A 63,436-nucleotide genomic window follows, 5' to 3' on the forward strand; every position below is an offset into this window, starting at 1 on the left:
CACACTAGTATAGTATCCAATCAAATTTGACAGACAAGAATTTCCCTTAACAAACCCATGCCGTGTCTGAATTATTGCTGCAGTCTTGTCTAGATGATCCTGCAATGCACCTTTAGCCAGTGACTCCATTATTTTACCCGCAACAGAAGTGAAATTAACCGGTCTGTAATTACTCGTGTCACCCTTATATTCCCCTTTGTGAATTGGGGAAACATTTGCACATCTCCAGTCCGTGGGATTTCCCCTCAGTCCAAGGATGCTCTCATAATTATGGCTAACGGTTTGCTTAGTTTCTTTGCCGCCTCCTTTAATATAACTACATCTCATGGTAATATGATTTATCCCGCTGTGACTATTGTGACCATTGCATTTCCTAGGCAGTGTAAACTCTGCTGACTACAAACAACACAAAAGGAAACCATCAAGTCCAACTTTTCATTATTTTATAATACTGTACTGAATTGGCTATTTTGTAATTTTTGAGTTTTATTTCCAAATTCTTTTCTATTTTTCTGTCATTAGAGGGCAGTAGTATACATTAACTATCTTGGTAGGAACCATTGCACGTGTGTTTGTGTAGCACTTTTGCGCCTTTTTGTTCTTGCCTCGGTGAAGCGGTAAATCGCGGAGGGGGTTTTCTTCTATTATTTATAATTAAACCTTCATACGTTGCGGTATGGTAAGTGAATTTAAAAAATATTTTATTTACTAACTTGTCTGACCAAATCATATTTGTTGACTTTCTAGATGAATCGCTTCGTTGTTATAACACTTAGCCGCGTGGTAGAAATGTATTTAATTATTATATAATTGGGATAATTGATTACGTTTTTTACTATATGTTACTTCTGGCTGAAGGACTTCTTCATTTAGATAAAGTTAAACACAGTTAAAATATATGAATTGCTTGAGACTCCCTAACTATTCATAGTTAAAATGGGTTAAATTAATAGAGCCTTGAGGTGTTTAACTATTCATAGACAACTATGAATAGTTAAACTATTCATAGACAACTATGAATAGTTAAAATATTTTTGCCCGTATACTGTACTTTTGATTGGTTTCCGAATTTGCACTAATGTAAAAGGACTACGCGACTTCAGCAGAATACGGCAATAAACTACATGTATTTTTTGTCCGGTTTTGTTGTGTGAAAACAATTATGAGGGACCAAAAAAAAAAAAACTTGTAACCCCCCCCCCCCCCAGCCGCCCGAGATTAACTTGGCTACGTTGTGGGGAAAGCCATAAGTCCTTTTAGAAAGTGCACGTATCCTGGCCCTTCCCACAATCATTATTAGCCATATGGTGCAAGGAAGCCTGAGGCTTATGCTGCACCAGCCAAAAAAAAAAAATTTCTAAATTACCCTGAGAGAGAGAGAGAGAGAGAGAGTCAGAAGTAGAAAGGAATCACCAAGAAAGAGAAGAATGGAATGATGATATCCAGCTCAGGACCCTGGGTATGCCAAGTCCATACTCACCAGATGTGAGCCCCTGTAATGAGCATCCACATTTAATCTACTTATATGCCTGTATATAATTGACTTACAATCCTTGTAGGCCAGGAGCTCATTCACATCTGGTGAATAGGCTTGGTGCACCCAGAATCCTGAGTTGGAAATCATCATTCTACTCTTTCTTGCTGATTCCCTTCTACTTTCGACTCTCTCTCTCAGGGTAACTCAGAATTTTTTTTTTTTTTTTGGCTGGTGCAGCAAAAGCCTCAGGCTTCTTTGCACCATGTGGCTAATAATATCTATCTGCTCAAATCCCATCGAGATGAGAGAAATTATTTTTTACATGCTGTAGTCATGTTAGTCAATATACCCCTCCTCTCCAAAAATTATGGTTTTTTGTGTAGCAAAACATTCCAGCTGATCATAGAATACACGCAATTTGCAGGCAAGTTGGCAGGAAAACAGAACTATCACACCAAACTTCCACTGTAGTGTCTGTTTTTGTATATCATTAGTAAACTGATTTCTGGTTTAGATATGATTTTATCTTCATGCTCATATTCATTTCTCTTTTTATTAGATATACAGTAAACCCCCGCTATTCGTGGTATCTGTATTCATGGTTTCGTGTATTTGCCGTTGCTGATTTAATATAAAATGAAACCCAAAAAATTGAATTTTAAAGTGCCGTGAACATTTTCTGCCATAAAAAATATGCCACCCAACACCACATCACTTTTACAACCACTAGACCAAGGTGTGATTGCTGCATTTAAATCCTACTATGTTAGGAGAACTTTTACTGGCTTAATTGGAAAAATAGAAAGGGAGTCAGACTTAACGGTAAGTTAAAGTTGGAAAAATTATAACATTGCAGATTGCCTGATCAACATCAAGACATCAGTTGATGAGATAAGAGCATCTACAATTAATGCATGTTGGCAAAAATTGTGGCCAGAAGTGGTTGTTGCTAAAACAATCCCCAATGTCAATGAACTGGTTTCCAATATTGTAGCAATTGTACAGCGAATAGAAGGCGGGTGGAGGCTTTGAAAACATCAATGCAACAGACATTCAGGAACTTATTTGTGGCTCATGCAGATGAACTTACAATAGAGGAGTTGGATGAATTAGTGACAAGGTCAAATGAGAACCAAAATGATCGAGGAGGAAGATCTTAATGTTCATTAAAGGAAATCTTTAGCCTCTCCATACAACTTTCAGAAAAGTTGATGGAAATGGATCCTAATTTGGAAAGAAGCATGAAGTTTAAACGAGACCTAGAACAGTTACCCTTACCTTACATGGGAATCCAAAAGGAGCCCCAAAAAAAAAAAAAATGAAGAAACAAACTTCGATTAAGAGTTAATTTTCACCCAGCAACCCATATTCTTGATATGCTTTTGAAAGATTTGTTTGAGATTTCTAATAAATGTTACATTTAATATTAAATTGTTTCTTATTTTCATTTCGATACTTTATGCTTGTATTTCACTATGTACATAGTCATGTTATGTAGGTACATATACATAGACAAAATTTTAGACTAGTTTTTCTTATATATTTCATACTTTGGAATGGAACCCTTTTATTACTATAGGCACTAACTCAGTATTTGCGTTTTCGATATTCATGCCATTTCCCAGGAATGTAACCTCCACAAATAGCGGGGATTTTATTGTATTATAATTTAAACACTTTTCCCTCCTTTATTATTATTAGTTAGCTGTCAGTGCTAACTTGTTACCAAACCTGATATGAGATTTTTGTTCAAGTGCAAAATTCAGTTTTCAGGGCAAAAGACCATCTTTTCTTTCAGGTGGGTCCCTTACATGCGCAACAGGATGTTAATTGGGGATTGGGTGTGAATGTGCAGATGTTGGCTCTGCTAAAAGGGTATCAAAAATTAACTAATAATAAACAAAGATAGAATAAAGTAAAATAAAATTAAATATAAAGTAAAGAAATGCCAATGAAAGAAACCACATATCCCACAATTCCTTATAATTAGTTTACTGTCTTACAGTATATCATGTTAATAAATGTTTTCTATACTTTTTTTTTTTTTTTTTTCAGTCTCAAAGACAACCAGTATTGGTACATAATAATAATTTTATATTATTACTCAATATTGTTTATAAAAATGTACTGGAAATATTTTATAATAAAAATTCAGAAGTATTATACGATTTCAGAGAATATAGGCTTAGTGGTTTGCAATAAAAATATTGTTGAAAGGGGTTCACTGGTCAAAAAAGGTTAAGAACTGCTGTGTGAAATATTTCTGTTGATGAGAATTAATTTCATTCCAATACCAATTTTAATGCAGAAGAATTAAAGATTGAATCTTATACAATTATTCACATCCATATTATTAGCTTATAAAAATTCTAGTTTTCAAAATAAAATCCTAAACTGAAACTATGACTAAGATTTTATTTCTTTTAATGAATACATGCAGAAAATTTTAAAAATTTAATTCTACATCATAGATTCAAGATATCCACTTTTGCTTCCCTAGATTTCTTTCCTGATTGTACTTTGCCTTCGCTGGTAGCGATTCATCAATCTGGACTGTTTGACACGAACCCCGTCTTAACTTAATCAGAGAAGCTTTTCCATGAACAAATGTCTGTAAAAAATTGATAATAGTCAACACCCATCTGCCGTGTTAAGGATAAGTGCTCTAATGTTGCTATGAGTGAAATTCCAGTAATACATTAAATACAGAATTTTGATAACGAAATTTTTGCACCTACAAATTAACTATTTTTCAGAACTGATTGCTTCGGCTGACACTTTAGTCAATGCCAACTGAAACCACACAACTTGGTTTTTGCTGGTAAATTATATGGCTGATTACAAGGCAAAAATCTCACAAAATTAATCGTGCTTTTGAAAATAACTGAGTACACTTTGGTTATCTTTACAAATTTTACTTACCATAAAAAGATCCATAGGAAATACTAAAAATCAAGTGAATAATAAATTACTACAAAAATGTGAGAAAGCATGTTTTAACACATGCACAAGAAAAAAATAAATAAATAAAAGAACACAGAGGAAAAAAAGCATGTGACACAACAATCATGATACTGCCAATTAGCAGCCAGTTAAAAATATGTAGAAGGATGTGATGTCGTCCAGTGGCAGGAGGCTCTACCCTGTACCTGATACTAGAATTTTCTGAATTGATATAATTATTGCAGAAATAGATGGCGCATCCGTAGCCAGGTGGAAAGGAGCAGCAGTGCGTAGCACACGCTTCTTGATCAGACTGGGGTTCGAGCCCGTCACCACCAGATGCGGAAAGGTCAAGGGAATGACCACCGCATATTCCCAGAGCAATATGGCCTTAGTTGCTAATGCTCCTAAAAACCAAATAACAAACAAACAGCAGAAATAGATTGAGACTTTGCTCCCCCCCCCCACACTGTATAAAAAAAAACCCACATGTGTATGTATACCTCATTATTTGATGTCCACCTTTAAGCTGAACTAAAAAATTTATTCAGAATTTGATAAAAATCAAATTCTGGTTTTTATAAAGCTACAAATCTAATATTAAAAATAGCAACAGCTTCTTTTTAAATAACTTGCCTCTTAATAAAAAATAAAATTAACAAAAGACGTGAGAAAGAATCATTTAAAGAATTACATAAATAGGTGAGTTACTTGTGCTCCTACAATTTTAATATTAGATTAGTAAGATACAGTAACTAGCAACTAATGGGCTTTAATTAATGTCAGTATTATAAATAAGTAGATGTAGAGAATGATATTGAATCATAAGTTTTTTTTTTTTTTTTTTTTTTTTGCAAATGTCATGAATTTTTTTTTAAACAAATTGTTTTTAAATTCTGATTTGATTTTTGATGATAATTTTACTCTATCATTGGGCAATAGAATAATAAGAACATGTTAATATTTTAAAGCATTCATATACAAAGTTTAGTTATTGATTGGTCATATACGGTATTGCCATTAGTGCAAAAAAATTATGGAGGTACTGCCATTAGCACGAACTCAAGGTCATCACCAGATGCAGTCTGCTTTAGGAGTGAAGGAATGATAATGATATGTTGATTTTTAGATTAATTTTAAATAAAGATATTAATTTTTTTTAATCAAAACTCTGAACACGAGAGGTATTAGAACCTATAGTACTTAGTACCATGCTTGGGTTAGAGGTTGAGAAGACAAGAGAAGATATTTGTTGACATTAGACTTGAACTTCTGTAGACTGTAATTTTCAGGATGCATATATGAAGGAAGGCTGTTCCAGAAAACGGCAGTTGAATGAATAAACAAGGAAGATGAAAAGTTGGTTCTGTGAGTTTGAAGTTGGACAGTAAATGGATGTTGGCTGGTGGTGGCACGTGTTCGGACTGTTTTGAAAGAAAGAGCGGGAATTATAGAAGCCAATTCAGAAGAACAGTGCCCATTGAAGTATCTGTAGAAAAGGCATGCAGCAGAAACAGCACATCTGAGACAGCGAGTGGAGAGACTATTAGAGATGACTCATTAATTAACCTAACTGCTCTCTTCTGAACGGAATCAAGAAGCCAGAGAGAGGTTTTGGGGGCACCACCCCAGATGTGGGAACAATATTCCATGGTAGGGCGGATTTGCGATTTGTACAGAGTGAACAGCTGTTTGAAGAAAAGTAACGCTGAGAGCGAAAGAGAAAACCAAGTTTTTTAGATGCAGAGAAAGCAATATTTGTAATGTGCTTCTGCCAAGAGAGATTAGAAGTCAGGGTAATCTCCAAAAGAGATATATCAACTTGCCTAGAAATTGGAGTGTCACCAAAGATAAGCATAGCAGAAGAATCCTTTTTGCGAGATATAAGACAAGACTGTGTTTTAGAAGGGTTGAAATCAACTAAGTTGTCTTTACCCCACTGGAGATCAGCATTTAAGGAATTGGTAGCAAATATTTGAGAAGTCGAAGCTGATTGAGCAGGGCAAGGTTTCTCAAAATTGAAAGTGGAATGCAATGTGCTATCGTCGGCAACACTGTGGATAGGATTTCCAGTCAATGGAAGAAGGTCATTAATATACAAGAGGAAAAGAGTGGGGGAAAGAATTGAACCTTGGAGGAAACCAGCATTAGTGGAGAAGTTAAGAAGACAGAGCAATCTATTATCGCCCTCAGTTAGCGATCAGAGAGAAAACTGGATAACCAATTACAAAAAGCAGTTCGCAAACCATAAGATACAAGCTTGTTTAGAAGACCTTTATGCCAAATACGATTGAAAGCCTTTGAGATATCAAGACCAACTGCTTGTGTTTCACCGAACTTTTCATTGAATTTGCCCATAAAAGGGTAACATAAGCCAGAATATCACCAGTGGATCGACACTGACGGAATCCATACTGGTGATCGTTGATCAGACGGAAGGTTTCTAGGTAGTTTAAGAGTTGGCGGTTAATTGCTTTCTCCGTTACTTTAGAAAGAGTAGAAGTAATTGCAATGGGACGATAATTGGATGGGAGGGATTTGTCACCCTTTTTAGGAACTGGCTGGATATGAGCAAATTTCCAAGCAGAAGGAAAAACACCTTTGGAATAAGAAAGTGAAAAAAGGCGGCAAAGAATAGGAGTAAGTTCAGGAGCACAGGTTTTCAGAACAAGTGGAGAAATACCATCAGGACCTAGAACTTTCTTAGCATCAAGATTCATCAAAATCCTTCTGACATCCTTTTGACGGAAGACCGCAGGAGGCATTGAATGGAGCGTGTTGGAAATGGTGGGAAGCGTTTTAACAAGATCATTAATACATGAGTTGGGGAAAAAAATGGGATGCTAGCAAGTCAGCTTTATCCTTGGCCGAAGTGACAACAGAACCATCTGGTTTTGACAGAGGCGGGAGCAGAAGTTGGAAAAGGTTGCGACCAATAGCTTTGGCAAGAGACCATAATGCTCAGCTACCATTAGGACAAGAAGCAAGTTTTCTACTCTTAGCCTGTTCAAAATCTAGTTTTGACTGATTAATAATTGCTTTACAATTGTTGCGAGCTTTGGTGTAGACAGAAAATGAAACTGAAGAATTTGAAACAAGCCAATTACGATATGCAGTATTCTTCTCCTGAAAAGGCCTTAGCACATTTATTGGAATACCAAGGTTTAGATAAAGGACAAGATTTTAAAGTGGAGTGCGGGATAAAGGATTCCATTCCTACAAGAATAATTTCACTGACACGATCTGCGCAAATGTTGACATCAGAAGTTTTGAAACAGTAGTCCGACCAAGGAAAAGAAGAAAAGAAATCTCGTAGGTCATGCAATTTTGCATTCTTGTAATGCCAAATAACACGAGGTTGGGAATAACTATTAGATAAAGGCTCCATTGGAGAAGAGACGATCACCAAGTTGTGATCCAAGGTGCCTAAAGTACCACTCACTTCGACCGTGTACTTAGAAGGGTTGTTTGTGAGAAAAAGATCAAGCGTGTTGGCTGTATGGTTAGGATTGTCCAGTATTCTTGTAGGAAAATGAATAATCTTCAAGGTCTTTAGTAATTGCAAAAGCCTCAGCATCTTAACCAGCCGGGTCGGTGTGACTAGAAAATGGAAGCAAGCTGGAGTTATGAACATTAAAATCACCAGGGAAAATTACCTCACTGTTAGGAAAGTTGGACTGGAGAAAGTCAAGTTGCAAAGAGAGGAAGTCAAAGTGATCCAAGTGATTAGTGGAGTTGGGAGAACGGTAGAGACAACAGATGAATTTGACAATGCGGTAGAGAGATTTTAAGCCAGAGAAGATTCCAAATTACCATGTCTCTGGCAGGGAATATCAGAATGGACATATGCACAAGTACCACCTTTGAGGCAAAAGGAATCTTTCAGTGAATAATTTGGGCAACTGAGATGAGCAGTAGTTGAATCAACCGATAACTGAGATTTTGTCAGAAAAAGTACATGGGGTTTAGCATGCTGCAAGTGGAAATGGCCATCTTTGAGATTAGAACTAAGACCATCTATATTTGTGAAATGAACTAGAAAGTGTTTGGGAGGTCTAGATCTTTTTTTCAGATAAGCTTACTCTATTAGTTTGACAATTCATGGTGTATTCAATAGTAAGAAAAGGTGGGGGGAACATGCTGTATGAAGTAATGAAATTTTTGGACATGGCAAATACATGGTAAGAATATACCCAGATCCTTGACATAATGTGGCCTCAACAATGCCCCCCCCCCACCTGCACACACACACACTACTCGGACTCCCTCCAATCACTATCTGGCAGAGTAGAGGTAGCAAGATTATACACCAACTGATCTGGAAGCCTCCTAGAGTTACCAATAGGTTTGGTCTGGTGTACTAACTAGCAGCCAGCCTGGGAACAGTTTTAGAGCTGAACCCTCAAAATGTAAGGAAGATTGGATCTTGCCATGATAATCATAACCTCAAAAGTCATCAGTCATACTGTGTGATGGAAGAGATAGGGATGGGTTGACCAGAACTTAGCTCTGGAGACTGAACATGGGTTCCACCACTTCAAGCCTCCAATAAGCAAAGTGGTGGTATTGCACCGGTTCATGAGTTATCTACCACTTAGTATTGCCTGGTAACACAGAGGGGCAGCATTCCTCCATGTGGGCCCACACCTCGACCCCGGCTTACGTTGGTTCACACCTGGGTGGCCACCCACAGTGTGCTTGTGCATGGGGGCTATACCCAGGATTACTAACAGTCCCACCTTTGTGAAGGTGCAAGCAGAGGATTTGGCTGTCACTGACCTTCCAGATTTCGCCGAAATTGGGTCCACTTGACTTGTGTGTGTGTCCTGAATATCAGTTCCATCAGCATTTTAGACTCCCAGGTAGCAAATACAGCTAGTCTGGCATACCTGAGAGAATGTCTGTGACAACCTCAAGGACCAAATATTATATATTATTTGTTATATATATATTATTTGTTATATATATCAATTCTATATATATTATTTGTTATATAAATATATAACAAATAATATATAGAATCAGTACTATTTTAATTTTGGTCCATAATAGAAATTTCATATTTGTATTCAACCTTTTTTTCCTACTTCACTAATCCCTCTACTTCTTAAATAGACTATAATGATGGCCTTCTGTTTATCTTGCAAGCATATGAGCTTGCTTTCTTGCATCACATGCCACGATTACTATTATGCTCATGGCAGTAGGATGTGGGTGCTAAAGCCAGTTTGCTTGCTGAATGCTTTTTATTTTTTTATTCTGCTTTTCTTTTTTGTCTGTTTTACAAAATTTTTAATGTGTATAGTTTAATATGTATATAAATTTTTTTTTAAAAAACTTTGGTCAGTATTTATTCTTTGTTTTTTTTATATACCATTGAACCCTTTATATGCAGACTGAAGAAGTGAATCCCAAAGCCTATCCTTTGGCAGATGCTGCTCTCACTACAAAAATACTCAATCTTGTTCAGCAAGCATCGAATTACAAACAGCTCAAGAAAGGAGCTAATGAAGGTATTATTCTGAAATTTCATAACTAAAGTTTCCTTAATTGTTGTGATTTTATCTAATGTACTTTGCTTTATTTCACCAGTCCATCACTTACACACGTTACTGTGTGTAAGTGATGGTGTGCCTACAAAATCTGTGATTACACTTCAGTATTTATACTGGTCATATTTTGAACTCTGCACTGCATCAAAACCGAGCATGTTTGAATACTTCATTACCTATACATGCTGTTGTAGTAAAGGAAATCCTCACACAGTGTTTTGCTAAAATTTTTGATTGTAATAATTGTATCAGTTAAATTTTGTAAAAAAAAAAATTATCTAAGAAAAATTTTTGCAAACCAAAAAAAAAAAAATGTTTTTCTGATACAGACCTAATGAATATTTAAATCATTGATATAACTTTGTATTTATTAATAATACCCAATTGTAAAATAAAAAGAAAAAATCCATCAATCAGCTACACATTATTAACATATTTTTTGATATTTTTATCAACATAAAGGGTTTTGAGGGAAACTAAACCAACTGCCCAGTTGGTTTTAATTTCAGTGAATTGTGCTATGCCTGTGTGGTTACCTGTCTAGTTAGCCTTCATTTTGGTTAAATTATTTTAAAAACATTTGAATGCAAGTTTGCATTCAATGTCGTGAAAAATTAGAGTTCAGAACTTTTCGCTGTTGATAAAAGATATTGGAAGAGATTGATATGTTGTGTTAACTTGTGGATTTAGATTTTTAATTTGGTAAAAATTAAAGTACATAATAATGAACCAGATATCTCTTAAACTGAATTTCATTAAGACACGTAGAATTATTGCATTGTGTGACAAATTATACTTATTTTTATTGATATTTTTTTTTATTATAATGTATTCCCTATCCACAAAGGGGTTTCAAAAGGTGACATGAGTAATTGCAGACCTGTTTAACTTCTGTTCAGGAGAAAATTATGGAGTCACTGGTTCAGACAGCATGGGTTTGTTAAGGGGTAGTGTTGTCTGACCAGTTTGATTGGGTATTATGATGTGGTCACAAAGGAACTGCATGCAAAAAATAATTTTGATATCATATACTTTGATTTTAGGAGAGCTTTTGATACTCTTGCACATGGAAGACTACTGTACAAATTGAAGCAGTATGGCATTGGAGGCAAATTGCTGCTATGGATAAAGGGATGGTTGAGTTGGAGAAGACAGAGTGGTAATCAATAGACTAATGCTATTAGTGGAGCCCCCAGGGATTGGTGTTGGGCTCATTGTTGTTTTGTATATTTATCAATGATATTGATGAAGGTATATCAGGCTTAATGTCCAAGTTTACAGATGATACAAAAGTTGGCAGGGTTGTTAATGACAGCACACTACTGCAACAGGATCTAGAAAGAAAGGTGGGCTGAGAGGTGGCAATGGATGTTTAACATTGACAACTGCAAAGTACTGCATATGAGTAGCAGTAACTTCAGAGTAACCTACCAACTGTGTGGTTTTACACTCGGGGTATTGGAGAATGTAAAGGACCTGGGGGTAATGTGCAGTCAGATATGAAGTTTTCTGAGCTGTGCAGACAGGCTGCCAGAGCAGCTCATAGGGTCTTGTCACTGATATACAGCAATTTTACTAGCAGGGATAAGGAGGTGATTATCCCTGTGTATAAGATATTGGTCAGGCCACACCTGTACAAAGTATTCAAGGTGTACCAAAGTATACCAAAAACGACTTTGAAGTTCTGCAAATTGCAGAATCTGGGGACTTACGCACCTGCGAGGTGATCTGGTAGAGATGTATAATGCCTTGAAAGGTTTGCGCAAGCTCGATGCTGATGAGATTCTTCCTCTTGCTCAGATTGCACATCTGAGGGGGTATAAATTCAAGTTGATTGCTGGAACAAACTTCCATCTATTGTTGTGGAAGTTGATATCTTAAATAAATTCAAGGAAGAACTGGACAAACTTTTGGAACAAACAGATGAGTAAAATTAGAAGAGTTGGGTTTTTTTTTTTTTTTTTTGCTGGTGGTGCGTAAGCTTGCTTTCTTGCATCATATACCTCTGCTAATGCTAAATATCCCATAAGAAAAAAATATCTGTATTTAAGTCCTGTAGATTCATTTTTCAGTTAACAGGTATGAGAACATCTTTCTACAATGCAGATTGTTTTCTGTGATGTTGCGTATCACATAAATTAGCTTGAACATTGTAAAATTGCATATAACCCCTGGTCTTTTCACCATGACAGGACGTTGCAACACTATCAGGCCTAACTGGTTACAATTGTATATAGTGCAATAAAGATATTCTCTGTCTCTCTCTGTGCTGTGAAAGCAATCTTCACAGACTCTAATTCGAGGATGGGCCACCTCCGCCTGCACTAGTTTTCAAAATATATATATAATAAATGGCCTTCTGAAGAAAATAATTTTTGGAATGATCTCAACACAAATTTTATAAAAACTTTAATCAAGAAGGATTTCCACAGGTGATAGATAATGCAGAGAAAATTCTGTCATTATTTGGAAGCACATACAAATGTGAACAATTATTTTCAAAAATTACATTTATAAAATCCCGAATTCCTGACGTAAATTTAGAAAATACTCTGCACTGCTACAACAAATATTGATCCAGATAAAAATAAACAGTATCAAATCTCTCCTTAAATATAAAAATAAAATATTTCACTTTTTTTTTTACTGGAATTGCATTTGTATTTTGTTACTATAATTGTAATTTTGTCTTGAATTTGTATTTTGTTTTTCTAATTAATAAATAAATTATATGTACTAGTATGTATAAATATTATAATAAATAACATAAAACTGTTTGACAATTTTTTATTACACACCATTTTAATAATCATGGACGGCCAAAACAAATTTGGCCTATGTGCACCTCACAGACATTTTATTTGGCCTGCCATTTAAAAAGTTGCCCATCCCTGTTGTCAGCAAACAAGAGCCTTTCTCAAAATCTTCTAGCCTAAAAGGTCAGAGATTACTGTGCTTAATAATTTGGTCTACCCAGCATAAGAAATGACATCAAATATGATTGTGTATGTGTTAATGATATTATTTAATTTGAAATAACATTTATTGGTTAACATTGACAACAAATTGGTATAGCTGATGATGCAGTGGAATTTGCCTAGCAGTCATTAACCTCATTTGAAAAATGACATTGGGCTTCTTGAAAGGATCTAAAGACAGGTAACATGCATGGTGAAATCAGAAAAAGATTTCACTTGGCAGCTGGGCACTTTGGAGGTGACCTGATTGAGGTTTATAAGGCTCTGAGAGGGGTTAGTAAAATGAACGAAGGCAGAATTTTCAGTTTTCCAGAACTTGGGCATAAATTAAAATTATAGGAGAAGAGGTTTAGACTAGATTGTAGGAAGTTTTCTTTTAGCCAGCAAGTCGTTGATTGCTAGAACAGGTTGCCTTGGCAGGTAGTTGAGCTGACAATTTGAATAAATTCAGAGGTCAACTTAATATGAATGTGGCAATCACATAGTTAGTACCTATATAAGGAGATAAGCAAATAAAGTATTTTCTTATCTACTCGTGTGTTCCCCCCCCCAGCCAGCACACCAAAAGCTGTGGCTTCCTTGCACTACATGGCTACTACTATTATGAATATGATGGTGAATTATATATAAAATCCTCAATGTTATCAGTAATGTTCCCCCTTCCCCATTATATCACAAGATATATCGAAAATGTTTTGACTTACTCTGATAGTACCAGAGTGCACTAATTTCATTCTTGCTGTTATTTATTTATTTTTTTTTAATAGCCACTAAAACCTTGAACAGAGGTATATCTGAAGTCATCATCATGGCTGCTGATAGTGAACCACTGGAAATTCTTTTGCATTTGCCACTTCTTTGTGAAGACAAGGTAAATAAAATTTGTTAATATTAGTATTTTGACAGAACAAATTATCCAACTTTGGTAATCCTGTACTAAATTATCATATATATATATATATATATATATATATATATATATTATTGATACATGATCAGGTATTATACCTGATCATGTATCAATAATTATTTCTAGGATTTTAACATTCTTTCACTTTTCATAAATCTGCTACACTTCTTTTTCTACTTTCCTCACCCTGCTAGTTGCTGGCACTTTATATAACTATCACATCCATTTATGCATATTTAATTCAATATATTAATATAACTTTTTTATATATATATTTACTCTTGCATCCTTTAATGCTGCTTAGCACTTTTAGATGCATCTGTCATACCTATTTATTAATTTTGCATTCACTTTCACTGAAACTATTTCATCAACTGTATACCTTTTTCATATGTAACTCTTTGAACATTACCTTTATAGAGTTACATTGAATTCCCATATATATATGTATATATACTTAATTTAATATTAATACAAATTATATATATATATATATATCCAATATTTTAAATTAAATTAAATAAAACATAAGCCAGTAGTATGGCAAAAACTGTAGAGCAAAAATTAACATAAAAATAACCCAAATAAACAATCGAACGAAAAAAAGAATAGATATAAATAGTAGCCCAGAAACCCTTGTATAATTTCGATCTTTAAATCCAATTAACAAAAACTATACAAAATTTAGAATAATGCCAATTATTTATTAATTTAGCGGTACCCCCCAGAGAGGTACCAGTTCCGAAGGACGTGAAATATCACCAAAAAAGGGGGTTAAAGGAACTACCAAACGATAACAAAATCAAAATAAATTAAATTAAAATAAAATAGACTGACCATCATGCCCCATCTCGACAGAGGACCATGAGGCCAATAATGGTCATGGAATCGCTGTCGAGATGGGGCATGATGGTCAGTCTATTTTATTTTAATTTATTTTGATTTTTTTATCGTTTGGTAGTTCCTTTAACCCCCTTTTTTGGTGATATTTCATGTCTTTCGGAACTGGTACCTCTCTGGGGGGTACCGCTAAATTAATAAATAATTGGCATTATTCTAAATTTTGTATAGTTTTTGTTAATTGGATTTAAAGATCGAAATTATACAAGGGTTTCTGGGCTACTATTTATATCTATTCTTTTTTTCGTTCGATTGTTTATTTGGGTTATTTTTATGTTAATTTTCGCTCTACAGTTTTTGCCATACTACTGGCTTATATTTTATTTTATTTAATTTAATTTAAAATATTGGATGTATTTCAGCTTCATATGGAGGAATTGCATGTCACTACCTCTAATGAATGCTTAAGGATTTATTTATTTATACATTTCATTATATTTAACTTTATTTAATATAATTCAATGATAGTATATATATATATATATATATATATATATGATAATTTGACATGTATAGTTTTATTAATATATTTGATAAAATCCTCCATTTTCATGTGTGGCAAAACCTAAATATATGTGAACTCATTTAAACATAAACTGTGTCACTTGGTTTTTTTGTAACAAAAATTAAGAAAAACAAAGGTTTTTAGTGTTATCAAGATCAGATAACCCACAATTATTATAAATATAGAATGCCGAAATAACATCAGTCATCAGAAACTTCATTACATATTTGGTATATGTGTGTAAACACACACAGTGCACAAAGTATGTGAACATCTCCATGAATACTATGTACAGTACCATTTAAGAAGTTCTCTGCACAAGTATCACTATGTAGATATGCTAGTATTAATCTCAGTAAATTTACTAACCACAACTGTACCATCCAAAATCCACCAAGGCTGGTGTTATTCAAAGGAACCTTCACAGGTGATACCTTTAAAAAAAATAAGAAAAAATCATTGAACTCATGCATATCATCTGTGGAAATTATCACGGAACAGAGCCAAAAGGCCACAGGAACATCTGTCAGTATATTAGGATTTTGAATTAAAGGTGCTTTTTGCAATTTCCAGTGTGCGTCCAAATACTTTTGGTCATAATATCAAATCTTGGTAATATGCAAAGAAGTCATGAGGCGTTTATATAATTTCTGCATAAAAATGGTTATCAGCAAGGTCCATTTCTAAACCAATACAGAGATATTCTCCTATTTAAGTTTTAAAAATAGCTATGGAGTTTATAATGGTAAAAAAAAACCCCATGTACCTACAATGAATAAACATTTTATTGGTTATGTATCTGTTTATTTTTTTACCATTATAAATTCCATAGCCGTTTTCGAAATTCAAATAGTCATATCTCTATAACTGCTTCAAATTGGACACTTGTGGATATATTTTTTACTCAGAATGACCATAGAAATCACTTTATTTATTTTTTATTATGAAAACCCTAAACATGAACGTTATCAAAACCTATAGTACTTAGTACCATGCATGGGATTGGGGGAGGGGTGCCAGAAACTTTGCTCTGGAGAGTAAACATGGGTTTCACCACTTCAAGCCTCCAATAAGCAAAGTGGTGGTATTGCACTAGCTGATGAGAGTCATCTACCACCTAGCAGATCCTGACATGGTGCACATTTGTACACTCATGCTGTATATACATACACATACGAGTCACTGCAGAAGTAAATACACCTTTTTTTTTTTTTTAACAAAGCTATATTCATTCTAAACATAAAACAATCTGTTTGGAATTATCTAAACAAATTATAAATAATCTATATCATGTGCATCCTTCCTGCCTCTTATCATGGTAATGATGTCTTCCCACAGATGTATAGCAGTCGTTAAATATGGTTGCCTCGATCAATGTCTGTCAGAAGCAAAGGGGGAAAATCAGATTATTTTAACAGCGCCAGAGCATGTTGCTATGTCCATGTTTGCTAGCTAGTTTACATTTGTACAGACATTCCTGGCGTTGGAAAGCAAGTGTGTAGAATAGTGAAACGGTTGGCCTGTGCAAAGGTCTACTGTGACAGTTCCTTGACAATTGATGAAGACACACACAAGCAGCAAAAAATTCTTTCCCATTGGATTTTTTTTTTTTTGTTAAGATAATGGCATTTATGGTACAAAATTTATGACCAGTGACAACTTCCTTGTGAAGCAGTGGCTGGAGGAGTACAATTTTACTGTGAAGGCATGCAGACTTTATCCAGATGGAAGGTGGGTGACCATGATGGTGATTTTCTAGATAATGTGCCTTACTGTGTACAAATAGCAATACTAAATAAATGCTCTTTATTTGGGCAAGTGGAGAAAAGATAAACTTGTTTGATTACAATCCTTCTAAAACTCACTCCTGTCTTATATCTCTCAAAAAGGATTCTTCTGCTCCTGTGCGTATTTTGATGACATGCAGATTTCTAGGCAAGATCGCATATCTATTAGGGATTAGCCTGATTTCTAATCCCATTTGGCATAAGCACATCACAAGTATTGCTTCCTCTGCATATAAAAAAAAAAAAAAACTAGGTTTTTCTCTCTCGTCCTTGGCATTACTTGTCTTCTAAACAGCTGCTCGCTCTGTATGTACAGATCACAAATTTTCCCTACCATAGAATATTAGGTGCCTCCATAGCCAGGTGGGAGGGAGCAGTAGTGCGTAGCACACTTCTTGATTAGACCAGGGTTCGAGCCCGTCACCACCAAATACGGAGGATGCGGAAAGGTCAGGGAATTACCACCGCATGTCCCGGAGCAATATGGCCTTAGTTGCTAATGCTCCTAAAAACCAAATAACAACAACCATAGAATATTGTTCTCACATCTTGGGCAGTGCCCCTAAAACTTCCCTCACACTTCAAGTTTCCATTCAAAGGAAGGCAGTTAGGTAATTAATTACCCATTTCTAACGAAGTCTGCATTCACTGTCTCATAGACTGTTTCTGCTGCATGCCTTTTCTATAGATACTTCATGAGCACTGTTATTCTGAGTTGGCTTCTATAATTCCCACTCTCTTCAAAACTAGTCCAAACATTTGCTGCAACCAGTTAGTATCCTTTTGCTGCCCAACTTCAGTTACAGAACTGATTTTTTTTTTCCTTCCTTGTTTATTCCTTCAACTTCCATTTTGTGGAACAACCTTCCCTCATATGTATTTCCTGAAAATTATAATCTAAAACAATTCTTCTTTTCAACTTCTCAACCTTCAATCCGTGCATGGCATTAATACTACATGGTCCAATACCTCTCATGCCTGGGGTCTTCATAAAAAAAAATTAAAAAGGATGAATATAACTTTTGAAAAAAATGTGAGACTACTTTTGGAGCGATCGTCGTATACAATAATCTTAAGAGTCGAAGTTCCACTTAATCTCAGCTTACCCCTAGCAAAAACAAGGAAGTTATACGTATGTAATAACTTCATCAGTCGTGCATAGGTATGAAAAGAAAAATATGTAAGTTAGAATTTCTTCTTTTTTTTTTTTTTTTTTTTGAAGACCTGCAATAAATATTGCAAAAAAATTTGAAATATGTTTATATAACTTACTATACAGTTAAAGTATGTATTGTTGTGTTTGTTTTTCACTCATTTGATAATTATACAGTTTTATTATGATCTGTTTAATTAGTTTAAAGGTTTTTATTAATTTTAAACAAAATTAAGATATTTTATTTTATTCTATATAATCCGTGTTGGCCACCCTGGTCTTATATTGGATTATTAAGATCTAAAATTGCATCAGTAAAACAAATTTTACTGATGCAAGTGAATTAAGCATAAAATAAGAAAACATACAGTAAAATTAAAAGCACATAGATTTAAAGGAATCTTATTTTCAACGCTAATGTCCTTTTTTTTTTTTTTTTTCCTTTTCTAGAATGTTCCTTATGTGTTTGTAAAGTCAAAACACGGTAGGTTTTGAATCTTTATTTTATAATATATATTTTATAAATTCAGTTTAAAAATTATTTAAATATTTTTTTGAATATTGCATTTACTATGTGTTTTTTTTTTTTTTTCTTCTTCTTCTCTCTCTCTCTCTCTCTCTCTCTGAATTATCACATGTAATACTCCAAATGTGGTGGTATATGTGTGCTATAAGTGTTCTAACCAATAGTTAACAAATTTGATGAAGTACTGTTACTGGTGGCAGAAAAAAAATATAAAAATATGCAGAATTCAAGGTTACAAAAGAATCATTGAGAAATTGCATTGAGAATCTGCAGATAAAGGAACCACTAGGTGGCAGTGATCACAGTGTGCTCAAGTGGAATTTACTCAGAGGTAACTACCAACAAGGTTTAAAGGGGAGGGTTTTTGCTTTTTTAAAGACAACTACGGAGGTCTGAGAGAGTATTTAAATTCTATACGGTGGGACCAACTGATGATGTTACCAACAGCAAATTCAAAATGGGAAGCATTCAAAGAATTAATCTTGGAAGCTACTAGGTTTTACATACCAACTAAGAAATATTGTTCAAGGTTTAGGCCTAAATGGATGTCAGATGAATTAATGAGACATGTAGCAGAGAAGAAAAATGCATGGGATACATATAAATTAATGAGTGGCATGGAAGCCTGTGATAGATATAAGCTGGTCTGTAACCAAGTCACAAAGGAGGTTAGGTAGATAAAGGCAGATTATGAGAAATCTTTGGCAAAGGATGCAAAGAGTTCTTTACCTATGTAAACTTTAGAAGGAAAGGGATGAATCAGATTTGTTCAACTGTTTGATGATCCTGCTTAGGTGGCTAACAAACTAAATGAGTATTTTGCATCTACATTCACACATGAGGAGTTATTCAGGGAGGGGAATTAAACTGGCAGTGAGCTAGATGATTTTGTAATAACTGAGAGGAAAGTGGAGGAGAAATTGTTGAAGATAAACATAAGAAAGGCACCCGGGGTGGATGGGATCTATCCAGTTATATTAAAGGAAGTAAGCAAACCCTTAGCCATAATTATGAGGGCTTCCTTGGACTCAGGGGAGGTACCCATGGACTGGAGATGTGCAAATGTGACCCCAATTCACAAAGGAGGATCAAAAGGTGACAAGTAATTACAGACCTGTTATTTTAACTTCTGTTCCAGGGAAATTAATGGAGTCACTGGTTAAAGAAGCACTGCACTGCAGGATCATCTAGACAAGACTTCGGTTATAGCTCTGACACAGCATGGTTTTGTTAAGGGGAAGTCTTGTCTGACCAATTTGATTGGATACTATGATGTGGTCACAAAGGAACTGGATGCAGGGAATAACTTTGATATCATATATTTGGATCTTAGAAAGGCTTTTGATACTGTTGCTCATGGAAGACTGCTGCACAAATTGGAGCAATGTGGCATTGGAGGCAAATTGCTGTTATGGATAAAGGGATGGCAGACTTCCATCTTTTGTTGTGGAAGTTGATAGCCTAAATTTAAGGCTGAGCTGGACAGGTATTTGGAACAAACGGAGGGGTGAAATAGGAGCGGTCCCCCCCCCCCCTATGGCTGATGCTGCATAAGCTTGCTTTCTTGCATCATATGCCTCTAAGTTCAATTTAATACATTTTCAGAGAAAATTAATTGATAGAGCTGAAAAAATTTGTGGTGCACAACATGAGATGGGATGTTGACAGTATGGCTTGTGATACTCTTGCTTTCAGATTAGATAGCTAGGGCAGTTTCAAAGTGCATCTGGATCATTTGCTTTGTGGATTGTGATAATGTGGAGTTCTCATTTTGCATAAAAAAATTATCTGCACTCTCGGGAGAGCTGGAATGACTGGGTAATGCAAAACAACACAACAATCAGCATTTAAAGAATGTATTAGTGGTCTATTAGATCTCTTTTAAAAATTCTGAATCATCAATGCTGAATTCTGCTGAAAATTGATATTACATAGACTTTTGGGAACTTCATGAATTACTTGAGGATTGCCTCATGCCAAAAGTTCTGGTCATTAATACTTCCATTCAAATTGAAATGTGCACCAACTATAGACTGTCGGCTTTTTTCCATGCAAGAAACAGCAAAGGTTATTTCAATCTCATACAAATGATACTGTAAATTTTAATGTGCCAGAAAAGGATGTTGTGGTAATATTATCTTTGGAGGGGGGGGGGGCATTAAATGAATTGAGATTTTCCCGATTTGTTTTCACTTTGTTGCTGCAACTATGCAGTAGCACATTATTATTTTTCTGTATGGTTTTTAGCATTAATGAGGTGGGTATTTTCTCTGACTCTGGGGGGAACCACTTCAAGACTCCCTATATCCCATCACTGTAGTTTCCTGTTCATCATGCCCACCAGATTTGGCACCATTTCTTCTCCCCCCCCCCCAACTTAAAGCTCTTTGAAAGGTCACAGATTTGCATTGATTCTGAAATTATTCAGAAATGTGACAGAGGAACTACTAGAAATTCCAAAGGGAAACCTATCAGAAGTGCTGGAATTGGTTCATGTTGTAAAGGAGACTACTTCAAAAAGCTCAATCCAAATAGCCAGTAAGTGTCATCATTTCCCAAGTGTTAGTTCAGTCTCTAACCTTTTCAATCAATCTTGTATGCACCTACAATTGCCCTTTGTGACTTCACACACTGCTTGCTGGGTTAAAGATATGATCAGTTTAAATAAAGATCTATTTTTTTCTTCAACAACCATTTTTTTTTTAAGTATTAAAACATTTATTTAGCCAATTTCTTATAGCAACCTAATATATGACAAATGTTAGGTTGCTATAAGAAATAAAAGTTTACTCCTTGTGTCATTTATTTTATGTGAGCTAACCATTCAAATAGAACTAGGTTAAATTTAAAAATAAAAGCAATGTTTGATTCCATATTTTCCTTTTCTTGGTAGCCCTAGGTAGAGCATGTGGAGTGTCAAGGCCAGTGATTGCTTGTTCTGTCACTGTTAATGAAGGTTCTCAACTGAAACAGCAGATTCAAGCACTACAACAAGAGATAGAGAAGTTGCTGGTGTGATTTTCATCTACCCATGGCATTTATTTTTTACTTACATCATGTCATTCAGTGTAATGTGTATATACCGAGAATAAATTGCTTTAAGTAACATTGTCTTATTTGTTAATCAGGACTTGAGGCTAAATACATCAGTTCGGATAAACTTAATCCTCTGTGACTCATGCCCAAAATGGAACAAATATGCTTGCTCAGCACCTGTCACTTTTTTTCTTGTCTTATTATAAATATTTAATCTCTTGCATTATGATAAAAATTTAATTTTTAGCTTTTTTTTTTTTTATGAAGACCCCAAGCACGAGAGATATTGGAACTTATAGTACTTAGTAGTGTGCATAGGTTGAAGATTGAGAAGATGGAAGAAGGTACTTGCTAACATTAGACTTAATTTCTGTAGATTGTAATTTTCAGGAAGGAAATACATGTGAAGGGAGGTTGTTTCAGAAACCAGAATTTGAAGAAATAAATGAGGAAGAAGAAAAGTTGGTTCTGTGAGTTTGAAGTTGGACAGTAAAAGGACATTGACTTATCGCAACAAGTGTTTGGATTGGTTTGAAAGAGAGAGCGGGAATTATAGAAGCCAGTTCAGAACTGCCCAGGAGGTATCTGTAGAAAAAGGCATGCAGCAGAAACAGCACTGTCTGTGAGACAGAGAGTGGAGATAATGTTAGAGATGAGTCATTAATTAACCTAACTGCCTTCTTCTGAATTGAATCTAGAAGCCCGAGAGAGGTTTTGGGGGCATTGCCCCCAAAACCTCTCTCAGGTATGGGAATATTCCCATATAGCCCCAGATATGGGAATAATATTCTATGGTATGACAGATTTGTGATTTGTACAGAATGAACAGTTATTTGGAAGAAAAGTAATATTGAGAGCAAAAGAGAAAATGCAATTTTTTAGATGCTGAGGAAGCAATATTTATGATGTGCTTATGCCAAGAGAGATTAGAAGTCGGGGGGGGGGGGGAATCCCCGTAGAAAAATGTGATCTTGTCTAGAACTCAGTGTCATCGAAGATAAGCATTGGAGGATCCTTTTTGCGAAATATAAGACGACTGAATTTTAGAAGGGTTGGAATCAGCTAAGTTATCTTTGCCCCACTGGAGAATTACTTGGAGATCAGCATTTAAGGAATTCCTAGTGGATATTTGAGAAGTTGAAGCAGTTTGTGCAGGGCAAGGTTTCTCAAACTGGAAGCTGGAATGCAATGTGCTATCGGCAGCAATACTACAGATAGGATTTCCAGTCAATGGAAGAGGGTGATTAATAATGTGCAAGAGTCAAACAGTGGGAGAAAGAACTGAACACCTGAATTACATGAAGTTAGAAGACCTGCAGTGAGCAGTCAGAAAAAAACTGGATACCCATTACAAAAAAACAGTTGGCAAACCATAGATGAAAAATTATTTATCTCTTTTTATCAAATGTAATCAAAAGCTTTTTAAATGTCAAGAGCAACTGCTTGAGTTTCACCAAACTTTTCCATTGAATTTGTCCATAGATGGTTAACATAAGCCAGTATACCAGTGGATCGCACTGGAATCCATACTGGCAATCATTGATCAAATGAAAGGTTTCTAGGTAGTTTTTAAGAGTTGGTGGTTAGTTGATTTCTCCATTACTTTAGGAGTAGAAGTGTAATAGGATGATAATTGGATGGGAGAGATTTGTCACCCTTTTCACAAACTGGCTGGTTATGAGCAAATTTCTAAGCAGGAAGGGAAAATACTTTTGGAATAAGAAAGTTAAAAAAAAAAAAAAAAAAAGTGGCACAAAACAGGAGTAAGCACAGGTTTTGAGAACAAATGGAGAAATATCATTAGGAACTGGAGCTTTCTTAGCATCAAGATTGTTCAAAATCCTTTTGACAGGACCATTGGAGGCATTAAATAGTATGTAATGGGAATGGTAGTAGGTAGTTTACCAAGATCAATACATGAGTTAGAAGAAAAGTAGAATGCTAGCAGGTTTTGTCTTTGGCTGAAGTGGCAATAGAATGCTTGACTGCCATTTGGACAAGAAGCAAGTGTTCTAACTCTTAGCCTGTTCAAAATATAGTTTGGACTGATTGAATTGAACACACGGGGTTTCAGGATTTTGTAATTAAAGTTTTGTTAAACATAATGCTTAACAAAACTTAAATAGTTAAGATTATACTTAATACTTAAACAAAACTTAACAAAAATAATTTGGTGGTATTTCCTTAGAATTTAAGTTTACTTGAACCCAAACTGAAACACATACACACCCAGAGCTAAGCTGTTCATATTTTGATAACTTGCCATAATTCATAGTACGTTGAAATTAAAAAGAATATATTATATAAAAATATAAGAGAATATTGGGGAAAATGGGTATGGGAGTATTTGATTTCATGTACAAATTAAATTTATTTTTTAACCTAATTGTGAAAGGTTAAAGACTTTCACATCATTGTTTGTAGTGTCTCAGGTGTTATACCATTCTTTGGGCTTTTATAAGTGACAAGAGACACATTGGCATGGTTAATATCTAATAGTGATTAACAAGCAGTGACATTTTTTGTGATAAGTTGCCCACATATACAGAGGATTCTTGGTTTTCTTTTTCTACACAAAACATCTAATTTGGTTATTTGAAATAAATTTCTAGATATATTAGACATTTTGAAGAAGCTTGTACAGTAAACCCCCGCTATTCGCGGTATCTGTATTCGCGATTGCTGATTTAATATAAAATGAAACCTAAAAAATGTGAATTTTAAAGCGCCGTGGATATTTTCCGCCATAAAAAAACATGAGCATGGCTAAAATTATCTTTCCCGGTCAAAACAGCGCTCAGTGGGTAGGGGGAGAGGGGTGACAAAATCGCGAGCGTGAATGTTTCTCGCTAATCCTTGTTCAATATGTGTTATGCGCTTGTTATGGAAGGTTTCATCGTTTGCTTTTAATTTATATGCTTATAAATTGAATAAATTTATAAATTCATATGCTTACAAAAGTGATAAATCTACCATTTTGCAGTGTAAAACAGACTTTTTCGAGTGTGTTAACGGAAGAAAGTGACTTTATTGTGGACAAGTTCTTTCTAACCCCTACAAAAATATAACTACGAATAACAAGAGAAATGTGAAAATATCAATAAAGGTGATGACATTAGCGAATAAAATTGAGTTATTAGACCAAATTTCTAATGGTGAAAGTGTCTCCTCAGTGGCAAAACATTATAAAATCAATGAGTCAACGGTATGATCAATCAAAAAATCGGCCGTAGTGTCCGTGAAAACGCGCTAATTGCTTCAAAAATTTGCTCTGTAACTCGTGATGTTAAATTATAAAAAATGGAAAAGGCTTTAAATCTGTGGATAGAAGATCGAACTCAAAATAAAATTCTGTTAAATTCACTCATCATTCGTGAAAACGCAAAACTCCTTATCAACACTTTAGCGAAACTGGTGATAGCACTGGCGGGATAGGTTTTTTAGTTAGCAAAGACGCTGGTTTGAAAGATTTGTTTGAAATTTCTAATAAATATTACATTTAATATTAAATTGTTTCTTATTTTCATTTCGATGCCATATGCTTGCATTTCACTAGGTACTGTCTATGTACATAGTCATATTATGAAGGTACATATAATACATACATAGACAAAATTTTAGACTAGTTTTTCTTATATATTTCATACTTTGGAACGGAACCCCTTTATTACTATGGGAGCCATAACTCGGTATTTGCGGCATTTCTCAGGAACGTAACCCCCGCGAATAGCGGGGGTTTGCTGTATTCTGCTTCCATGGTTGAAATGAAGGTATGACGTCAAGTGTTCTCACAACCAAAGGTCAAATCGAGTAATCTTATTTCTCATACCCGGAAATACTTGTCAATCCTATCCTGCAGTAACTTTTATAATTCACCATATATATATATATATATATATACACAGACATCCCCCCCCCCCCCACAAGTTTACAACCAATCTATGGCAACACCAGATAGGAGGTACTATACCCAGCAAGGCCAATCGGTGTAGTGATGAATACATTGGGTTCTTTTGAGGGTCAGTCTCTTGGCACAGAATAGGTGCCTTGCTGGTTACCGGCCCTGTGCTGTAGAGGTTGGCCATCTACTATTGCCATTCCACGTGTTGGAATTCTGATAAGATTAATGAACTATTTTTTTTATATATATATACACACATGCACATAGTAGGTGCTTGGGATCGAGCGCACACCAGAGTTTTGAAAATTCCAGTTTTTTGGAAGTTATGTACATAGCCTAACTATTCAAGAGAAACTTGATATTTTTATTAGATTATACAGTAGCTCCAGTCCCTATAAACTCCATAGAACAATAGTCACCAGAATTATAAGCTAAGATGTTAGCTCATATTGCCAGATTGATACAGTGGGTAATGAACTTGCTTAAAAAAAAGTAACAGCTGAGGGTTCAAAAGCTGCCTTCAGTATGGATGTTGCAATTGACTAATATTTTTTAATATGAGGCTTAAATGTGTGATATGATTTCAGCAATCAAACTGCCTTAAAAACAAATACATACTACTGTACTAAAAAAAGGAAACTTTTTTTTTTTTTTAGCCATTATCAACCTACTGCAGGCTGGAAGCCTCAACAATTCATGTTGAGGGGAAATTGACCATAATCTGCCATTCTGGTCCAGTGCAGGTTGGCAGTTCGACTGTATTTAGCAGTCAGGGGCTTGAACACTGGTCTACTCAGAGTGTGCTACTGCACTCCACTCGGCTAAGGAGGCTGTCCCCTCAACATGAGTTGTAGAGGAGGCTTCCATCCTGCAGTGGGTTGATAATGCCTGCAGTTTACTTTACCTTACTGTACTAAATTAAGTAAAATACTGTAAACTAATATTGAACATTTCAATGAATGTTTTATACATTGCAAATATAATTGCCTATTTTGTGCAGGGGTTACATTCTAAACATTGCACAGTCCAAATCCACGCAATGTGAAAAGTAGTCTATATGACATAATGAAGGTTCCGTACCTGTAAACAAAGAAATGTGTGAAAAAAAATTGTCTTCATTTGGTAAGATAAAAAATTAGAAACATGTCCCAAAAATTTTAGATTTTTAATCTAAATTCATTGCTTCTTCATCACTTTTCCTGTGATAAACTTGTAACAGCATCTGGCACTTTTTGAAAAAAATTAGTTAAAATTGTTTGCTTAGAAGCATTCTGTTTTTCTGTATAAATTTCTTCATAAGGAACTAAAGCTAATGATAAAGTTCTGCAAAAATTTAAACTCCTCTACAAATTAGGATCCATATCCAGAGCTTGGATAAGCTGATTTGAAGTCTTAAAAATTCAGCTAGTCTCTTTGCTCAAATTTTTGTGTGCATCTTCGTTTTTATCATTTTTGTTATCTTCATATTGCGAAAAAATATCGTCCAATAGTAATTGTTCTCTATGAGATTCAAGGACTTATGGATATCTGCTGGTTCCAGTTCTTCAAATCCTCATGGCGCCTCCGTAGGCAGGAGCAGCAGTGCGTAGCATACACTTCTTGATTAGACTGGGGTTCAAGCCCGTGACCACCAAATACGGAGGATGCAGAAAGGTCAGGGAATGACTACCGCATATCCCCGGAGCAATATGGCCTTAGTTGCTAATGCTCCTAAAAAATCCAAATAACAACATAACCTCTGGCATTTTGACTGTGGCTTCTTTAGTACAACTTTTTCCACACTGCATTCGTTGTTGAGTTCTTAACTTCACCCCATGTGAACTCAATATTTTTTACAGCATTAAGAATGTTATAATTCTGCCAATATTCTCGAATTGAAAGACTGCCTATTCCATCAGTAGCTTCTACCAATTGTAAAAAAGATCATCTTAGGTAATAAAGTTTAAAGGAAGCTATAACACCTTGGTCCATCAGTTGAATTAATGAACTTGTATTCGCTGGAAGAAAGGTAACTCACGTTTGGGTGCAGATCAGACAAATGTGCAGGATGACTGGGTGCAATATCAAGAATAAGCAAGACTTTGAATGCTATGTTCTTCAGGCAAAAGCTTTGTTTCGACACAAAAGCAATTTAAAAACATCCTCAAAGATTTTGATTTTAGCTGTCATCCAGGCTTTTTTGCTCAATTTCCAATGAACTGGTGAGGAGCTTCTTGATATTCCTTTAAAAGCACAAGGATTTTCTGATGTATAAATTAGAAGCGGTTTACTTTTGCACCTTTGAAACCTGGGGCAGTTTTCTCTTCTTTTGAAATGAATGTTTGGCTTGGCATATGCTTCCAAAATCAGCCATTCTCATCAGCATTAAACACGTGACTTGCTAGATAGTCCTCAGTCGCAATAACATCCTTGAAAGTTTTCGGATACAAAGAAGCAGCTTCCGTATCTGCACTGGCTGCTTTGCCTGTTAATTTTAGATTGCGAAGATGATGTTTTTTAAAATATTCAAACCAACCCTTACTGGCCTGAAAGACACCTGCATTGGATCGACTGGCTTCTTGTAAGTGATTAAAAATTTGCAGAGCTTTGGGGCATATCTGAACTAAGAGGCATTCTCTTTTGATTAAGATCTATTCAGTGATTTTTCAGTTTTCTCTATTAACAGATCTGACATTTGTAATGCTTTTTGCAGCCAATGATGTGGAACAGATAACTGAACTTTTAATTTTCTCAGCATTTTCCCTAATTTGTTGAATGCTAGTATTCATTTATGTTGTATTTCTTGGCCAATGTCACAACCTTTTTGCCATTTTCTAACTCCTTAACAATTTTTAATTTCTCCTCTAAATTTAAATGTTGTAGTTTTCTTCATTTTAGGATTAATTAAAGATTCTTTATATAGACAAATATTAAATCGGCAAAAGCAATGCTTACCAGTTAAAACACTTTACGTTGCACGAACCAGAAAAAAGATTTTCTGAGCAGCTAATGTAGGATAACTGATAAAGGGGGTCCCTGATTGAGGAAGTTGTTTCAAAAATAAGCAGACAAACACACCACCCTTTATTGCTGTTTGGTGATAAGAACCAGTTTTGAATGCCTTTGTGATATTTTTCTTTTTTAATCACTTATCTTTGGTAAGTGATTAAAAATTTGCAGAGCTTTGGGGCATATCTGAACTAAGAGGCATTCTCTTTTGATTAAGATCTATTCAGTGATTTTTCAGTTTTCTCTATTAACAGATCTGACATTTGTAATGCTTTTTGCAGCCAATGATGTGGAACAGATAACTGAACTTTTAATTTTCTCAGCATTTTCCCTAATTTGTTGAATGCTAGTATTCATTTATGTTGTATTTCTTGGCCAATGTCACAACCTTTTTGCCATTTTCTAACTCCTTAACAATTTTTAATTTCTCCTCTAAATTTAAATGTTGTAGTTTTCTTCATTTTAGGATTAATTAAAGATTCTTTATATAGACAAATATTAAATCGGCAAAAGCAATGCTTACCAGTTAAAACACTTTACGTTGCACGAACCAGAAAAAAGATTTTCTGAGCAGCTAATGTAGGATAACTGATAAAGGGGGTCCCTGATTGAGGAAGTTGTTTCAAAAATAAGCAGACAAACACACCACCCTTTATTGCTGTTTGGTGATAAGAACCAGTTTTGAATGCCTTTGTGATATTTTTCTAAAGCACATTTCTGGAGGTTATGACCATAAAACAATTTGCACTTTCTGGTTTATTGGGCTTTTCTGTCAGTGCAATATAATTATAAAAGGGTAGTAAACTTGATCTTATTGGATTCGCAATAATACTGACAGCTGGAATGCTGTGGGATTTTATGTTATGGTGAAATGTATTTCTCCATCAATGAAATCTTCAATCATGTAACAATGATAGCAAGTCTAGAAAATATGTAAAATATTTTCAACTACCAAGGGTAGTTGGTTGTACTGTATATAGAGAAACATGACTGCCATTTTGTCTGAAATATAAATTGCCTCCAAATCTCTACTTAAGTTCTCATTCTACCTACAGTCTTTAGTATGATCTTATGACAAATCTACTGGAGTATACTTAAGTCATCTTACATATTTCACCTTTTGAAGTTGCTTTAATATGTAAGTTTAAAACAACCCTTGTTTTTTTGAAAGGATGGCATATACCAAAACTTGATGCCTTTAGGAATTCTGTTGAAGTCTAAATGAAAATATTGCACACTGAATACATTTCAAAAAAAAACTATTAAAATACTTTTAGCAGCTTCAATATTTTGAGTGTAAATTTAAAAGATTAGACAAGTTATAAAATCATTAAATTGTAACACAAAACAGTCTCATCAAAGAGTGAAATACTGAAAGTTGCTGATATAAATTAAACATTTTAATAGTTAATTATATGTATATATTTACAGCAGTTTTAACTTTATTAAGCTTCCTTTGATTTCAAAATGTGTAAAGAAGATATCTTTCCAATATTTTTTACTTTTTCTCAGGTTATAATCAAACACAGTAATATATAAGGTGTTATATATTACTGTGTTTGATATTACTAATTTATCTTTAGACCACATAAATATCCATTTATGTGAAAATAGCTTAATATAAATGCACATTTTTGATGGTTTATTTACATGCAGATCTGCTTGGAAGAACTTATTCTTTCAAAATGATTTTTTTTTTTTTTTAGGGGAGAGGGTGCATTAATTTAATGCACCATCCATTGAAATCTCACAAATGCAGTAACATTTCCTGCATAGGGAAATCAACTTGTTGGGCAAGTGCTTCCATGCTTATGGCAGCAGTGTTATCTATAGTTCCTTTACTAAATATGCCACCATTACAGAATTGAAGGTTAATAGTAAAAGTGATTGCACAACTCTCTTCTGCAACCTCTATATCACTGATCACAAAAGTAAAAGATAAAATTCCATTAATTTTTGGAAGCTGTAGTAAATTGCATAGATATAAAAAAACATGTTTGATTTACTAAACTGATGAGTAATATTCAGAATCCAATGTATTTAGAGATTAAATAATATAGCAGTCAATTTACACAAACATACTGATATTTGTATTCTGGTTTGTTTTTGAATGCAGTAATGGTAAAATGTCAATGATTGAGAAGTGTATTGATGTCAAATATCATGCTATTAAAAAAAAAAAAAAAAAAAAAAAAGTTTACATTATCATAAACAGCAAAGGTATGCTAAGGATTTGATGAAATATAGCATAATGGAAAAGTGGCATAAAAACAAGTGCTGCTGCTGCAATGATGTTGCTCAAGGAAACATTTACAGATTTTGGGGTGGGGATCATTCTAGGCAAATTTTGAATGTATTTTCAACTGTATGAAAATAGAAAAAGTAATATACTTTGGTCCGTAACTGTAATCGTTTAAAATGGTAATTTCAGTTAGAAATGATGTCACATGAAGCAGCATGCATGTGCAAGCTGTTAACTACATAATGGTATAAAAGAAAACCATGAATAAGGTTGTGCAATGTGTCTACAGAGAACCATTGCTGTTCTTGGTTCAACACCACAAACCACACTCCCAGAATGTACAAGGTTTTTTTTTTTTATTTTACAAAGTTTGTTTGTTATTTGGTTTTTAGGAGCATTAGCAACTAAGGCCATATTGCTCCGGGAATATGCGGTGGTCATTCCCTGACCTTTCTGCATCCTCCGTATTTGGTGGTGATGGGCTCGAACCCCGGTCTAATCAAGAAGCGTGTACTACGCACTGCTGCTCCTTCCCACCTGGCTACGGAGGCACCCACATTTTACAAAGTAAAAACTTATTTAAACTACTGTTTTATGGCTGAAAGGGGCTACCCAAGCTTAACACAGGTTAGAAGCCCAAACTTCTCAATAGGGGGGATATTTCTGAATATTAAATCATGAGGCATTCCTTTTTGTAACAAAAATTAAATATATTATTTCTCAAAAAATACATGTTACAGATAACTTTAATCTTTTCTCTCTGAAAATACTTATGTCAACATACAAACTAAAACTTAGTGAGAAAGTAGTGAGCAATATTTTAATATCTTGAACATTTCAATTTCTTTCAAACTAGTTTGAGCATGAAAATTTCCCTCCTATAGAAATAATTGTATGAAATTCAAATGATGACATTTAATATCCACATTCAAGTGCAATAATTTCCAATTTTAATAAATGACAGTCTGGGAAAAACAGATGTTAGAATATTTCAAGCCTTACTCTGCCTAAATATATTTGTCTCTTAAAAACAACTTACTGAAGAAATAAACTTTATATCTATAGTGCTTGATATGAGAAGACAAATTTTCAGGCCTTTATTCCAAATTTAATATAGTAATTGATATTAATAAATTCTCTCAAAAAAGCACAAATTGGTCTTGCATTAATGAAATACTCAATGCAGGGCAATTTCTCCAAGTCTTAGACATCTGAAGAACAATACAGGAATTTAAATTTTTTTAATATCTAGCAAAACAAAGAATGCTACACAAAGTCTCTGCCTTCTGCTATTCTTATGGTCTGGTGTGAACCAGAATTGACTGCCATTTTTGCTTATCTCTCCATCCAGCATTGGCCAGAACTGCCTATACCTTTTACCACAGAATCTCTCAATATGATAATCAGATTCTGAATGTAATATATGCCTGTTTCCAGTGTAAAAATGGATGCAGAATTCAATGGTTCACACAAATTAAGTTAAATGATTTCATAAGAGATTTGGATTTTCCAAAAGCTGAAGCTGCACAGGTGAAGTCTCCTATCCAAAAACTCTTCAGGGATGTCATTTTCTTTGTACAGACATTGCTAGGACTTTATTTCATACTTTTCTCAGAAAAATACATTTGTCTATTAGAAAAATACATTCAGCAATATTCCCAAATTACTGCATTAGGAGCTGCAGTATATGAACCAAGAGAGTGGGAAGACTGTTCCTTTACATGGAACCAGCCTGAAAAACTATTTTTCATAAGAGAACATTTATACTTCTGTTGCACATTCAGTTCACTCAAAACCTCAAACTTCTTCATAAAGTTAATCCTCTTCACTCTTGTCCCTAAATGGAATAGTTATGCCTGTGTGATGCTATGATTTGTCTGAATTATAAATTAAAAAAAGCTTTTTTAACTAAATTGAAAATGGTTCCATTAATTAAATATGATTTGCTAAACTCAATTACAAAATAACTAGATAATCAAACAAAAGTAACCAGAGAAAACAATAATAATATTTTTAACATATATTTTTATGTTATAAAAAATATATTGAAACTCAAACACATGTCTATCAGACAAGTGAATATCTGTATTTCTGTCAGCTGTTTGTGTTTAGTTTCTTTGAAACTGGAGAAATAAATGCTCTACAGCAAGATTAGTAGACTGCTGTTGCTGGTCCCAGGTCCCATGTGCAAAATGGCAAACAAAAACATTAATTGCTTGCAATTCATAGTATGGTGTAATTCATGTTGCCTTGCTTATGTCAGATTATTGCTTCAGTTGGAAAAAAAAAATGGTGGCACTATTTTCTTATTTTTTTTCTTTTTAAAAATATTCTGTACAATTGTTGAAATAAGTACAGCAGACTCGATTAACCAGGACACTTAAAGACTCCAAATTAAAAAAAAACAACCAGAAATCAAAAAAATTCAAGTAACACCTAGAATAGGTATAAACAGATATTTTGCAAGTCGTAAATAAGCGACAGATGGCATTATAAGTTGTCATTGGGAGAGTAGTGTACCTATTATCTTAAAATCCCCGCTATCTTCACCACCGCCGCTCAAAAAAGAAGAAAGAAAAAAAAGGAGACCAAATGTTTACTTTGTTTTAGTGCATCGCGTCGATTGTTGTGTTCCGTTGCAGTGCAAAAGGACAAATTTTGTTTTGTTATTTATGTTGGAATTTTTATAGTATTTTTTTTGTTGTTCAGAAATCGCGAAAATGATGAGTAAAACGCAAAGAGTTGCGTTTTCAGTTAAACAAAATCTTGAAATTATTCAAAAGTTTGAAAACGGTGCAGCTGTTAAATCTCTAAGGAATCAAAAAAGAAGAAAGAAAAAAAAAGGAGACCAAATGTTTACTTTGTTTTAGTGCATCGCGTCGATTGTTGTGTTCCGTTGCAGTGCAAAAGGACAAATTTTGTTTTGTTATTTATGTTGGAATTTTTATAGTATTTTTTTTGTTGTTCAGAAATCGCGAAAATGATGAGTAAAACGCAAAGAGTTGCGTTTTCAGTTAAACAAAATCTTGAAATTATTCAAAAGTTTGAAAACGGTGCAGCTGTTAAATCTCTAAGGAATCATTATAATAAGGATATATCAAAATGGCCAAACATTAACAAGTATCGCATGGAATTCAGATTTGTCAATAATAATATAGTAGCAATATGTTATTAATCATTCCCGAGTTACATAAAACTCGACGAAGTAAGAAGTTCTGGAACATATCTCTTACATATGTCGGGGACTTTTGTATTTTTGGATTAATCGGGAAATCGATTATCCAGGATTTGTTTTTTACCATCTATCTCAGAAAATCGAGAGTCTACTGTATAAATAAAAAAAAAATTACAGTTTGTAGTATTTTGTATTTATATTTTTTGCCAACAGACTGTTAACATACTCATGAATTACCATGTATAATAATATGAAACCAGAATATACCATATAACCAGTTAGAGAATACTGGTGGACAAGGGTTCAGGAAGATCTGATTTCATTTAAAAATATAATGGAAAGTTTTAAAAAAAAAGTGATGTCCATCAGATGCCCCATTATTAGTGGAAGATTAAATATGAAGTAAAAGTATAGTGGTTACTTTGACCTGAAGATTCTATGTACGTTGTTGGGTTAGTCAGGTTATACATTTCATATGTGAATTTACGATCTGCACTGTATAAGAAATCAGTGACCCCACTTTGAAATATAACCAAATCCAACTTTATACTGGGTTCAAAAAGTATCAAATGCAGAAGTGGTGAATCCAACAAAATTTCTGTTACTAATGTCAAATTAGATATAAGCAATTTTTAAAGGCCTTAAACAGACAGTTGTTTTAAGAATCTGTAATCAGTTTCCAAGTTTATCTGGTCAATTTTCATATATTTTTTTTGAAGAAGTAATTTTGAGTTTCCCAACACAAAAAAAAAAATTAGAAGCATGGACTGGCTTCAAAAATGTTCAGTTTTAGGCCTAGGGAATGAAAAATGTATCACTTACAGCACTTAATTGAACATTTAAAAGCCATAATAAAGAGTAAAATAAATATTCTTTAGAGCAAGCAGAGTAATCTTCAAAGTGTTGTGAAAACAAGTCTAGAAAAAATAAACAGTCAATAATACAAATCTACAGAGGTAGTGACATGGTTAATGCAATTATATATGGTACTAATGAGCACATCATGGAAAGTGGAGCATAAATTCATTTCCTCTGAAATGCTACTCTTAGGGGAGCATTACATGATCTATCTCCACAATTAGGGGAGATCTACATGGTCTATGGAGGGAAGCAATAATTGTTCTTTTGTTTAACATGTTGGCTACAACAATGTAATAAATAATGATTCCTGTGGAACCATTAATAATATGAATAACATATTTCAACTTTACTATGATTTATTTTTTTTATCATATATAATGATTATGATTTCAAGTTTGTATGTTTTTATGCCATGTCTGCCGGCATGTCACACAGCACTGCAGTAATATCCTAAGTGTCGCATGAGCTTCCGGCAGACACATTTTATATTGTTACAAATTTTGTTTGTCATTATCACTAACTGCTATTTTTTTTCCTTTTCAGCATTTTTTTTTTTGCAGATAAAAATATTATTGAAATTAGGTATCATAAAATAATGAGTAATAAATAAAAATAAAATAAATAATAAAAACTAGTCAAAATGAAAAGGCCTCACTTGCACCAGAATGTTTTATGGGCTATTATGTAATAGAGAAAGTGACATATCCTTTAACTCGAGCTCAGATAAGTATAGGGCATTACATTTAAGCTCTGCTGACTTAACTACATCAAATGATGATAATCAACTGGATATTTTCATCCAAAGTGAAGCTTCAGATAATGAGGGTGCAGCACTGTCACCCAGAACTTGGCAGAAAGTTGACAGCTCACTCCGTAAAAGTTTTCTCTTTACAGACACTCCATGCTTGCCTTTAGTAAATGCCTTACAGTCACAATTGACCCAGCCAATCAATATATTCAATATGATGATCACTGATGACACAATCTCCTTGTTGATCAGACAAATGCCAATGCTCAGCAGGTGCTTATTAATAGACAGTTTGGTAGAAAATCCCATATACAGAAATGGAAACATACAGATGCTGCATTTAAAGTTTTGAGAACTGTCATGTATATGGGAATTATAAAATATCCAAAAATTGCACTTTATTGGAGTACAAACCAATTCTACAAAAATAATTTTATTCCTAAGGTTATCAGACAAAATAGAGTTCAGCTGTTGCTGAGATTCATACATTTTGCTGAGAGCCAAGCAACAGGAATCATGCAACTAAATAAGATTAGCGACTTGCTATTAAAACTTGAAAGAAATTTCACTGCAGCCAAGATTCCAGGAGAAATGATTGCAGTGGATGAAACAATAATTCCCTAGTGTGGTTGCCTCATATTCCAAGAGTATAATCCTGATAAGGCACACAAGTATGGCTTGAAAATATACAAGTTAAGCGATCCAAGCAATTATACATATACTTTCCAAGTGTATAGTGGGAAAGCAGAACATGAAGAATGAGGCAAACCAACTCAGGCAGCTTCACATAGTACTCTTAATAGTATTGGATCTTGCAGAAAAATATTAGAACAAAGGGAGAACTCTTGCCACAGACAGTTTTTAAACATCCATCTCTCTTGCAAAAGCACTACTTGAAAAGCAAACACATCTTCTGGGAACACTTCACAAAAATCAAAAAGGTAATCCAAAAGATCTGTTGATAGCAAAATTGAAAAAAGGTGAAATCAAAAGATTTGAAGAAAATGATGAAATAGTTGTGCTTATGCTTTCAACAAGGCATGATTTGAAGATAGTAAGCACTGGAACATAATTGCAAAAATGAAGAAAGAAAGAAACTAGAAATGATTCATTCCTATAATTCTGCAAAATGAGGTCATTCATTATTTGGTTTTTAGGAGCATTAGCAACTAAGGCCATATTGCTCCGGGATATGCAGTGGTCATTCCCTGACCTTTCTGCATCCTCCGTATTTGGTAGTCACGGGCTCGAACCCCAGTCTATCAAGAAGCGTGTGCTACGCACTACTGCTCCTGCCCACCTGGCTACCGAGGCGCCTCACAAAATGAGGTATAGACATTCCAGATCAAATGGCTAGCTACTCACCTCTTTGAAAAAGAATTAGATGATACCATAAAGTTGCATTCGAGTTTTCCTAAATACTGATATTGTAAATGCCCTTGTCATCTATAAAGAAATTAAAAAAAAAGGATCAGCAAACCTCTGAATTCAGACAATCTATCATTGAAGTTTTATATCTGCAACCACATTTTGAGGCCCAAACAAAGATTCTTCCAGTGTGAGCACTCATTAAAAGAATATGAAACCAGGGCTACTTGAAATAGAAAACTTTGTAAAAGATGCTATTCAGAATTTCAAAAAGAATTTTGGAAGATGCAAAGCAACAAAAATCCTACATTATATACAGTGCTTCACTGAAAGCACCACAAATAAAAAAAAGGCTGAAAAAATCATTTATGTTTTTTTAAGTCAAAAGAAAGCTTGTCTATTATGTAAAAGAAAAAATTCTGTTGGTTGTGTTTTTTTGAATGTAAAATAAATCATCTTCATTATCTTTTCCATCATTCAAATCAAAAAACAATAAGATTTTTATAAATCTGAAAATTTGCATAAATCTGAGTTAATTTAATTTTCCCAGCAGCAGAGAGCTACAAAGGCACAACACAAACATTGCAAGCATATTCTGTAAGTTTACTGTTAAAATGCATCTCACTCTGCCTGATCAAGCTTTAATTACAAATTCTTCTATGTTAATGGATGCAATACAGCAGCTGCTCTCTGTGAATTTATACGCTGTAAGAACTTATGTCAAGATCCTTTATCAGCTGCGGCAGTTAGAAGGATGATTAACATATTTGAGGAAACTGAGTCCTTTAATGTTAAGCCTAGAAGAGAGAGGAAGCCTATTTCACCTCAGGCAGCAGAGGAAGGTGCAATGGCTATAGTCTACCAACCCATGGGTACAGTTGCTGGAACTAGTAGCAGCGCACAGGGAGTAGCAAGGCAATTGGATGTCCCATATTCCACTGTGTGGAAAATTCTTCTTTGGAAACTAATCCGCTATTATCCATACAAGATCAGTCACCAGCAGCAGTTGCAAAGAGATGATCCTGAAAAAAACGAATGGCATTTGCTCTAATGTTTTTGGCCAGAATGGAAGTGGAACATTCTTTGGGGAGATGAGGCTCATTTTTATCTCGATGGGACTGTCAACACTCAAAACTGCCGAATATGGGCTTCAGAAGCACCGCATGCTATGCAGCAAATTCCATTGCACTTGCCAAAAATCGGCGTCTGGTGTGGTATGACTTCAAATTTCATCCTAGGGCCATACTTTTTCGAGGAATTGCAGCCACCTGTTCCATTACAGCACAAAGATATCATCATATGCTGAGCAGTTTCATTATTCCTGAACTGCAGCAAAGAGGATGCCTGGATGAGAATTTTTATGCAAGATGGGCCCCCCCTCCTCATATTGCATGACCAGTACAGCAGCTTCTCTGGCATCACTTTACTGCAGAAAGAGTCATTAGTCGTTTGTTTTCCATTGCATGGCCACCACGTTCACCTGACCTTACACCATGTGATTTTTGGCTGTGGAATTACCTCAAGGCCGATGTCTATCGAGGAAGTGTCCCTGACCTGGCTGTCTTAAAGGACAACGTAACGCAGCATGTACAGAATCTCCAGAGATGTTGCATTCTGCAGTTGAGCACACTGTGCATCGAATGCAATTTCTGGTCGATAACAATGGTAATCACATCAAAAACAGACTCCACCATCATCAACCATTGGGAGTAAAATGCGAGTGAATTGGGAGCTGTGAAACCATTTCCTCTCGCAGTTTAGTTCAGTTTCTTTCTGTTTTTTTGCAAAGAGCACAAATAAAAATTTGTAATTTCATTAAGGTTTGTCTTATTTATTTGTTGGTACTTTGTCACGTCTTTCCTCTTTTACAGCGCCATATTATCCACTACGGCAGATTTTTGAACTAATTTTTTTTTTTCACAGGAGCCTTCTTCCCATGCCTTGAATACTTTATTTACTAATTTTTGTGGCATTCCACCCATTACTTAGAGCTAGAGAGAGAGATCGCTGAAAAAACAGCAAACAAAGCTTGAGAAATACAGGCATAATCTGTATCCTGCATGCAAATACACACACCAGTATTTAAACAGAATATATCTTGAAAGTGAGTTAAGAGATTAATAAACAAGGGCTCTCACTCTCTCTCTAATGACAAGAAGGAAACTAACAGAACCATGTCATTTCTCATAAACTGTTTGAGAGTTCAACAAGAAAATGTGCTAAATAACACACCTAGAAGGATGGCCTACAAGGTGATGTGATTAAATCTGGATTCCACTGCATAATATCATAATATGCAGCCACTTTATAGAGTTTGGTTATTGCGAGGCAGTGTATCATGTCTGTACATTGCATGTATACTATACTCAACTTTATGGACTTGTAGGCAGGGGAGGCCTGGTACCGGAAAGCTAGGTGATGATCCTTGGTGCCAATAGCATGTTAACACTGTTGGGGGGGTGAATTGTTGGGAGCAGCCAGGGCCAATTACAGCCAGTTTGCCACTGCTTATAGGATGAAAAAAACTTGTTTCTGGGAGAGAAAAATATAAAAAAAAAACAGTGCAAACAGGGTTGCTAGATTTCACTGACAACAGAAATTGACTTTTAAATAATGCTGTCAGTTTCAAAGGGTTACAAAACCAGCCTGTAAAAGTGATGAAACTGAAGACTACAATAAAAAAAATTGTCATTGTACCTTGTATTTTTTAAATTTAGAACAGTTCAGAGGATAATGTTACTTTATTAAATAATTCCATTAATTTATTCCAACAAAATTATGCCAAAACAATTACAGTTAACACACCAAATGTAGCATTTTTTAAATAAAATTTATTATTTTTTTTATTTAGTAAAGTAAAACTGGACTTAATACTAATTTTAATAGCATTAAGTAAAATCTACTTAAATGTAATTTTTAAATAAAATTTACTGTTTATTGGATACAGTGAAATTTCTTAATCCTACTCTTGCAACGTAAAACTTCAAGGATGATTGTTTTATATTATGTATAATACCGAGTAATACTTTACCATATTCACATTGTTTATATCTTTCAGCTGCCCACAAATTCTTAATGACATTGAACACTCTTTCAACAAAACCACTATTCCATAGAATACTACAAAACCACTTCAGCTAAATCTGGAGTTCTTCCAAAATCAAAAAATTTACACCATTTTGTATTACGTGAGGTGTCTTCTAGATTAATAACCACAGGTTCAACAGCATGCAAGAAATGTAATTCATCAATAATGCATTGCTGTTATTTTTTATTTTCAAATACATGTATAACTAAATAAATAAATAGCCTTTGTTTCTAAATAAGGTGCGAGTACACAGGGAATATTTCCTTCTAATTTCAGGTTTGAAAACAGTTTAAATGGGATAAGTTCATTGAAAAACCACTTGTTTATATATTCAATAACCCTTTCCTTTCGTAAATTTTTATCAAAGAGTTCTGACATAAGTGATATACAAAGCATGTATCAGTTTTATATTAAATTTTTAAATATTTTTTTTGTTTTAAAATCCTCAGTACATTGACCTTTTGTGGGACCAAGGGTCAAACCAACAGTCAAGTCTCTGACTTAAAAAAAACTGGACAGTTAGTAAATGAAGCCTTCACCCAATAGCTTAACTAACTTGCCCATGGTTTGAAATGAGCTCATAAAAATCCCTCTTGCTACTATTATTAAATTAAAGGCTAAATGAACCGTATTTATCAAATTACTCAATAAATACAAGATGAAGACCCAATTACACTGTATGGGATTTTTGTGGTATTGAGTACTGAAACTGGGGTTGGCGAATAGATTGAAACTGGGATGGGATTATGGACTGAACTGTATCATTGGAATGGATTTTTTCTGTGGGTAGGTATGATGGCTTGGGGAGCTTTAAAGGCGTGCTAGATCAGGTACACAGTAGGAGAAATACACAGAGTACTTTTTCTCTTTTCTTTTTTGATGGTGCAGCAAAACCTCTGGCTTCCTTGCACTATATGGCCAATACAGTTGAATCTCCCAAACCTGACAACCCATATCTGGCTATATTTAAGAACATGGCAAACATACAAAAACAAATCTGGCAAACGCTGTTGTTGTTGTTGTTGTTATTTGGTTTTTAGGAGCATTAGCAACTAAGGCCATATTGCTCCGGGAGATATGCGGTGGTCATTCTCTGACCTTTCTGCATCCTCCGTATTTGGTGGTCTGGCAAACGCACAAGAATTGGAAATTTTACCCAAAGCAGTGCACTGCAGTTTGTTTGGGTCAATATTTCACCCGAGAGCCATAAGTTTTTAATGTGCTCCAACAACATCGAAAAATTTGTTAGGTCATGGGATTATCTAATTGCTATTTCTGAACAAGATTAGTGACTCAATGATGATAAGAAATGGATTACTCATTTTCTGAGTTTCAAAATTTGTACGTGAAGGATTAAATTAAGGAACAATTCACTAAATATGCTTACTGTTTAGTGAATGTTTTAGAGTATCATTCATTAAATGACATTCACATGAAACTTTCATCCAATTGTATTTACCATAGGCCACCTAAGAGAAAATTAAATAAGCTCAAAAGATTGTGGCCTTTCGTTATGCATATACAGGTCCGTATGTACTGTGAAAAATATTTTACTCTGGAAGACACTAAGACTTTCAGTGAAGTGAGAGTGTGAACTTTTCTCTTTTCCACTTCCAAAATATTCTGTATTGAGTTGGAAATGGAAATAATTTTCAATTATAAGGACAGAATGTGGTAATGAGCTTAATGCCTTCAAGACTATTTATAAAGAATAAAATTATTATACCATATACAGCAAATGAAGCTGTTTCTCATGGTATGGCCTAGGACCTTTGATGGTTGTGTGAGTAATCATGAAGACAGACCTCTACTTTAACAACCTGCACAATTCTATGCTCCCTACAATGTGGTGGTTACTTGATACAGACCCATATTTATTTCAACAGGATAAGGCTCCATACCAAACTACTAGTGCTGCTGTTTGAGAGAGGTTTATGGAAATGACTACAAAAGTTGGAACAGTCACCCCAGTGTCCTGATTAGAACACCACGGTATGAACTGGAACATTGGGAGAGAGTCAGATTGACACATCCTACATTGGTAGCTCAACTGGCCACTGTTCTGAAGAAGGATTGGAGGAATATACCTGCTGAAACCTGTTGGTGGAAAGCCATCTGGGAGAGTGGAGTGGGCATAGCAGCCAAAGGAGGACAAACATGCTACTGAAACGAATATCAGTGATATCACTGTGAAACTTGGTATCTAGATGCCTTTTTGGAGGATATTAAGAAAGCATATTATTGGATGTAGAGTTTATAAATTGAATAAATTAACTGCTAAATATTATCAGGGCTCAGAACGGACAGGAATGCACCAGAATGCAGTTCTTCATCATATGCATCCTTATCGCATACACACTTCTGTTCTAGTATCCTAAGCATTTTTATGATGGTCCATATAATGTTTCATTTCAAGCCTGAATATTATTTATATGGTGTGTTCCATAAAATATTATTTAGCATAAAATAATAACCAAACTTTAGGAACTTTTCAATTAGGAGATTTTGAGTTAAAAACCTTATACGAATATGTATTACACCCTCAAATGTTACAGAGGTATGAGAATTTAAAGTTATGCACTTGGAGTTTGCAGGGTAAATGTAAAGAAATTATTTAAAAATTGTATGCATTCTATATTCAATTTCTGTCTTTGGATGAGCATATTATGGCTTGAAGGCTGAAAGCTGTTCTCTAACACTAGCAGGAACAAGATATCTCAAAGACAAAAAAAAAAAAACACACACACACAGAAATGCATGCAGTTTCCAGATTAAATCATCATATGTTTTGAAAGAGGTTATACAAGGGACTGAAATGGAAATTTTTAGAAATATAACCTCACAACCTTTAATAATTTTTCTGTTAAAGGCAAATGCACCCCAGTATTAAGAGCTAAAGTACACATAGATGCTCTGTCTTAATTGGAAGTTTTTCTTCCATATACCACTTGGCTACTCTCATCTAGATATATATTATTCTCCAGTCAGCATAAGTTTGCTAATAACACCACACGGTACCTGATGAGAGTTGATAAAACAGTTGTCATAATGGTGCCTTGAGTTTTAAATAAATAGTGAATTTACCTCTTTTGGTGATGCTAATTATATTAAAATTATATTATCAATTTAGGTTGATTTGTGGATAATGATGTCATCTTTAATATGAATAAAAGCTCAAAAGTCAGCATAGTCAGTTACGAAACTTTACAAAACTTTAATGCAGAAATTCATACAAATTTCCAATTATTTCATCATTAATGAAATTTTTTTTTTTTTTTTTTTTAATTTTAAATGGATTTCTTTGGGAGGGGCTAAAGCCTGGCACCCTTCCTCCTGAGTGCACACCTGGCTGAAAGTATTCAAACTGTTCAAACTGCAACAAAATCTGCCTGGAATATGGTTAGAGAACGAACGGTGTTAGCCATTTTGAATTTTACCTAACATAACTAAAATGCCATATAACAAAAACTACTCTAATTATGCTATGTAACAAAATTTACTGTGAAAACTATAAAAGGCAGAGCACTACACCATGTGAATTAATACAGTGAACACTATTCTACCTTTTATACTTCTCACAATATGTTGCCTGCATTTAGAAGATTGTCTTTCAAGTCCTGCATTATGTTTAAAATTTACTGTCACCTAAATTATTAAACAAAATCAGAAATGCTTATGAATTCCTGCAATTTCCTGTCATTTATCAATTTTTCAGCAAAGACCAAGTGCATAAATTTGAAATGCTCATAGTCCTATAATATCTGAGAATGAAATGTGTTCATATAATGTTTTAAACTCAAAATTGCCTATTTAACAACCTCATGATATTTCACTTTACTTCATAGAATGTCCTGCTTGCAATCTAATAACAAAACCAACACACCCCAACAGAATTCCAGAAATTCTTTAAGCTACTTATTTACTACACTAATAGTTGTAGTTCATAATTAGCCCTTAGAAAAGCTGTTGTTGTTGTTATTTGGTTTTTAGGAGCATTAGCAACTAAGGCCATATTGCTCCGGGGATATGCGGTGGTCATTCCCTGACCTTTCCGCATCCTCCGTATTTGGTGGTCACGGGCGCGAACCTCGGTCTAATCAAGAAGCGTGTGCTACGGACTGCTGCTCCTGCCCACAGAGGCACCCTTAGAAAAGCACTGCCATTATTCTTGAATTTTGTTAGTAGCAGTATGACATCAGAGCAAGGTACTCTGATGTCATACTGCTACCAACTTTTATTTTCGCTTTTTGGACTATACCAAAGCATGCACTGGGGTCCTTCTCTTTCATAATCAATTTTCTAGGCTTCATAAAAAAAATCCATTTTATACCATCCTGAAAAATATATTCTACAAACTCAAATTTAGTAGAGGAATTTAAAAAAAAAAATGTCATATTAATGTATCAATAATATTTTACAATAGTATTTTGATATGTTGCAATATACTGAATCATATCAATATTTTTTCCATTTCAAAGTGACACTATAAGAAAAATTTGGCCACCAGACGTCAGAATAGCAACAACAAGATTTTTCGTGGCAGGAGGAGCAATAGGGGCAAATTTAATTTAGTTAATGCTTTAATATTAATACATCTTTAGTATGGAGCAATGCTATATTAACGTAATGTTATTTGACATTTCACAATTCATTTGATGAATAAAATCAATGAAAGATTTAGACTTTTCTGAGTGCAACATTTTGAATTTAGAGTTTGAAAGTCCACCTAAATTGGAGACTTCTTGCTGAATGCTTTTAGCCTAGTAATAGATGTTGCAGAATCTTGATCATTAAATCAAGATTTTGCAAGATCTTAATCACCTGATCAAAATAGTTAGCCAGCTAATAACAGGTGGGGGGGGATGTTGCCTATATGAAGTTGCATTTTCATCCTTGAAGACTGCATGCCATGTTATAATTCAGTATATACCAATGGTATTGAACCAGGGGATGATATTAACAATAAATGTAACCACTTTTCTGTGGAAGGTTTCAACAGTCTGTGTGATTAGCTATCATTTAAGTGAAATAATAACTTCTCTGGAAGAGGAAAATCTAATACTTAATAGCACATTTTACTGCAAGTAAACATATTTTATTGCCATTTAAATGAATTTCAAAATGTATTTCAAAGGTAGGTGGTATTAAAAAGCACTGTGGAAACTTCGTCTTAGATTTCTGCTAGTGGGTTAAGGAAACAGAATTTTGTTTCTGACATTAGAAAAAAAAGATGTTAGCTAAGAAAACTACCTATGAAAAGTGTCAGTCACGTGCAAGTATTATATCAATAGATGGTGGCACTGATAAAGTTCCAACAGGATTTCTGCAGTTGTTTGAAAATGGTAGCACAACCAACAATAAGTGTATAAGTAAGAAGAAATATAGTGCTGTTCATCTTTTACAAGATAAAAAAAAGTGAAACCTAGCAAAATTCATTGCCAATTGATATATGTTTATGAAACAGTACTAGAACATACCTTATCAAAACCATTTCAACCACAAGGGAGGGTGGACAAAGTAATGGAAGCACCTGATATGAAAGTAGTAATTTTTGTAATGGCTGTATGAGTATTTATGAACATAAAATGACATTTTTTTTTTATTATTGCAGGTAGTACTATGTTTGTTTGTTATTTGGTTTTTAGGAGCATTAGCAACTAAGGCCATATTGCTCAGGGAATATGCGGTGGTCATTCCCTGACCTTTCCGCATCCTCCGTATTTGGTGGTGACGGGCTTGAACCCTGGTCTAATCAAGAAGTGTGGGCTAAGCACTGCTGCTCCTTCCCATCTGGGTAGTACTATGAAGGAAAGACAAGAAAAGCTCATGTTTATTTAGAGGTGATATAAAAAGGTACATGGAGAAAATGACTGACGTGTCAGTCACTTTGATTTGATTCCAAAGAGATCAAATTATTGGTACACATTTAGCAGAGGCACTGGTGACTAAAATTGCTGATTTGTTTAAAGCATCCAGAGCAAGTGGACTGATAAGACAAATTGTGGCAGAAAATTGAAGCTGACTGAAAGAGACCACCAGACACCGAAAAGGATTGTAGCCCAAAAACATAAAAATTACTGCCTCAAAAATAACTGCAGAACTTTATGCGAGTCTCAGCAATCCAGCTTCTAGCTAAACAGTTTCGCAAGAATTTCGTAAAGTTAAAATTTATGACAAAGCTGCTATTGCAAAGCCACTCGTTACTGAAGGTAATGCTAAAAAAAGGATGCAATGGTGTAAGGAGCACAAAATCTGGACACTTGATGATTGTAAAAATGCTACATTTACAAACAAATCATCATTTACACTTTTTCCAACACCAGGGAGAGTTTGTTTGGAAAATGGTAAGGAAGCACATCATCCTATTGCCTTGTACCAACTGTCAAATACTGTTGATCCTTCTCTATGTTTGACAGTTGACCTGTTTGCCAACCATCAAACAAGGAAGAGGAGGAGGATGAACAATTGTTTGGGTAACAATATCTTGGTATTCTTTAGGTAAATGGTAATGAGAAGTCCTATCATCACTCTGAATGGGCAAATTACTGCCAGCCTTAATATTTCTAAGTGATGAGGTTCATCCCATAGTGCAAACATTGTTTCCCACAAATAATGACGTTTCAATATGATAATGCTCCAATACACACCATAGCCAGATGTGCCAATCTTTGTCTGAGAAGCATAAAACCGAGGCTAAGCATCTCCCAAGTCCTGTACAATCACCAAACTTAAACATTATCGAGCCATTGTGTGCATAACTGAGAGAAGAGTGAGAAGCAGATTTTGTTCACCTTCCTCACTCAAAGAGCTTGAAATGTTCCTCCATGAAGAATAATCCAATATTCCTCTTAAGACAGTTCAAGATTTTCCACTGCATATTACAATGGTTAGACCACGTACTGAATACAGGTCTGTCATCATTCACACTTTTTTTTCAACACCAGGGAGAGTTTGTTTGGCAAATGGCAAGGAAGCACATCATCCTATTGTCTTGTACCAACTGTCAAATATTGTTGATCCTCCTCCATGTTTGACAGTTGACTGTTTGCCAACTGTCAAACAAGGAGGAGGATGAACAATTGTTTGGGTAACAATATCTTGGCATTCTTTAAGCAGATCGGCGATGAGAAGTCCTATCATCACCCTGAATGGGCAAGAAGACCAACAAGATTAGTGAGGGGAACAAAAGGGTACACTTAACAAGAAAGATTTCAATTCTGCAATATGCAGTCTAAAAATCTGATTGAGGTGTTTAATGGTTTAAATGGGCTTAGTAAGCTAAACACTGATGGCATTATTCAGACAGCACACACTTGAGAGAACATAAATTTAAATTGAGGAAGGATGATTGCAGGATAGATGTGTGGAAATTTGCCTTCAGCCAGTGTGTAGTTATTATTATTATTATTAGTTATTTTTTGGTTTTTAGGAGCATTAGCAACTAAGGCCATATTGCTCCAGGGATATGCAGTGGTCCTTCCTTGACCTTTCCACATCCTCCGTATTTGGTGGTCACGGGCTCGAACCCTGGTCTAATCAAGAAGCGTGTGCTGCGCATTGCTGCTCCTGCCCACCTGGCTACGGAGGCGCCAGTATGTAGTTCACTTTGGAACAAACTTCCATTGGGTGTTGTGGAAATTAATGGTTTGAATAATTTTAAAGAACTAGAAAATTCTTAGAGGGGATGGACTGGTGATGTGGGAAGTTTTATTTTATTATTTTATTTTTTGATGCCACTACTAATACTAATAATTCTTTAATATATGCTTATCCAAAATTTTGCTCTTGAGTGTTATATAAACAAAATATATCATATATCATTCAAAAGGTCTTGACAAAGAACACAGTTTACGATATTAATGAAAATTAAATTCCTTAATTTTTAATTACATAATTGAATAGATGGCATTATTTCTAAGTTGCCAATGTCAGTACATTTCAATAAAAGTATTATAAAATAGGTTGGTAATGCATAATGTAATGTGGCCTGGTGGGTTTTTTGAATGTTGCAGTTATTTTCTGGTATAAAATGATTAAATAAAATTGCCAATGTTCGGTGTATTTTCTTTCCTTTTGACAAAAAAGAAAAACCAAATAAAACCATACATATATATATATATGACAGATGTGAATGAGAAAACTTATCACCACAGCAGAGTTTATAGATTAAATAAATTAACTATACATTATGTACTGTTTTCAATCTAATAACAAACCTTTTGCAGAATAGTAGAAATTCTGTGCTCTTATTAGTAATCAATAATAATTACTCATATCTTTAATTACATGATGAAATATTTTGAAAAGTTGACTGTGTCGAAAGATATTTTAGAACATATGTTGGCAAATGTTATGAGTTAATTTTCTTTTAATACAATATGCACACAAGGCAAAAATTTTACTTGGCAATATGCCAGGTTGTTGTGTGATAAACTTAAATGGCAAAATAATACTCTAAGTATGCATATCGCAAGAGGATTAAAAGCACACAAAAAAGGGATTTGGAATGTCTAAGGAAGTAATTTTTCTTGTGACCCATGTTGCTGAACTACAAAAAACCTCCTTTGTAATTTTTGTAGAAAATTACACAGGAGGTTTTTAATACTCTTCAAAAAACCTCCTGTTTAACAAGGAGGTTCCTGTTTCACCAAACATACAACTTCTTTTCCATCAGCCAGCAAAAACTGGTTCACATTAAAGGGCATAAATTTATATTAGAAATAGGTACATGACTGCACTGATGACTGGTATGTTCATTTAGAAAAATCCCCTACAAGAACCACTTCAGATAGTGAAAGTCATAAATAGTTACTGTTTTCAGTTACTTTTGTTTTGTTTTTTAATGTGAACACCATTCTTGCTTGAACTTGCAGACATGGTGTCTATAGTTTTCCAATGCACTGAGACAAGTCTGAACAATTTTTTTTGACTATGCTGAAAAGTAACATAACCATATGAGGCATCTCATTCCAAAACATCTTATCCATTTTTCAGTTAAAAAAAATGGTTAAATTTTCTATGCTATTTTACTTGTTCTTAAAAGAACAAATAAAATAGCATAGAAAATTTAATTTACTTCTTCTTATAAAATTATTATCCTCATACTTTCCATATCATAACAAAGAAATGGAAACATTGATCATAAATTATAAAAAATTTCACTTTATTTGTATAAAAAGATGAGTTATCTGTTAGGTTGGATTAGATGAATTTTGAAGCAGCAAAATTGGTTTTATGATGGATTTATTTGATATAAACATCTGAAATGATCAAAAATTGTATGTAATACAAATGTCACAAACTTAATAAAACAAAAAAGAATTGAGACAGTGAAACTTACTTGCATAAAGTTTGAAATAAAAAAAAAACACACACACACACACACACAATTGCCATAAATGTAATGTACAAATTAGTTTTGCATCCAAACCAAAAAAAAATTTCGTTGTGCTCAGTGAAACTGAAAAATAAAGTGTCATACAGTCACAACAGTGTTCCAGCAAGAGCCCGCAATTAAGACATAAATCTACCAATTTTAGCATCTTTATAAGCTCACAAAAAAAATGCCATTTCCTGTATTTTCATGCACTCCCCATATCTGGTGGAACACACAATCCACTGAAGGATTGTGCATCCATTAGAGCTATACACTATTCAGAGATGACACTTACACTATTCAGAATAACTATTTTTATGAAAGCACAGAAAATAATAAACTGGCACTTACAAGATGGTGTCAAACAGTTAATTGTTAATATGAGTGTTAAAGGGCAGACACAAAGTCACTAAGCGGAACGGCAGAGAAAAGAGAGCACACCACTCGCTTGATATAATACCATGAGCTTCAAAAACAGAAGCAATACTGAATAAGGCAAGTTTTGGAATAGGGGTGATATTTCAAACATAGTTTACAATATGAATAAGCAAGTTTAAGTCTATTCTGATTTCAGAATTCACACAGGGCTCAGAAAATTTAATAAGATCAGCACGATACCTTAGTAGTTTTCATCTAAAGGTGGGCTGACCGGGCTAGCCGGGTGGGTAAAGTGCCTGCCTGGCAACCAAAAGGTCGCAGGTTCGAATCCCGCCTCGGGCTTGGATCAAAGTACTGCAAAAACCCTGAGAGGTGCATTATGGCCATAGAAGCTGATGCACCAACAACTACTAAATAAAAAAAAAAAAATCTAAAGGTGGATAAGAAAAATGGGATGGCTAATATCACCAAAGCAAATCTAATCTTTTCAGTGGTAACAGCAAAGGAATATTGTTTTTTGTTATCAGATAATGCAGAGGCAAAACATGCAAGAGTATTCTTGTGGAATGATATTGGAGCGAATAGCATTATCCAATTATCCCCCCTAGATCTGCCCTTGAAAATCACTATACTACTACTAAATACTATATAAGTTAATGATCCCTCCTCATATTTACAAAAATTCCAAATCTTAAAAGATGAATTTCTCGACTTAAAAAAAAAAAAGTTGACAAAATTTTTATTTAAATTGTTTATTGTTCCATTTGCTATATAGACATGAATTTTTGCTTAAATAAGTTGTATATAAATCTTGTGTAATTATCTGTATATAACTGCTGTGATAATTGCCTCACACATTGCAAACAGGTAAATTGTAAATGTGTGATACATATTTAAATAAACTTCTTGAAAATCTTATAATCAATGAAGTTTTTCCAGTCTAGCTAACTTAAATAAAATTTAAGTAACAGATACAAGGTAAGACCATTTCTGTTTGGATTTTTTTGCAATATCAACTTTATTAACTTAATATGAAATTTACCGTCTAAATTTCTGAAAATTTAGACCTCTGTCTTTTAAATGAACTAGGAGTAAATTCTTTATCTTTCACTATTGCAGCTTTGTTTCATGTTAGAGATAACATTTACAAATTCACCTTACATTTTAAAAGTGTAGGAAAATAGCGGAAAGCTTTTTTTTATGTATAAAAACTAATTTTAGTGTATGAAAGATATCATGGCTATTTTAAAGTTATTTGGAAAGTCAAATAAAACTGATTATATAGTAAAAGCTCAACTATCCAGCATCCATCCATCTAGAAATTCTTACTACTGATATATGTTAAAAACAATGCATTAAAAAAAAGAACGGTTGCATCACACACCTTATAGTCTTCAGCAGCAAAAAGACCGAATTAATTACAGATGACAAAAATATGCTGAATAAAAACAATGTTTAATACAAGATCACAATTTGCATTAAAAACTTCAAAACAAAGCTGGAAAATACCATATTTACATAATATCAAAAGTAACCATCATTGAGAAAGTGTATTTACATTGTTATCTATTATGCTATCCAAAATTATCAGAAAGCTAGTGAAAAATACAGACATGTGTTAACCTTAAAGAAGACTATAAAAAAAGTTAAAATCTTAATATATGTAGACTGCCTGATACATTCCTACCCTTTCATAGAAGAGAGCTCTATTTTTCAAGTGTGTGTGTGATTTTTTTTTCAGTAATTTGAACCTTTATATGAACATGTGTAAAGTTACAGTTCAAAACTTACATAGGTCACCAAAGTTTGAGCCTGCATAAATGGAAAAAAATTTAACACCGAGCCACAGTAATATATCTTTACAAAAAAGGTTATCAAGCAAAGATATTCATGAAGACATGGTAAATACATTAGGAGAATCTGCCCCATCACATGCAATTGGTGGTTGAATTAAAAAATGGCAGAACTACTGAAGATGAACAGTACAGTAGACATCCATTAATAGCAACCACACAAGAAAACATCAATAAAGTTCATGACAAGGTGATGGGTGATCACCAAGTATTAGAAAAATAACAGATGCTACAGGCATCTCAACTGAACAGGTGTAAAACAGTAAAGTAATCCATTTCATGTCAGGCTACACCTTGAGTACTGCATACAGGTCTGGAGGCTTCATTTTAGGAAGGCTCTAGTGCTGCTGGAACAACAAATTGGTGAGGGGAACAAAGGGCTGCTCTTACCAAGAAAGACTTCAGTTCTGCAAATTGCAACATCTGATCACCTGCAAGGTGATCTGATTGAGGTGTTTAAGGCTTTAAATGGATTGAGCACTGATGAGATTCTTCCTCTTGCTCAGATCATGCACTTGAGGAGGCATAAATTCAAATTGAGGAAGGATGGCTGCAGAATAGATGTGTGTAAATTGGCAAGTGATGATTGCTGGAACAAACTTCCATCTATCATTGTGGAAGTTGATAGCTTAAATAAATTCAAGGAAGAAATAGAAAAACTTTTGGAGGGAATGGATAAGTGAAATGGGAATTTTTTTTTTGTCTAATGCTGCATAATCTTGCTTTCTTGCATACTATGCCACTGCTAATGCTAATTAATTATGTATGGCAGAGATTTCTACATGATGGACCACCTTTTGATACCCAATCTGAAATGCCTTCAATTCAAAACTTCAACACAACTTTTTGCTTGTTATCAAGCACATCGGGAACACTTTCTGGCCATATATGTAACTATGGGTGAAACATAGCTTCCTCAACCAAGTCAAAACTATAATCAAAACTATGGAAGCATGCTGATTTCTTGACCTAAGAAGGTCAAATCAATCCCAGTCCTACTGGCAGGCAAGGTCATGTCTTCTGGGATAATAATGGTAGATTATCTTTCACAGGCATAAACAATACTGTTCTAATTTAATAACAAAATTAAAAAAATGCAATCAAGCCAAAAGGGACCAGGAAAACTTACAAAACAGTTTTCTTTGTAAGTTTTTTACACCTTTTCACACACTGGCTGTTGCCATGGCAAAAATTCATCAAGCTAGCTATGAATTATTGCCCCACCAACTATGCCCACCAGATCTAATCCCATCTGATTAACTATAAACCAACTTGTCTGGTTTTTTGTTTCAAGAAAGTGACTGCATAACAGGAATTTGGAGCATTGCTGGTGAAAGTGCCCTGAGTTACAAGGAATACATTGAAAAATAGTGTATAGTCATATCAAATAATATCTCCTTTTGTGTTACACTAGAAACTTATCAAACAATTGTTTTATTTATGTAGAAGTATGACCTTGCTCTTCAACAACTTATCATAATCATTGATGGGTTTTCAGGAATAAGAAAGAAGTGTGAAAACAAACATTATTTTAAAATTAAGCCAAACTAAAGACAATAAGGTACAGTGTATATGTATACATTCATGTAACTAAGAACTTTAGCTTCACATTAGGGCATTTCTTTGTACAGTACACACTTATAAAGAGCAATGCTTACGTAACTGGCATTTCTTCCCCCCCCCCATCTCCACAGATGCTGGATAATTAGACTTATACTGTATTTTGAAGCTAGGAAAAAATTTCTTAATGGAACAAATGATGATTAAATTACAGCATAGCTTGATAAGACAAATTACTTAAAAAAGAAAATAAAAATAAAAGTTGACAGTAACTAACTCTAGTTTCAATATTAGATAGCTACTTAATGACTAATTTCATCCTGAATATTAGATGCACATCCTAGTTATTAATTTTACTATGGGTATTTGTTTAACTTACAATCTAAATGTTTTATCTCAAATATATATGCACATTATATTAAACCATTGTTATTAAGAATGCGAAGGGAAAATACTTGTGAAATTTGGAAGAGAAGTTTGATTCCTCTTAATACATCACTAGTTGGTATATTCTAACTTTTAATAATTTTCTCAATCTAACCTATCAGAAACAGTTTGCAATATCCTACCCAAATCTGTCATTTGCTATTTAGTACTTCTTGAAACACTTTATATGGGCACATCTATTATGTAAAATCCGAAGTCTACTACTTAAAAAGTACTTATATATTTTTGAAGAGAAGAAAAAGAAAGCGCAATGCTATGAGCTACTAACACCTTCAAATAAGCTCCCTTGCTAATACGCTTCGAAAAAATTAACTCTACTTCATTAGTCTATTTTATATAAATATAGTCTTCACTAAAATATATATTTACAATTTTATGCATGTACACAGAATCACAAATACTAAATATCTTATGGCAAAATGTTTTGTCTATACCAAGAGATATTTGTAGTTACAACTACATTCCTTTTTAACTTCTTATGCCTTTTCTAGAGCGATGAAAAAATCCCTTTTGAAGATGAGAAAATTAATATAAGGCATTAATTTTTTTATAATCACTAATATGATTTTAATAAGCAATGTAAAATAAAGAAAGTAAATAAATTATTTTATAGCACTTATTTAAAAAACTGAAATTTAAAATAAATATTCTAAAATATCATTTATGCACTTCCAGATAAAATAATTCATTTAAATAATTGCATCATTTATATGAAACAGGCTTTTGGAATAAAGAGTTGGAACATGCATAAAATACACCCACAAAACAAGGCCCTCTGTGATGTGTATAATTAGGCGTCAAACAGTCAACATGAGGCGATAATAGTGACCATAGTTTGTATTCTGCAAATAACATGAATATATACAAATGTAATGATGAAATTTTTTTCAGTGTAGAGGGATTTTGGAGTGACAACTACTGATAGCTTGATTGTCCTATGCTCCCACAATGAATATTCATCACTAAAACACATCAACATAGTTATATGGGCAGCTAACAAAATTATGTGGCAGCTAACAAAAAAAGCAGCTGACAAGTTAATGCTACTGCATGACAATGTGAAACCTCATACAACCCTTGACACCAAGATCCAGATGCAGTAGTACATGTGGAAATCATTGAAACACCCACTACAGTTTAACTTGTCATTTTACAACTACCACATCTCTGACTCCCTCAACAAGTCACTCAAAGTCATTGATTTCACCTGGATGAAGAAGATTATTGCATGTTGGCTTCACAAGCAACCAGTTCTGCCCTGATTGATTGGTTGGTTTAAGAATTCTTGGTGCAAGAGCTACGGCGTTCTGCCCTGGTGACAGAATGGGATTGATGTTTCAATGCTGTAGGTGCTTAATTTTAATCAGATTAACAAATTCTTTATTTCAAAAGTCTATTTCATTTGAATGACTCATATATATATAAATAAGTAAAGGACTGAAAAATTAAAATTGTAGAATATTATTTAAATTATAACATTCTTAATAAATAAAATATATTATTTAAGCAATATATTTTTTTAAAACGTACCGATAAAGAACGTTATTCAAATTTTATAAACAAAAATATATATCTCCTCAAGTAGTCATACTCATGTAATGCACAACTAAAATTAATATTATATTTGCTCTATAATAGATTTGTATAGGAATATATTACCAATAAAAATATAATCTATACCATCAAGGCCTTCATCACTTTTTTTTAACAGGAAGCATCTCATCTAAATATACAATTTAATCTCAGTTAACACAAGTATCATTCGTTCCTGTAAAATGCATACACACATCTTCTAAGAGAGGCAACCAGGCACTTAATATTTTCTCAGTGGCAGCCACTGATATTCCAAATCTGTCTGCCACATCTTGTACTTGAAGGCCAAGCCGTTTGGTCATTAAGGAAAGAAGTAGTTCATTTTCTGCTAACAGATCAGTACATGCAATATCTTTACAAAAGCCATTGTGTACACCATTCTTCTTTGTTAAACGGGCCTTTATTTTTAAAAGTAGTGCCTGAAAAGCTGAATAATTCTTCAAGCCTGTGTAAAAATAGAATTTATCTGAATTATGCTGAATAGACTTCACACTGAAAATATACTGTGGTTGGGAAGACAGTTGTTTCTTCAAATCATGAAGCTTATCTTCTAAATGCAAACACTTTGAGCATGGTGAATCATGCTCAAAATCAAGATTTGTTTGAATTGCTTGTGACTGACTGGAATTCAGCATTTCAGGTTCAGTTTGAGTAGTTTTATACTCAGAAATTACTGTCACAGCCTCAATATTAAAGTTCCCACACTGATCCTCATCATCACATGTTATCAATGGTGAATACTGATTCTGTCTACACGATTCCAATTTATATTTCTCTGTACATTTTGTCAGATTTGTAATATCTTCAGATTTATACTCCAACTCACTTGGAACTTTAGCAACATCTAAATGTACCATTTGTCTGTTAACTATATCTCCTTGTGGCTCGTGACCAAGGTGTAAAGTTGGTAAAGGATTCTCTTTGGTTGGCTGCCCATCTTCAAAATGTAATGAACAAATGCGAGTGTTGCGAGAAATGTTAAGGTTAGGCCTTCTTATCTTTGTTAGCCACTGGTTATGAAGTGCTCTTTTAGAAGCAGCACTAGGAATGCAAAAAAATTTGACAGGTGGTATACCAGGATTTCTTTTGAAATAGCGACTATCACTACGACACCCAGTGATGCAGCAATGATGATGGGGCATGATGACCCTATATAAAATGAAAAATTTCAATTCAGATCCATTTAACAGAAATTCTTATTAAATAAATAAACTTATCAGAAAATTTTATACACCAAATTTTTTTTTTTAAGGTAAAAAAATATCACCACATCAAACACTATGAAATTTATATAGTTATTAGAAACCCTAACCTGCTATACAGGCAAATGAACTATAGCCAGATGCAAGTATATTCCCAAATAGTCATGGTGGGGGACAGCAGAACTCATGATAAAATTAGTTTCAGTAGCACTTTAATGAATGAAATTATGCATCAAACCAATTAATTGACAGGCAAATCACGTCAAAACAACCAGTGAGCAGATATTGGCAAAAATATCTGCTAAGTAGCAAGTTCAGTTTCCTAGTAATAATAATAAAAAAAAAAACTACTTTTTTTCCATTAACACAATTTAAACTGTGAATAAATTCAGCAAATTTTCATACTCTTTGCTAAACTGACAGCACAGATATTTGAACAGACTCAGAGTAGGGAAAAATAAAAATAACTTGTTTCATAAATGAATAAAACATTCATATTGGGCTGGTTTTCAATATTATTTGGCATAGCTATAAAATGTCCAGGCTAAACCATAACAATATATATGAAGAGAAAGAAAGAATATGCTATTAGAACATTGATGTGTATTCAGAATAAACACCTTCCTAGCTTTTAGAGACATATGTTATTTATTATTATTTCTTTTTTTTTTTTGTTAGTTGTTGGCGCATCGGCTTCTGTGGCCATAATTCACCTCCCAAAGTTTTTGCATTTTACTCTGATCCAGAGGCTTGGATCAGAGTAAAATGCAAAAATGGCAATCCAAAGGTCATGGGATTCGAACCCTCGACCTTTTGGTTGCCAGGCAGGCATTTTACCCACCTGGCTAGCCTGGTCAGCTGATATGCTATATATAAGTTAGACATCTGCTGCTTATACCAAATACAGGTTGCTAACTGAATGAAATCCTCTAAAGTTAGTCTTCAAAAGTTAGCATCTTGCATGACATAAATGGGAAAAAATCCAAAGGATGAAACATATCTCCTATGAGAAGAAATTGCTAATATTTTTAAAAATAGCATTATTTAAATTTTCTGGTTTTTACTCCACAATTTAAGGGAGGGATGGAATATATTCCCCATGTATACTTGTTTAAAAATTGGGGCTGTGAATGAATCGTCAATACAAAACATTTTTAAAATATGATGATTCGTCTGTTTTATACAATAATTTATTGGTGATGAGGGAGATCTATCATATGCCATTTTTTAAAATTGGAGATGTAAAATGAATGACCTATTAATATCAACTCAAGCAGCAGATGTGGTAAATGGAAGAAAATCTGTGTAATAAAAGCTTGAATAAAGAAGCTAATGAATATACCTTTTGGGGTAGGTGATAAATCCACACCATGTGCCCTTGTTTAAAAATCAAAAAAGTGAATGCAGAACACTTTTTAAATCTTATTTTCTTTTTTCTAGAATTCAAATGAAATACTTCCAATTACAGAAAACTGCAGATTTTATTTTCCAAGATTTGATTTCTATGGATATTTTTTATCCAAGATTCTTTGCATGATTAAATAAAGTGATGTGTATACCAACAAGTTTGGTTTGCAAAGACAAAGTGACAATGCATATTTACATGGAAAGCATACATGGATGTATTTATGGATGATTTTTACATGGTAAGCTTACGTGGCTGTATTTATTACACACATGATTTTTTTCTTTAGAATAAAGCTTAATAAAGATTCCCATCCTGGATGCTGAATACAAATGCTGCATCCAGGGTAGGAAAATCTATTACTTCTTGTAACAGATCCACCATAAAGTTTTCATTTATTGTTATAGCATAGCCTAAGCAACTGATAAAGCTATTATCTCCATGAAAATTTTTCCAAGGAGCTAATGATCTTCATTATTTAAAGACATCTTCAACCTGGACTGAATTTATTTTTGTTTGAAATTTATGTGAATTTAATTCACATAAATTCCCTCCATGAATCATTTTCAAGATTAACTCATCTCAGTCCTATTTTAATGGTGTCTATTGTTTGAATAAATTTTACTCTGCAATCTTTGTATCCAACATCAAAAAGTTGGAAAAACATCAGATCAAAATTCAGTGTTGCATATAAACTGTGAATTAATGAAAATGTATCATATACATATTAGCACTGCCACTGTCTTTTATGACTTGATCTTCTTAAAACAAGACTGAGAAAGTTTTTTTTTCTTTCATAAATGTTCTTAAAGACAGGTAAAATATAAATGAAATTCTGCATTAACCACTAGCCTTGATCTATTATTCTCTATCATACATTACATTATTTAGTAAGCAAGCAATTTTGGGTAAATAATGGATATAGTCCAACTACCTTGAATAAACAAAGGAAACCAGAGTGACAACCAATACTGCAATGCATGATCAAAACAGTAAACAATAAATGCATAATAGCCAATTTGGATGGACTTCAAAGAATTATATACACTGTAACTATAGTGAAACAACAGTATGTAATTTTGAACAAAATTAACAAGATATTGCACACTAATTGAACATTTGTTCTTGCATTTTTAAAAAAATATTACTACCCAGTATGAATTGTTTAAGTATAATTTTCAATGCACTTTTCATAATTTTAACAATTACAGAAAACTAATCTAAAATATTGTTGGTAACAAAATATTACAGTAAATTTAGTAGTAAAATAATGAGCTTGCATATAATATAATAATAAATTTAAACATAATTCTAACGTCTTTGTCCATCAGGATTTTAAGAAATATTAAGGAGTACCACTGTGATTATCATTAATTATTTCAAAATATAAGTCATCTTTTGTAAGACTGATGATTATCTTCTTGGTTTTACACCTATTTAACTATCATAAGTAAATACTATAGTCTTAATACTCAAAGAATAGAAATAGGATAATAAACTTCAACAACCCAGCAAAAAAAAAAAAAAAAAAAAAACTATCTAACAACTTTTCATGGTAAAATCGAGCATAAACTGTTCACCCCAACCATCTATCTGATGCCTTTCCTGAAAGGTATAAGACCAAATGTTGTTCCAAAAGAAAATGATAATACAAACAAAAAGGAAGAAATGCTTAAAGAAACAAATAGGTAATAGGTTGGCATTATGTTAGTGAGCAATATCTGGGAATACAGTAATTATTACATTCAGAATGTCATCTTGCACATATCTTTGAATAGTAAGTACGTAATATTTCTTAAACAGTATAACAGTTTGACATATTACTTGCTGGCAAAACTTATTTTCAATTACAGCATCAAAATATGTAAACTAGATTTGTCAAATTCTAGAAAATCAGAATATAGTAATTTCTGTTGCATTGTTAATTTTATTCGGTCTTTAAAATGCTAATTTACTTTTGTATTTTTTCGAATTTGTGAGAAAGCTTCCGTCTATTGCAAGAAGTTCTATTATTAAAAATGACAGCTCATAAATGCTTACTATAATACAGTACATATAGCATTTTTAGCTGGTAAGTGCATTTTCCGCTTCTCAGATAAAAATGTGCAAATTTATACTTATTTCTATCGCCCGGCTCTTAAAGTGCAGAATGCACACATCACCTTGAGCCAACACATATTAGTTGAATTCAAGTGACTGTCGAAAGAAGGAATTTACACAATGCAGAAATACAACACTGTGCCCTATTTTAAAGTTCAGTAACGTCTGAAGTATGACCAAATAAGAAAGTTAATCCTGTATATGTAGCTTCTCCACATTGCCGTTGAGTATATAGGTAAGCAAAAACAGACATGAGACAACTTTTGTCAACACTGGAACACAAAAGCAACTTTCTGTGTATAGCTAGCAATTCAAATACTGATTAAAATTGGGCTAACTCGAAATTTTATCGCAAACTACAAGTTAACCGTGGAACATCACTGTTTACGTAATGCAAACAAAATTACGTATACGCATCCCAGGCAATTTGCACTATAAATAATGCATTGCGCATTTCGTTATACTTTTAAACAACAAAAGCTTCCCTTTTAGGGAACAATTTACCTTGCTATAAAAGTCTGTATTCATTAGGAGTTTTGGATTTTTTCAAAAAAATTTAGCAACAAGCTACACAAATATTCCCGAATTTGGGTGGCCAAGAAGATGCAGTTCCTCCACATCCATGATGACCAGACGCCCTCTATCGATGTTCAAATCAAAGAATTAACACGCAAAATCGTAATATTGGAAAATATTTGGATTTTAGGTGATGCAGACGAGGGGGGGGTAGAGAAATAAAGAATATAACTAGCACTTTACAACTAATTTACCAAGAAAATATTATAATTATTTATTTAAATAAGTAACTTTATATAAGTCAATAACTACGGAATATTAAAGATGATATATATAAAAGCAGTACTAATAACCAATATCAGTATTGTGTATACCGCACCCTATGGAAATGATACGAGTTCGAATGTTGTTACTAATATGGGGAAACTTTTATGGACTTTTTACTCTGGAGCTTAGTTAGTCTGTCTCAAGTGAGAATAGCAAGTTTTTTTTTTTTTTTTTTTTCTCCTGGGAAAACCTGGGTTTTTTTTATCCAGCAAAACAGACAAAGCGGCCAGAGAACACCCAATTTATGGGCGTAATACACTTGGGGGGTGAATGCGGTTATCATTGGATAACTCTAATATGGCATTTATATATACAAAGGGTACTAAGTGTAAGTGTAAGTGTAAGTGTGTGTTGTTGTCTTACGGCACCAGGGGTTTCCCCCATCTCCGCGTTGCTTTCATTGTGGTGAACCAGTTCACTGGGAAATGCCAGAGATTTAAAAGTGTGTGGGAATTGTTCATGTGTTGTGTTCTGTACCGTTGTTCATCTGGTCATTTAGCCGTTGGACCCCTATTGAGGCCCAACGTTGTCCCACTTACGCCCCGTGGAGGCAGACCAGGAACCCAGTAGCTGTAGATTCACTCTGGCAGGTCCTGCCGCTTAATTTCCTGGGATTTCGGCGGCTAGGACCTTAAAAAAAAAAAAAAAAAAAAATAAATAAAATAAAAAAAAATAAAATAAAAATAAATAAAAAAAAAAAAAAAATAATAAAAATAAATATATAAGTAAATAAAAAATCTGCGCTGGGGTAATGTCGCTTTGGTTTGCTAGGCCGAGTTTTGGGCGTAAGGTAATTTTATCATATTTAGTTTTTGACGTGTGGGGCTTTCGCTATGATGAAGGTAGAGAGGGGAGGGAGACCGAAGATTGGGGGGAAAAGACAGAAATATGGGGCCAATAGAGTAGATAGCCCCAGTTTTCAGTGGGGCATGCCCATGCCCCACCAGAGTAGAAGGTTGGGGGTGGAGGAGAAGGAACAAAAAATGTCCCCTCCCCCCAAGGAAGTGGGAATAATAGGTGAAGAGGGCGAGGGTGTCCTCTTCAGATCGCCATCAAGCTGTTTGCAACTGTGCTGCGTTTAGTCTGTTCTCTACTGTCTGTGCTGCATTCCCCCGTCCTTGCTTTTCTCTTCCGTGTGATCAGCACTCTTCTTTTCCAAGTACTGGTCCTCTGCAAGGTTTCAGTTTTTTTGTCACATTTGGCGCCGATTTTTGTCAATCTCTGTGTACGTTGCTGTAGATAGCTATTAGTGTTTTTCTCCTGGTGAATAAGTCTTGCGCATACTGGGAGAGTGCCCTATATTCATCCTCAGTGTCCAGGAAGTGGTGCTCCAGTCCTTTTGGGAAGTATCTTAACCTTGTTATTAGTAGCCCTCTGAGGTCTTCATAGTGTTGACAATCATAGACTATGTGGCTCCAGCTTTCACTTTCTCCACATATGCAGTTGGGGTCCTCAACGAGTCGGAAGCCAAACAGCTTCTCCTTGTAGGGTCCGTGTCCGGTTAATAGTGTTGTCATATGGTACCCTGGGAAGTACCACGGTGGCTGCTTTGGGTATATTTTCTGGAGGTCTGGTAGAAATCTTTTTGTTACTTCGCCTTTTGTAGTCTCTGTCCATCTTCTCTGCCAAAGATCTAGGAGGTGGGTCTGTAGCCTATTTTTTTCGTGTTTTAGGTTGCCCGCCGGGTCAGTCGTGTATCCTTGGTGGGTAGCGGCCACTCCCCTGGCCAGCAAAAACAGTAGCCCGGCCTGAACTGCCTCCAGGTCCAGAGGGAGCGCTCCAGCAAGTACCTGCAATGCTGGGGTACTTACCGTGCTGCAGGCGCGCGTTGTTGATAGCAGTATGGTCCTTTGGGTCATTTCTAGTGTTCTTTTGTTGACTACCAGTGTCGTTTTTGGATACCAAACCGCTGCTGCATAGGTGATTGCAGGCAGGAAGGTTGTTTTATAGTAAAGCATCAGTGCTTTTTTCTTGAGTCCCCAATCTTTCCTTGTGATTCTGGTTACCAGTCCAGAGTATCCTCTGATTTTTCTTCTGATGTATTTCAGATGCGGCTGGAACGTCATGTTTTTATCTAGGATAACGCCCAGATACTTCAGTTGGCTCACAAATTTGATTGTTACATTGTTGATTTTAATTTGCGGGGGTCGTCGTAGTTGCAGAGTCCCCTTTAGCAGGATCGATGAGGTCTTGTCTGACGATATTTTCAGCTGGTTCTTTGATGCCCATTGCTGCAGCCGCTGCAGTGCCTGATTTGCCAGCGTCTCCAATTGGGCCCTGGAGTCCGCCTCTACCGTCAATGTCAAGTCGTCCGCGAAGGCGTGTACTGCCACAGAACCCAGGTCCGTAGTCAGGAATTCATCGAGGACCATTGTCCACAGAAGCGGCCCAAGCACCGATCCCTGCGGACATCCTCTGTGCACCTCTCTTGTTATTTTTTGATAGTGTACATTGATTTCCACTCTTCTTTGTGTTAAATAGCTTTCGATTACTTTGTAGAGGTTAAGAGGCACCTCAGCCTCCCTCAACCTTGCCAGGACG

At 34.4% G+C, this 63,436-nt stretch overlaps 2 protein-coding genes across 2 annotated transcripts; one reads left to right on the forward strand and one right to left on the reverse strand.

The window, feature by feature from the left end:
* Positions 1-559: 559 nt before the first annotated feature.
* On the forward strand, positions 560-21,837 carry hoip (NHP2-like protein 1 hoip). The gene is made up of 5 exons (XM_090375006.1): positions 560-679; positions 9,816-9,933; positions 13,718-13,821; positions 18,656-18,689; positions 21,625-21,837. Exons 1-5 carry the CDS (start codon positions 677-679, stop codon positions 21,747-21,749), a joined length of 384 nt encoding a protein of 127 aa, XP_090231132.1. The 5' UTR covers positions 560-676; the 3' UTR covers positions 21,750-21,837.
* Positions 21,838-55,494: 33,657 nt separating this feature from the next.
* Positions 55,495-60,671, reverse strand: LOC150084053 (uncharacterized). The gene is made up of 2 exons (XM_090375787.1): positions 60,557-60,671; positions 55,495-56,494 (listed from the first exon to the last, which is right to left on the reverse strand). Exon 2 carries the CDS (start codon positions 56,485-56,487, stop codon positions 55,495-55,497), a length of 993 nt encoding a protein of 330 aa, XP_090231913.1. The 5' UTR covers positions 56,488-56,494; positions 60,557-60,671.
* Between the last annotated feature and the right edge of the window lie 2,765 nt (positions 60,672-63,436).

Source organism: Mastigoproctus giganteus, chromosome 6 (genome assembly GCF_048544385.1).
Source record: "Mastigoproctus giganteus isolate SK-2022 chromosome 6, ASM4854438v1, whole genome shotgun sequence".
Taxonomy (NCBI): Eukaryota; Metazoa; Arthropoda; class Arachnida; order Uropygi; family Thelyphonidae; genus Mastigoproctus; species Mastigoproctus giganteus.

Excerpts from the sequence above, each read along its gene's own strand:
- hoip (XM_090375006.1), top strand. Across the intron at positions 9,934-13,717 it reads CAAGAAAGGAGCTAATGAAG|CCACTAAAACCTTGAACAGA; the intron begins GTATTATTCTGA and ends TTTTTTTAATAG. Across the intron at positions 18,690-21,624 it reads GTTTGTAAAGTCAAAACACG|CCCTAGGTAGAGCATGTGGA; the intron begins GTAGGTTTTGAA and ends TTTTCTTGGTAG.
- LOC150084053 (XM_090375787.1), bottom strand. The coding sequence starts at position 56,487 with ATGCCCCATCATCATTGCTGCATCACTGGGTGTCGTAGTGATAGTCGC.